Below are 70,341 nucleotides of genomic sequence, written 5' to 3'. Positions count from 1 at the left end.
AGGGGAAACGGCACAGGCGGGTGTCCCTCCTTCACACTCAGCAGGCAGGGCTGGAGTTGGCGCTGGCCCTCGCCTGGGAACAGCCTGAGGACCAGTCCTATTACCAGCTCTTCAGGCCAGCACTTTCAGACGCTCTCCCCTCAGATCCCGCTGCCCGGCCACTTTGGGGGGCTCTGAGCACCACCAGCCTGACACGTATTGTCCCAGTGCTCCCTGATCCCAGCGACTGGGGTAGCACTGGGCCCTCTGGACCCCTGCCCCAAACCACTTCCTCCCACTAAAAAAGCTAGATTTTTCTGCTATTTGTGCTGCTTTTAATCCATAGGAAGTGAATTTTCCACTCATATATTAGTTTATTTTATATTTTCAAATTGATTCGACTATACATTGATTTCCTGTTGTGGGTATTGTGTCCCGAGCGAGGATTACGCGTGTAGAAGAGGGGGCTCGGGGCTCATAAAGGTTGCTGTGCGCTGGAGAGCTCTTATCTTGAAAAGGGAGAGTCCAATTTTATTGAAACAGCTAAAATCCCACTTAATTGAATTTTTTTTCCTCTAAGATGTACAAGCTTAGAGACTTTTGCTTTCCAATTCAACTCAGACTCTGTGGTGTTTAAATTTCCAAGCCCATAAAGACCTTTATGAAAAAGACCCTGTGAATATCGTATTTCTGAGCCCGCGCCCTGCTGCGCAGCCCAGCTGGGAGCGGTGATCACAATATCAATATTCTGTAGAACAGCTTGGATTGCGAGCCTTTCATGCCTGTTTAACACAGCCCTGCGGAAAAGGCTCCTGCCAGGCTCCCCTCGCTTATGCCCTGGAGGGCCAGGACAGCCCACCACGGAGCCCCGCAGCTTGGCTAGGATTTTCCTGGCCCCAGACTGAGCTAGTGAGGGGCACCTGAGAGGCGTGTGCCCCGCGTTGTGCGCCATGTGCACCATCCTGAGCCTCACCCGAACTTCCTTGAAGCTGCCTGGCCAGCGGCTCTCACCCTTTGGGACTGGCTCTCAGCCCATCTCCCCTGCCTCCGCCACCTTCAGGGAGGAGAGAGGAAGGACAGACAGGCAGATGGCCACCCTGTACTCTGTGGCTGGCAGACTGTGCCCAGGCCTGGCTCCCGGAGCTGGTCACGCCAAGGACAGGTGTGCAGTGAGCAGTGTGTAGGTCCCAGTGCCCGAAAGGACCCTTCTGCACTTGCTGGCCTCCCATCCTGCCCAGGACCTGAGCCAGCCCTTGGCTTCCAGCCACAGGTGGGTGCTGCACACAGGAGCTGGGGCGTCTGCTGGGTGAGTCTAGGGGAACCTCTGTCTGGGGACGTCTGATGGGTGAGTCGGGGAACTTCTGTTCTGGGGGGGCCACACCCTTGTACCTGTTCTCACCCCTGGCCACCTCCTGGCCCAGTGGCCCAGGCTGGAGGCCACAGGCATGAGCTGACCTCAGTGAGCTCACATTCATGTGCTCACTCCTCTCCACACTCTGCTCAGATAGGCTCTGCCCTCCTGCCAGCTGCCTTTGTCCAGCTCAGACCACAGCTGACGCTCCTGTGTCCCCTCCTGACCCCCACTCACCTCTACCAACCTAGGGCCTGAGCACCTGGGAGCTGGGTGGGGCCAGGGAGGGGGACCCTGGGGGCCCAGAGAGGCTCCCACCTGGCCTTGGAGTTTTAGGAGCTCAGCGCAGCCCTGCCCCTCAGGGATGCCTCCATTTCTGCTTTGAGTTCCCTGTCCCCATGCTGCTAGCCATGTGCAGGCTGGGGCCCAGGCCTGTGTCACCTCTGCGGTCCTCCTCCCAGCCTCAGTGTCCCCTCCCTGCCAGCACAGGGGCCTGCCCTGCACTTCTGTGCCCACTGGATTGGTCTGCGGTCCAGCTGGGCCAGAGGGGCTCTGGGATGGCCGTCTGGGGCCAAGCGTGAACAGGCCACCCGAGGCTGGGGCGCTCAGCCTGCTTCCTGGCCCGAGTTGCCTCCTGTCATCCACAGCCTTCAGGTGGGGCCCTCAGGGCCGTCCACCCCATCCCTGCCCCCACTCCCTGGGAGCTGGCAAGGCCGGTGCCTGGCTGGCGGGCCTCTCCCGGTGTCACGACGGTGGGGCTCATGCTTTGCAGGCCTGTTATCTGCCACCTCTTCACACACAGCTGTGGCCATGACAGTTTAGTGGGGCTTGGAACCAGGTGGTACTGTATCTCCATCCCAGGAAATGACTCATGGTGAGGACAGTGAAAACAAAGCTGCCCTCGGCCCTCTCGAGGCCGTGCCCACCCTGCTCCTTAGCACACGCGGCCCTCCTGCCTGCAATTATTTCCTCAGCTCACTGGGGCTTCTGGAGTTTTCTGAGATGGTGCAGCCGCCTTGGGCTCAGGATGGTGCTGAGTGAGGATGGGGGTGGGGGGCACTGGGACCCCGCTCTGGGGGCCCAGGGACAGACTCCCCAGGTGAGCCCAGCAGGTGGGTGCAGTGAGGAGGGTTGGGGGTCAGGATGGGTGACGGTTTGCCACGGAATGCTTCAGCGCCACCAGATTGGGCACAATTGGCACACCTTGCCCTCTGGCCCTTGGGGTAGGCCCTGGGAGTGGAGATGCCCGGCTGCCCAGCAAGGACCGGGAAGTGGGCTCCTGGCGGGACCCTGGGGTGGGGGTGGGGGTCTGGACTTGCTCAGCGGTGAGTTCCTTGTCTCCTTGGTGACCTCGGGTACTCTGCCTGAGATGCCACAGGCATTGGAGGAGATGGGAAGGTCACATGGGCCATCCCCAGGGCTGGCAGAGCTCAGAACAGAGGTTGTCAGCTCTGTCACTACTGAGCAGATGGCACTGGACCTGGCCATCCTGTGAGTGGCATAGGCACTCCTTCCCGGCAAATACCCGGACTGCCTCTCATGCCCTTCTTTTCTCCCCAAAACTCCTTCCATTGGAGCTTCCTCCCCGCCCCCTGCAGCCCCCGCAGGCTCATCTCTGTCCTGGGCTGTCTGGGTCTGGCTACCGTGCTGGCTCTGGGCCTCACTGTCCAGCTCACCCACTCCCAAGGCTGGGTGCCTGCCCTGCCTGGCAGGCCTCACGTTCTGGTGGGGCCTGTCCCTGGCCTTTGCTTCCATAGGGAGGGTGCCCCCCAGCCCCATGCCCAGCACCTGGGGGTTCTTCCCACCCCTCAGGCCTGGGTGTGCCTCTCAGGCTTTCTGCAGCCATAGGCTTCACTGGTGGTCTGTCAGCTGCCTGACTGGGGTCGGGGCCGGTGGAGGGAGTCCCACCTCTGCCCCCTGCCAGTTGGTGGGGAGTCTGGTGAAGGGAAGTAGAGCACATTGGCTCCATAGGGGCCAGCCCTGGGAGATTGTGGTCCTTTCCTCCACTCCTGCTCTCAGGCTCCTGCCCACAGTCCTGAGCCCTAAGCCCAACATGGAGGTGAGGTTTGGGTACTCCCCTGAGCTGGGTGGGCAATGCTCCCCTAGGCAGCATCTGAGAGTAGGAAGGTCCTGCAGGGGCTGGCTGGAGGCCTACCTCGAAGGACCCAAAGCTGTCTCCGGGCCCCTTCTCCCCTGCATGGGGCACCAGGCAGGGAGGGGCAGGGCAGCTGCAGTGTGGGGCACAGCCAGCAGGGGCAGCGCTGGGGTGGCCATCTGAGGCCCTGCCCCACAAGGCTCTCTTTGCCGCTGGGAACAAGGGGAGTCCCCACCGGCCAGGTAGCCACAGTGCATTTTAATAGCGGAGCGTAATTCCACAGCAGTGGGAAGAGAAAGAGAGAAGCCTATGAATTATGACAAACGCACTCTGTCTCCACGGCGGCCCGGCCTGGAAAGCCTTTTCTTCTCGTGTTTAAGTTAGCGTGGAAGATGAAATAGTCACAGAGACGTACTGGCCACTCGAACCCGTTATTGCTGCTGCGAGGGCCTATAAATACTTTTCTGATTTATAACCGCTCTCTGCTTTATAAATGGAAAACCAGAGACGCCTCCCAGAGCAGCTTTTGAAGTGCGTCTCCCCATGTCCACTCCTGGACGTGAATGCTAACACTGGGAGGTGCCCTCCGCTGCTCTCCCCAGCAGTCTGTGGGTCAGTTGGAAATCTGTGCATGTTGGCCCAGGAGGATGGGGTCCCTGATGTGGGGCTCTCAGGGCTGAAAGCAGGGTGGGGAGTTTAGCCTGAGTCTCCGAGAGGTGCTATGTTTTGGGAAGAGGGCAGGTGCACAAAGGTCCATAGGAAGGTCCTAGGCCTCCATGAGCCCCGGAGCGAAGCTAATGTTCAGGCCTCCAGCCCCTGCCCCACCCCAGCTTCCCAACACCCCCGATCTCTGCGGACGGCAGGGTGGTGGTGCCCAGCAGCCCTGCCCCGGCGCTCACCTGGGCCAGGTGACGTGGAGCTTTCCCTGAAGTTGGGCAGTGACCCCACCCCAGGGCCACGTGTGGGTGAGTAAGAACACTTGGTTCACCTGTGGTGTCCCAGCCAGTGCCTGGTGCAGGGAGAGCTCAGGGAACATCAGCCACTGATGCACATATTATAGTAACCTGGTATGTTGGGGAAAATGAGTCTCACAAAGCCTAAGCCACTTGTCCCAAGTCCCGTGGGGACTGTGAGCGGGGCAGCGGGGGGCTGCCCCAGGACGCCGCATGCATGGTCTTTCTCTCTCACCAGCCATGGCAGGACCAGCAGCCCTGGTGGGGTCAGGACAGAGGTCTCCGCAGCCACCCAGCCCCTCCCCCACAGCAGTTCCTGATGCCATCGAGGACTTGCAGGAAACCATGTTTGGGGTTAAAGAAAAGGCGTTGGAAAGAAGCACTTGGTGTTGGATTTGCTCTGTGAATTTTTGAATCATCTAGAGAATATGAGCTTCTTGATGAAAGCACGATTCTGTGTTATGAACCAGAAAGACATGGGCGATGAGACCAGCGAGCTGGGCTGAGGCACCTCCATAATGTTCCCCCTGCTGACACTGCTGCTTCCGGGCAGATGACCCAGTAAACTGGTCGTTCACCCCAGGGGCCCCTGGTGCCACACTCTCAGCCCCCCATGTCTGGAAAGGAGCATGAGGGATGACAGCCCGGAAGCCGGGCATGCCTGGTCCTGGAGATAAGTTTATCCGTGTGGGATAAGCCTTGGCTGTGGAGGGCTGACCCTGCTACACGCGGTCCGCACCTTGAGGTCCCTCGGCTCCCACAGTGAATCCCCATTCCCTGCTTGTGACACACCACGCAAAACTCCCCTGGCGCAGCCAGCGCTGGAGATGTTTATTGAAAGGAGGTAAAACTGTGACCTCCCGGCCAAACAGAACACTCACCCAGGAGTGTATAGTTGGCCACGGGTAACTGTTCCGGGGTCTGAGCTCATAGTGGAAAAGCAGCTCCCACCGGAACCGAGGGTCTCACCAGCAGACCTGGGGCAGCACCTGCGGCTGTGGACAGCCTCTGGGGGGATCCACTCTGCAGGGGTGCAGGGGGGCCACACAGCCCCAGGGAAACCCACTGTAAGGCAGGGCCCCCCCCTGCACCTGCCCCTGGCCCAGGCCCTCACCATCACACCTACTTCCCATGGTCCACACAGAAACTAATCATGTCCTAAGACTGCGGGGCCCGGCCCAGAGATCTCTGTGCTCTGGAGATAATCTGTGATGGGCCACGGGGCACCTGAAGACTCCAGCTTCTGGACGGTCAGCCATCCATGTGTCCCTAAGCCCCAGGCGGCTGACTGCTCAGGCCGTCTTCGTGCCCCGTCATTTCCTGTGCAGATAAAAGGGTCGTAAAAACTGACTTCTGTTTGTTACACCCTGTTCTGCCAGTGTTGCAAACTGCCAGGGGTCATCAGCATGGTGGCAGTTGTGGCCAGGTTCCCTGCTGGCTGGTCAAGCTGGAGAAGGGCCGGGCAGAGTGAGTGGCTGTGTGTGTGACCAGCCTGGTTACTTTCTAGGGCCCTCTGCTTGTCCAGGGGTAGCACTTTCCATGAAATGTGGGGGGGTTTCTTTGACCAAAGCCCGTCTGTCCTAAGGCAGGTATAAGCCAAGGCCCCTCAGTCCAACCAGAGGCAGCAAAACACAGATGGGTTCCAGTGACGGTTCCCAACTGACTTGGGGCTGGTGCTGCCCCAGGGTGGGGGTGGGCAGCTGGAAAAGCTTACCAGGAGGGCGTGTAGGCCAGATGCTGACATGGTGGACACCCAGGTCTCCAGGGTTCCCTGAGGGGACCCCAGGGTCTCACCTGGGCTTTGGGGGGAGATGAGGGCACCAAGCCGTCTGCTGTCTGGGAACATGGGCACCAGACCACCACTGCACCCTGTACTTGAATTCTGACAGCAGCTCTGGGCCAGAGCGGGTGGCCCAGCCACCTGCTGCTAGATGCATAAAGGGTGCGGCCCATGTGTGCAGGAGACTGGCCTGCAGCCGCGAGAGGGAGCGACCCACAGCACACGGGCAGTGTGGACAGACTCGGAGCTGGCTGTCTGTGAGAAGCCAGACACAGAGGCTGCTCCCACACGGCGTCTGGAGCGGCCACCGCAGTGACAGATGCGAGGAGCTGTGGGCACGGCTGGAGCAGGCGCTGACCGCTGGCGGAGTGGGGGGTGGCACGTGCTAGAGTGAGGTGCTGGGTGATGTGACCTTGCAAAGGGGCTGAGTGCCACTGAAATGCAGTTTCAAATGGTTCATTTTAGTGAATTTCACTGGAATTAACAAATTAATCAGTAAAATAAACAACTTGGACTGGAGACAATGCGAGCAGAAGGAGGGGACAAGGAAGAAAGCGGGGTTTGCCAGCATCACTGGGAGGTCGCCGGGCCGCATGTGGGGTGCTCCAGGTTTACAGGGAGGCTGGGCTGGGGACTTGCTCTGACCTCAGGGGCCTCTCAAGGGGAAGGCCCAGGCTGAGGCCATTGGCTGGAGGCCAAGTGGGTCCGGGCTGCCCCATGGAGCCTTGTGTGTCCTCCGGGGGTCAGTAACCCTGGGGATCAGAGTTGGCCAGGGTTTAACTGTGTTTTCTGGAGGAGGGCCAGGAACTGGAAGGAGGGGGACCTCTGGGAGCAAGACGCCCAGCCCAGTTGCCTTCCCAGGCGCCACTCCCCGATGACCAGAGTCACACCCATGGGAGACACAGTCAGGGCCTCCGCGGCCCTGGACCCAGGTCTGGCAAGTGGGAGCACGGCTGCTCAGAGTCGGGGGACTGGGGCGCCCACACTGCACACCCAGAGACCCCCAGGGCCCTGACGATCACAGCCTCAGTGTTTGGGAGGGTGCAGATGGAACGCAGGGCCACTGTCTGTGAGAAACTCACAGGAAGGACCCTGGGTCAATCTGGGTGGTGGGAGCTGGGCTGTATGGCCCTCCTCCTGGCCTTGGTGGGGACATGGGGTGGCTGGGCTTTCAGGACCCGGAGGGGGGAGCCCCACAACCACTCTGAAGCCCGGGAGGAGCAGGGCAGGACTTACAGGGGCCTGGCAAAAGCATGGCCTTGCTGGCTTCATGGATTCACCCCTCAGCTCACATATGCCCTTGTCCTGGTCACTGTCATTGCAGGGACCATGTGGTCCCTTCATTCTGGGTCTCAGGGCTGAGGACAGAGGTCCCAGCCCTTGAGCCGTGAAGGGTGCCTTAAGATGTTGACGGCCAGGAGGAGGAGTGGGGGGCCTGGGACTCAGTGTCCTTGTCTGGAAGTGCAGGTTAGTGCACGGTCCCTCCTTGATGGGCTTCTGCTGGCTCCAGGAGAGGTGAGAGACCAAGCACGGATGCCAGCTGTGCAGGGGAGCAGGACCCTAGCGGCGGGTCAGACACAGGCCCGGGGGTCACGACCCAGGGGGGATGTGTCCGTGCCGCCCACTGCGCTCTGAGGGGATGCCTGTGAGGTAATGGCCTGCACTGAAGCCTTCCTGGGCACCGTGGCTGCGCGGCCCTCCCCGGGGTCCGCACCAGTGATGGAGCGCTGACGGGAGTAACCCGGGCTGAGCTAATCGAAGCTGAAAAGGCGGAATCAGCGCGCGTCGGATCCTCTTGCCGCCTTCATCAATCCAGCTAACTGGGTTTGAGCGCACGTTGGGCAAGTGTTCGGCCCGGGGAATTACTGTGTAGGACATCTGAGGCCTGGCGAGGGCGGCCAGTGGGCGCGGGGCTGGGCGGCCGGGCCGACCCCCCGGCCTGGGGAGGCCGCCGCCCCGCCCGCCCTCCCCGCCCGCAATTCAATTACCTGCTGCATATGCAGGCGGCGGGCGGGGAGACCAAGGCGCCCGCATTTACCCCATCATGAGCTTCATTTGGAGGAGGTTTGAAAACAATTCCCCGTCACATTTGTCCCTGTCAGATCACATTACTCACAAATGAACTTCACAAAGTATCAATTCAGTTTCAATGAGCCGCGTTGTGGGGCTCGGCGGGTTCGGGGCGGCCCCGCAGTGGGGGGGGCTGCGGACACCGAGGCCGGCAGAGGTAATCAGAGGCAGGCGGCCACGCTGGCGCTTTTCCATTTCACCCCTTTTGTGCACATCTGTTCCTGGATAATCCCATTTTCTACACTTCCAAATCACTGAAGACGGCTGCAGAGGGTGGGGCCGCGGGAGGGGGGCCACATCAGTCTGTCCATTGGAGCCAGACCCAGGCAGGGGTGTGGTGGGCAAGAGAACTGGCCCTGGGGCCCTGCCCTTCAGGTAGAGGCCCAGTGTTACCTTGCAGGGGCTGGCTGGGTCTGGGACCCTGCACCAGGGGTGGGGGAGTCTGCAGCCTTGGGGACGTCCTCCCTCTCCCCGCCTGGGGCCCTCCCCACAGCTCAGAGGGGCAGGACCCTGACTCCCATCAGGGAGCTTCCCCATGGCCCAGGCAGCCCAGCCCTCCATACCCCTCTCCCCACCTCAGGGCTCCCCTCCCCTCCCATGAAGGTGGGTCCCCTTCTTGGTTGGGGCTGAGGGGCTCTCTGAGACAGAGCCCAGTGGGTGGGCCTAAGGCCCTGGCCTCCAATGGCAAACATGTCATGGGCATCCCCAGCATGGACCTGCTCCAGATAGGACGCGGCGGGGACACACTTCCCTGTGTGCAGGCCTCTCCCCTCTCCCAGCCACCAGACCTGACAGCACAACACCAGGCCCATCTCCTGCCCCTTTACAGCCTCTAAGGAGGTGGGTGGCCCCTCCCACCAGCCCAAGCACGCAGGGCAGGGCAGGGCGGTAGGAGGGGCCCTGCTCATGCTGGCCTTTGCTTGGGGCAACAGCATGTCCACAGCCCCACAAGCGGAGGTTATCCACTATTCCTGTGTGTCCAACCAGCCAGCCACTCTCCATGCCTCCAGGCCTGGGGAGTGAAGTCAGCTCCTTCCTGGTCTGGGCCTCATGAAGACTGCAGACGTCACATGAGTCGGGGCGGAGAGGGGCTGTGGAAGCTGGAATCAGACACCCGGGCAGGAGGTAGGAGGAAGCCGAGAGCAGTGGGGGAGAGGGGGCTGTGGGGGTCGAGCCCCCAACCCCTGCCAGCTGCCTCTGCCTCTGGCCTGGCCTTTGGGACTGGATGTGCACTTATGGGGCTGCCCTGGGGCTGGTGGCTGGAGGCCGCACCCTCAGACCCAGAGACCCAGGGAAGGAAGGAACGGCCAGGTTCGCCCTGGTGTAGCCGTTCATGGGCTTGAGGTGTGCCGTTCTGCGGCCAGGCCCGCCCCCGCTGCTGGGGTGCATTTGTGACTGCTGGGCAGCCGTGAGCCTATCTGTGGGGCATGTATGTGGGGTGTGCACAGGAGGGTAGATAAGCCCAAGCCAGTGTGTGCGTAGGCACACACAGGTGCACCTGCCCTGGGTCTGAGGTTTTGAGCAGCTGGGGGCACGAGCACCCCGCGGGGCGAGTGCTACCACGTTTGGCTCTCTCTGCGTCTGACACTCTCTACTGGGCTAGGGCTGCCTTCCTGCTCTGGGAACCTCCGGCGCCCCACGACCCTGCCAGCACGGATGCAGTCAGGCTGCCTGTGGACGCGGGCCCATGCGGGCATGGGGATCGCCCAGGCCCCTGTCACCCCAGGATAAGGCTGGGCCTCTGAAGTAGAAGAAAATCGCCATTTCACAGCATCGGTTTGCATTTTCAAATGAATTAACTTCGTTATTTTAGAGCAGTTTGAAGGTGAGAGCACCGAGGGGGGCTCAGAGAGAGAAGTCCCATGTGCCCCCAGCCCCCCACAAGCCACGTCTGCACTGGAGTGGGACATCCCTTATGGTGGACCAGCCTCCACAGACATGCCACCCTCACCCAGAGTCCACAGATGACATCGGGGTCCCCCCGGGGGTCATGTTCTGTGGGTCTGGACGAAGGCGTCAGGATGGGCGCCCACCACTGCAGTATCACCCAGAGTTGCTTCCCGGCCCCCACATGCCCCGTGCTCCCCCTGTCTGCCCTCCTTTCCCCAGCCCTCGACAACCGCAGGTCTTGTCACTGTCCCCGTGGTTCTGCCTTTCCCGAGATGTCCCACAGCTGGAATCCTGCTGTGTCTTTCCTTAGTGACATGCATTTAAGGCTCCTCCGTGTCTTTTCACGGCTCAGACACTCGTTTCTCATGAGCATGAGTCATAGGTCTGTGTGGAGCACAGCTAATTCACCCACTCACACATGGAAGGATGTCTTGGTGGTTCTCAGGTTTTAGAGATTGTGAATGAAGCTGCTGTAAACAATGGCATGCAGGTTTTTGTGTGGACGTAAGGTTTCAGTTAATTTGGGGGAACCCCACGGAGCCGGACTGCTGGGCCACATGGTGAGAGTGGGCTTGGTTCTGTAAGAAAGAGATCCGTTTCCCAGTGTCCCTGTCCACTGATGAAACCTGGCCGTGGACACGGGAGAAAGCCAGCATCTCACAGCATATACAGCAAAGCTGGAGCTATCACTGAGCTGCTGTGCTATGAGCTCCCAGGAGAGCCTGGGACCTGAGCCCCCCACCCCTCCCTCACTGCCCCCACCACCAGCTGGCTCGCCAGAGGGGGCCTGGCCTGCCTGCCCTGAGTGGACGTGGGGGTGCTTTGTCCTGGCCAGCGTGCATCGAGCCTGGGGGCCCAGTAGTGGGCATCCCTTATCCTGAGGGTCCCATCGGGCACGGGAAGCATGAGGAAGATGGGTGCCAGGGTCAAGGTCTCCACTGGTCCTCGTGGAAATGGCCTGGGCAGGACCCCACTGCTCTCTTTGAGGCTGCAAGGGAGCAGCCTGGCTGCAGAGGCCACTAGGGCTGGCTGGCATGGGTCCCTGAGTCTGAAGACAGGCGTTGCAGGGTGACCATCAGGGCATCGGGGCCTCAGCCACAAGGGGCCTCTGTGGCCCCCAGGGCAGGTGTGACCAGGCAGGGCGTGGAAAGACCTTGGCCTGGGAGGCAGCTCCTCAGCCATCTGCATCAGACTGTAACTGGTACTCAGCTCTCTCGAGCTATTGATCCCAGGGCTGGAACATGCTGTAAAATGAGGCAATCGTGATGGATTTAAAGTTAGGACAGGTAAAGCCATAGGAGCACAGAGCGAGGGCCTGGCGGGTTCACTCACCGTCGTAAACTTGCCCGACCAGACTGCCCTCTGGCTGCCTGAGCGCCGCACTTGTCCTCTTGCCCCACAGGTAGAAGGATGGGTCTTCAAACCAGAGCAACTCACCGCAAGGCCAGCCCTGTGGGCGGCCTCCAGCTCCATGTACACACACACATAGGTACACACTTGCACACGCATGCCAAGAGTGCACACGAACATGTCACCGAGCCCATGTGAACCTGCGTGCCCCCACACGCGCACACACACTTCCTGGGACCATGCAGGTGGGGCAGTTTTCCTGTCCTTCCTCAGTGGGAACCCCATGCTCAGGCCGGTTCCCACGGGAGCACCTCATAGGCTCAGGCCTCTGTCCCTGAGGCCAGCCCAGATCCCCGTGGCCACTGCTCCCTGTGGAGGTGCTGGGAGGCCTCCGGACAGCGCAGGTCCTCAGCACCATGACAGGTGCTCACTGGCACGGACAGCAGTCTACCTTCTGTCAAATACTGTCCTCTGCACCCGGCCTCATGCCTGGCCTGGGGTCTCAGTATCCCTCTGCAGTGGGGCAGAATCCCCACCCGGGGGCAGTGATGGGACAGTTCCAAGGACATGATGTGAGAGGCCCAGCCATCAGCAGTGGGGAGGGGGGAGGCGGGGGCAGGAAGAGCTAGGAAAGCCTGGGTCTGGGGGTCTTCCTGGAGGAGGTGGTCCAGGGCTGAGTACAGCGGGGCCTGTGAAGGCCGATCCACCCGCAGGACTCTGTGCCCCCAGCTGGGCAGTTCTGAGACCTGAAACCTCCACCTCTGCAGGGAGCAGGGGCCCAGTGGCACTCCCATCCCTGCCCACCCAGTGCAGGGCACATTCTGGAGAGTCTGGAGAGTCGGCCCCTTGAGGCCTGCTCTACTGGTCCCCACGGGTCTGTTGGGGCTCGCAACTCTAGGCCAAGAAGCATCTAGAACCCAGGAACTGTCCAGGCACCAGCCAGGTGTATGGCTCTCCCAGCCCGGGCGTCAGCTGGACACCAGGACCGTGGAGATGTATCGAATTCAGCTTAGCAACCCAGGCATGAATGCCCGTCCTTTAAAGAGAAACTTATCTGTAATTAAAATCATGCACAAGTTTTAGAAAGAGTCTGTTTACAACTGGGAAGAAAGCTGATTGTAGGAATGAATAGGCCTCCATTGGGGCCGGTAGCATTTAATTCAGAAATAAATCCCCCACAGGAGGTGCCTCGCTGGGGCTCCTTCCCCGGTGCCTTGGGGGCCGGTGCCAGCGTGAGCGTGGCCGTGGTTGGTGCTGCTTATCCAGCGGCGATCGCAGGCACGAGGGCTGGGCTGCCGGCTCCCGGGTGGCTGGAGAGCTTGCCGCTCACCTCGCTCCTGCACCGTGAGCAATAAATTAGCCCAGTTAAAAATCAGTGGGACATGCGCCTTCCAAGTTTATGCTTCCTTGTGAGCAGACGGTGGCTTCAGCCTGTGCACGGCAGGGCGGCATCAATCATCAGCCTCGGAGTTGAGTGGACAGTCACACCGGTCCTGGCGGAAGAGCCGCCGCCGCACGTGGTGGCCATCAGAAGGTGATTGATGCCGGCCGGGGCGGGCCGCCGCCACTGGGGTGATTTAGGGGTATGGCGGAGGCTGCCGCTGTTAATTGGGAGAGTGGCGGATGGATAATTTGGGGCACCTGCACTCCTGCCTGGGCCACCGTGTTTGCATGACCCTCCCCGCTGTTCTTGTGCCCGTGGACAACATGGGACAGAATCGATTGTTTTGCTGGGTACTGACCGCAATTCAGAGCAGTAATATGAGCTGGAAGATGGGGGCTTCCGCTCGAGAACACTTGCTGGGTCTTGTTGGCACCTCTAGCCTTCTTCCACCTGCCCGCCCCCCACCCCAGAGGCAGAGCCCCTCCACCAAGACCCCTGGACTTGGAATGAGCCTGCCCAAACATTCCTGACCGGCCCACCAGCGGTGCCCACAGACCCCCGCCACCTGCCTGCTCTATGGCTGACTACAGGGTCACTGCCCCATGGAGTGGGGGGCCAGAACACTGCTCACTGGCTCCTACTCTAGGTCCCTGCCCCAGGGGCATGTGGGACTTTCTTGAGAACAGCTCCTTGCAGGAGAACCTGCTCGCTGCAGTCTGCAGTGGGACACATGGGCTTGTCCACATGACTGGGAGACAGTGGGTCCTCAGAGCCCATGTAGGGGCATATGGGTGGGGAAAGCCATGCAGGCACAGGGTGGGTCCCCCCGGGCAGGCAGCAGGGCCTGGCCAAGAGCTGTATCTGGGACCAAGGCAGAGCTGCGGGAGGAGTGAAGGGCAGCCGGGGAGGGCCGCACCCCCCACTGGCAGATTCTTCCTGCATTTGCTGGCAGGCTGGATCGGGACCATGGTAGGTAGAGAAGGTGATATGAGTGGAGCTGCCCCAGGGAGAGCAGGGCCTCTGTCAGTAAGTGTATACCAGGCCTAGCTTGTACCCCACTAGCTCAGGGTGGCCCCCTGGCTGCCTGGCCAGGCCTCAGACCTCGGTTCCTGCTCCTCCAGCCGCTGGCTTTCTCCTCTGACTCCTGCTAACCCCCAAAGTCCCACAGTCCCATTTCCCCACCAGGAGGGACCTCTTGCTGCTGCTGGTGTCCAGGGGCCGGTCCCCTGTTCCGTTCCAGGGAGCAGTGTGAAGTGGCAAGACCATGGGGGGAAGGGTGCAGGTGCCCCAGCTGGCCCCCGGCCCTTCTCCAACCTCTAACACTCTGGCCACATCCGAGACTCTCCCACCTTGTTCCCACCATCTGACTTGCTGGGGTTCGAGCTCCCTGAGGAGGGGCTTCCTGTGACCCAGAGCTTGGCCTGGGGAGGTGAGGTCTGGGCTACCCGCAGACACAGTGTGCAGGAGCCTGGGGCCGTGCTCTCCTCAGTCCCCGCTCTGCTAGGTAGGCCCCCAGAGGACAGTATGACATGGACCCTGACACAGAGGCAGCCTTGTGACCCCTGTGTCCACTTCTCACTTCTCCCTGGGAGACCGGACTTTGACCCTGGCCACACCCTTTGTGGGAGCAGCCTGTGCCCGCCTCCTACCCGCGGGTGGCTCTGGGCCTCCAGACTTGCTCCCGGGAGTTACCCCACAGACAGTGGCTACATCTGTTGATTTTAATGCCACAAAAATCATTTTCAATGAATAAGAAGAAAATGTGGGGGATGATCTCCGTGGCCCGGAGGGAGTAAATGATTTCTTTCATTGCTTATTTATTTATTTATTTTTTTAAGATTTATTCTTTCAGTTTTAGAGAAGCATGGAAAGAGCTTGCAAGCAGAGGGTAGGGCGGAGGGCAAGGAAGAAGCAGACTTGACACTGAGCGAGACTCGATTCCACGACCCATGAGGTCATGACCTGAGCCGAAACCAAGAGCTGGACGCTTCACCGACCAAGCCCCCTGGGGGCTCCCAATGTCCTAAGTAAGACCCCAGAAGCAGTAACCACTGAGGAGAGCACAGAGGAGCACAGCCACGGCAAGACACGAGCTCTTCATCGAGACTGTCCGGGAGAGCAGATTCCCCACTCCATGTAGACATGCGGCCCAACATAGAAAGGGCGAGGGCAGGAGCCGATGTTCCTGAGGCAGGAAAAGTATGGTCAGTGGGCAGCAACGTCCAGGTCAGGGACGTGGAGTGTCCTGGGCTTGTGGCAGTGGTGACACGGAGCACAGCCGTGGGACTCGTATGCCTGAGGACCAGAACCCTCCAAACCAGGGCTCCCTTGGAAAACAAAACAGCTCCCCCTTTCCGTGTTTCCCGTTTGTGGCTTCTCCAGCCCTTGGGCAGGGCTTAGTGTCCATGCTCTGGGGGCGGTGGTGCCTGTCCTGGGGATCGTATGCAGAACCTAGGAGCTGTCTATGTGTGTGCAAAGTCACATACTCACAAAGCATATTAGAAGGCATGGGACAAAATCTGAAGGTCTGCAGATCAGACACTGTTTTATGGGGCTGATTTCCTGACTTTGATGATTATATTGTGGTTATGTTAGAGATGGTCCTTGTCTCCAGTAAGTACCACGGAAGGGTTCAGAGGAAGAATGTGTCTGGAAGTAACTCAGACGACTCAGAGCAGCAGAAATACATACGTGCAGGAGAGAGGACACAGATTTTTCACCCCGATGAAACTAATGAAAATAAAAATACTTAAACCTAGTCATGTTTGTAATGATACTTTCCGTAGGTACTGGGAACTCGGTAAGCAGGTGTCTATATGGAAAAAGCTAAAAGTGACCCCATGGGGGCGCCTGGGGGCCTCCATCCATTGGGTGTCTGCCTTTGGCTCAGGTCCTGAGCTTGGGATCCTGGGATTGGGTTCCCACATGGGGCTCCTTGCTCAGCAGGGGGTCTGCTTCTCCCTCCCCCTCTGCCCCTCCCCACCACTTCTGCTCTCTCTCTCTCCCATTGGTCTCAAATAAATAAAATCTTTAAAAATAAATAAATAAAATTGACCTCATGCAAAAAAATCTTCATGGTCTCAGGATAAGAAAATATCTCTTAAATGGTACAACATTATGTACTAAGTGTAAACAATTCTAAGAACTTCAAAGCTTTTATTCATCAAAACATCACTCAGACGGCAGGAGAAGGTGCTCGTACACATGTTGTCATCCAACGGCTATGCGACCATAACATATAAAGAAATTCTTACAAGAAAGCGTGAACAGGCACCTCACAAAAGTGGACACTAATGTAATGGCCAATAAACACACACAAGTGCTCTGTGCATCGTTTGTGAGCGGGATGGGCCCATTAAAGTCTCGTGATGTTGTGTGACACACCCATGGGGCAGCGGCACAGAGAAAGACAGGGAACACCAGGGCAGCAAAAGATTGGAGCAGAGACCAGTGGTTAATGTCTAAGGAGACCCTCCAGAGGGGAAGGAGCCCAGTTTGGCAGTGCCGGCCAGTTTCAATGGTGTAAATAATCCCCACATGGCTGACGGCAAGGTGCCACTTCATGTCACTACTGGCAGAGCTGAGAACCATGTGTGTACAGAGCTCTTGTGAGTCCCTGTGAGCCGGCCCTGGCCACTGCTTGGGGGAGGCCAGGCCTCCCACACGTGGCTGGGGGCTGCGTGAACTGGTAGAGCGGTGCTGGAAGAGGATTTGGCAATACCTATAAAAGCTAAACATATTGCACGCCTCGAAATGCCACCACCCCCAAGCAGAGACCCACACATGTTCACCAACAGACATGCACAAGCATGTTTAGCAGTGCTACCTGGAACAGCACTGAACTAGAAATGACCCAGATGGCCGCTGACGGTAGGACGTTATATTTGCACACAAGGAAATAGTCTACAAATGAGACGAGTAGCCTACCGCCTCACACAGCTCTAGGAATGAGCTTCCTGAACACAGTGTCGATCAAGGCAGCCAGACGAAAGGTACTCACTGCATGATTCCTCTATGTGAAGTTCCAAGCAGACAGAATGAATTCGTGGAGTTAGAAATCAGGACGATGGGTCTTTCCTTCCAGTGGCAGCCATCAGCTCAAAGGTATTCAAACAGGTACATCCAGGAGCTATGGAGGAAGAAGCAGTCCAATGTAATGTGCTTTGTTCTCAAGGTGCACGCTGCCCAGCTCTCTGGGCTCCACTGGCCCCCTGCCCAACCTGACCTAATAAAGTACACAGACAAGGGTACAAGGCCAAGCAAGGTTATGTCATCTGTCAGATTCTTGTGTGTCACGGTAGCTGCAAACACCCAGCTCCTAAGGGTGTGACCTAGAGCAAGCCTGTCCATCATGGTGCTAACAGCTCAAGTTTGCCCAAAGCCTATAGTCTGTCACAGAAAAGCAAGCTGGACACCATAGTAGGGCTCTAAGACTCTTGAAATCTTACTGGATCGGCAAAGATTCCATTTACAAATGTATCCAGGTTATATTCATCAATCCATTTCATAAAGCTATCAGAAGAAATTCTGACACCCAGGAGAGCACCAGACCAGTCCACAGCATAGGGAGATGTGAGGACTGACATATGCAGGCCCTGAAAACATGGCCTTGGGAACAGTCCCAAGTTCCACCACATCACTAGTGGTTCTCACAGTATGGCATGGAGAAGATACAATACTCTCCAGCTAATGTAAGTAAGTGCTGATATAAGTAATGTTCATCAACAATTTAAGACAGTCAAAAAAAAAAAAAAAAGAAAGAAAGAAAGAAATGAGGACAGTGGTTTTCTCTGGGGAAAACAGAAGTGCTGGGAGGTGGCACCAGCTGGGCTGATGATACTCTTATTTCTTGACCTGGAGCTGGACACACGAATTTCATTTTGTGACAGGTGGTACACTCATGTTCTATACATTTTTCTGCAAGTCTGCTATGGTTAGATTTTAAAGAATGTGAAAAATCATGAAAATTTTTATACACTAAAAAAGAAGAATCCAGGATGCCTGGGTGGCTCAGTGGGTTAAAGCCTCTGCCTTCGGCTCAGGTCATGATCCCAGGGTCCTGGGATTGAGCCCCACATCCGGTTCTCTGCTCAGCAGGGACCCTGCTTCCTCCTCTCTCTTTGCCTGCCTCTCTGCCTACTTGTGATCTCTGTCTGTGAAATAAATAAATAAAATCTTAAAAAAATAAAAAATAAAAAAGAAGAATCCAGGGCACCTGGGTGGCTCAGTGGGTTAAAGCCTCTGCCTTCGGCTCAGCTCATGATCCCAGGGTCCTGGGGTCAAGTCCCGCATCAGGCTCTCTGCTCAGCAGGAGGCCTGCTTCCCTCTCTCTCTCTGCCTGCCTCTCTGCCTACTTGTGATCTCTGTCTGTCCAATAAATAAATAAAATCTTAAAAAAAAAAAGAAGAATCCAAAAAAGAAATTAAGGAAACAATCTCATATATAATAAGGCCAAAATGAATAAAATACTTAGGAATAAACTTAACCAAGGAAGTGAAAGACTTACATCGAAAATAACAAAGCGGGCGCCTGGGTGGCTCAGTGGGTTAAGCCGCTGCCTTCGGCTCAGGTCATGATCTCAGGGTCCTGGGATCGAGTCCCGCATCGGGCTCTCTGCTCAGCAGGGAGCCTGCTTCCTCCTCTCTCTCTCTGCCTGCCTCTCTGCCTACTTGTAATCTCTCTCTGTCAAATAAATAAATAAATCTTTAAAAAAAAAAAAAAAAAAAAAAAAAAAAAAGAAAATAACAAAGCACTGCAGAAAGAAATTAACAAAGACATACTAGAAAGATGTCCCATGTTCATGGACTGGAAGATGAAATATCAGTAAGATAACAATACTACCGAAAGCAATCTATAGATTAATTGCAATCTGTATCAGAATCTCAACAAGACATTTGGCAGAAATAGAACAATCCATCCTGAAATTTATGTGGAATCTCAATGGTCAAAACAATCTTGAGAATGAAGAACAAAGCAGGAGGACTCAGAGCTCCTAAATTCAAAACTGACTACAAAGTGGGTACTGACATCAAGACAGACATAGAGACAAATGGAATAGAATAGAGAGCCCTGGTGTAAACCTTTAGACATGTGGTCAAATGACTTTCAACAAGGGAAAAGGAAAGAACAGTCTTCCCACAAATGGTGCTGGGGAAATTGCACATCCCCGGGGAAAAGAATGATGTTGGAGCCCTACCTCACACCATATACAAAACTAACTCAAAATAGATCAAAAACCTAAAGTAACGGCTAAACTATAGAACCATTGGAGGTAAACATAGTGGGAAAACTTCACAGCTTTGGGTTTGGCAGTGATTTCTTTGATATGACACCAAAAGCACATGCAAGAAAAAAAATAAACTGGACTTAATAAAAATCAAAATCTTGTGTGCATCAAAGGATGCAATGTACAGGGAGGAGAGGTGGCCCACAGATCAGGAGAGAAGGTCTGCAAACCATTTATCTGGTAAGGGACTAATATCCAGAATATGTAAAGAACTCCCCAAACTCAATAACAACAACAAGAAAAATAACCAACCTGATTAAAAGTGATCAAAGGGCTTGAACAGGCACTTCTTCAAGGGTTATTTACAGATGGCCAATAAGTCGTGAAAAGATGCTCACACCTCTAAGCATTAGAGAAATGCAAATGAAACCCACAGTCAGATGCCAGCATGGGCCTCTACCAAACAAAATAAAACCCCAGAACACCACGTGTCGGTAAAGATGTGGGGAAACGGAGCCCTGTGCGCTGTTGTGGGAGCCCAAACTTGTGCAGCTGCTGTGCAAACAGTGTGAAGTTTCCTCACAAAACTAAATGCAGAATGACCACACAGCCCAGCTCTTCCACATCTGGGTATCTCCAGGGATAGAAGATGTTCACAGCTGCATTAGCCGAAACAGCTAAAATGGGGGAGCAACCCAGGTGTCCATCAGTGAATGGAAGGGAAGTGAAAGGTTGTCCAGCTGGGCAAGTGAATGTTATTTAGCCGTAAAAGGAAGGAATTCCTGCTGCCTGCCACCTGCTGCCTGCCTCCCTGTGGAGGAATCTGGAGGACACAATACTCAATGAAATGAGCCAGTTGCGAAAAGACAACTACTGAGCCTTCTTCCTCTTGCGAAGGATCCCGAATGGTCTGGATGCCAGCCTGGAACCAGCCGCCATGCTGGGAGGAGTGCAGGCCATGTATAGGCCCAGCCAGGTCCCCCCAGCATGGGCCCCTGGCACTGCGTCAAGGGGCCTGTAGCGATGGTGGCCATGGCCTTCCAGCTGCCTAGAAGCCCCAGAGGAGCAGGGAGTGGCAGCTGGCTGGACCCCACCCCCCCACAGTGCGGGCTCTGGGGTAGAGCAGACGCTATGCGGTTCTGACGCATAGGCCTTGGATGCAGCTCCCTGGCTGCTGGGGAGGCCTGCCTCCCAGAGCTGTGGGCCTCGGACAGATGGTACCGACCCTGCCCCACAAGGGCAAGTCTGACAAGACTGAGGCTCCCTGAGGTGGTGCAGGATGGGCTGCCGAGAGATCGCTCAGGCATGACAACCTGGTGATGAACCGGGTGCCTGGCTGTCATTTTTCACTGCAGACCAGGGTGGGGAGACCTGCACAGCGTCCAGCAGGGAAGGCCACTGGCCGTCCATCACTGGGCAGCCAGCCCTGCCTGGCCCCCACTGCCCTCCACTACACTTCCAGGTGACATTGTGACCAGAGCAGAGGGGCCTCCACCTGGGCCAGCCGCTGGTCTGAGTGGCAGACACTAGGGTCGGGGGCATCAGGCTGGCCTATCTGCCCCAAACCCTTGGGGTCCAGCCCTACAGCCTCCTCACACAGCCCACACCAGCTTCCTACCCAACCTCGTCCTTGTCACCCAGTCCCCCAGTCCTGAGCCCTGCCCCTATCTGTGACCTTGTCCATTGCCAAATCTCACCACCCTCCAGGTCCCCTGCTGTCACTGCCTTCTCCAGGAAGCCCTCCTGGTGGTCTCCTGTGGAAACACCCTGAGCCCCACCTTAGTTGTGGCCTCACCTTGCTCAGAGCAGAGAGGAGCTGCCTTGCCTGAGTCTGGCTGACACAGGACAGAGTTGGGGGGGCTTCCTTCCTGGGGTCTGAGCCTGCATGCCCTGGGGGGAGTGCAAAAGCCCGGCCTGGCCCAGCCGGACACCCCCTCCAGAGCCCCCGAGGGTCGCGCCGGGGGTGTGAGGAAGGACAGGGAGACCCAAGAGCTGGAGCTGGTGCGGGTGGGCGCTGGTGTGGGCGGGCGCTGACCAGGGATGGACATGGGCAGATCCTGCCCAAGAGGAGGTGCTCCTGCCTCGAGGTGCTCCTGGCTCCAACCCAGTGCAGCCCGCCTCCTCCCCAGGCGCACGTCTGGGCCCGTCAGCCTGAGTCCATCAGTCCGAGTCCGTATTCCGAGTCTATCAGTCTGGGACCCGCAGGAGCCCGGGACAGGGGCTGGGCACCGCGCTCCTGCACTGCATCCGTCCCTGCTGACCGTGGGGACTTCAGAGAGGGAGCGGGCAGGGGCGCTGCACTTGGGGTGACCCAGTGCCGAGCGGGGGTGGGGGCAAGGCTGGTGGCCTCCCCAGCCTCCCACGCATGGTCGTCCACGCGGCCTGCAAACGGAGCACAGTAGGGGCTTCAGGCGGCCAGGCGCACTTTCTGGACCTGGTGCTGCGCCCGTGTTAACTTTTAATTTAAAGTCTCTAGGCAAAGCACAATGGACTTTTGACATACAAATATTAAAAATTAAATTTCCCGAGTTCATTATCTGATAATTAGAACCAAATAACATCTTAACTGAGAGGCCAGCCCCACACAGATCAAGTCAGTTCCATTTAAGATTCCATTAGACCAGTGTCGGAGCGGTAAGTAATGGACCATAAAATTTAATTTGGAAATGATCTCCGCCGTGATGGAGCGATAGCGCTCACAAAGGAGGGCGGCTGGCCGGGCTCCCGAGCCGGGATTCAAAGAGGCCGCCGCCGCTGCCTCGGAGAACATGTGTTCGGCGCTTTCTTCTCCTTTCTAGGGCCCTGCGGTATTTAAAAGTCAGAATTGACCAGTGTAGCGCCGTGTAATTACAAAGATCCCCTTATCGGAGTCTATTTGCCGGCGCAGAAAGGGAAGGCCGACCCTGGCACCGCGCAGCTCATTTGCATGCACGATAATCCGCAGTCACTGGGATTCAGCCTGTCCAGCCGTCCTGCCCCCACGCCCCCCCGCCCCACAAGTCCCCGGCCCCCGTAAGTCCCCTGGGCCATGGGCCTGCAGCAGCCAGGAGCACATGAATAATGAATAGTCAGGAATGCTCTGGAGAGAGAGATCCCCCCAACCCCGCTGGGGCTGGTGTGTACCTCCCTCCCCTGAAGGTAGGAGAGCAAACAGGCCTCTTGAACTGAATGACATTCCAATTTCCCCAAAGTCCCACAAAACCTCAACAACCACACAAAAGGGACCCAGGCTCCTTCACAGGGGCCAGGCACGGCCCTTCCTGCACAAACCCTAGAGGCAGCGAGCAGGCTGGTTGGGCAGACCCTAGTGCCAAGCACTGGGACCCTGGGGGCTGTGACATGGAGCTTCACTCTCTCTCTGCACAGATGACATGATCACGCTCTGCTCCTGCAGCTGAAATGGGGGTGCCTTTGCACAGACCCCTCCTCAGTTTCTGGGAGCCAACAGTCCTAGGCCCGGTCCCCCCTGAGATGCCAAGGAGCCGCCCCTCCTGCTGTCCCTGTCAGCATCTGGCCTCCACTCTCTGTTCTAACACATATCAACTCTTGGCAACCCCCAGCCCAGCCCACCCCCAAAATGATCTCTGGGGCCTGCGGGTGCACAGGGCAGAGAAGAGCACTCTAGCCCTCGCTCTGAACCATCTTGTTCTTATTCTGCACACATTTCTAAACACCCTGGGGATCTGCTTTTCTGTCCATCAGAAACCAGGGCCGAAGCGGGAGAAGTCACATTCCCAGCGACCCCGGCTGTGGTGAGAAGTGGCCACTGGGGACCTGGGAGGTCTAGATGCCTAGGAGTGTGAGGCTGGCAGCTCAGGGATCAGCAGCCCACAGCTGGCAGCCAGCGCAGAGAGAGGAGACAAGGGGGCAGGAACATGTCTGTGGTGGCTTGCAGCCTTGGGGACCTACCAGCACCAGAGGCACAGAGACAGAGGCCGGGGGCCCTCCCTCCATTGCCCACCCCTCGCCCCGGAGGACGGCTTCCTGGGCAGAAGCCCCCGCCTGCCCAGCCCCAGAAAGCTTCTAAATTAATTCTTGCTCCTGAAGCAGGCGCAGGTGACCCGCGGATGTACTCAGCCTCCACGGGCTCTCTGCAAGCCGCCGGCTCTGCGTCTTATCTCTCGGGCAGCCTCATTTGTTACTTCTCGCTGAATACACCCACTCCCATTATTTCTGTAATTCTTGGCAATAACAGCGTTTCCGCTAATGAAACCTGCATTATTGGAAGGTTGCAGTCCTGACCCAGTGGAGATTAGCTGTGTACTCTGTTATTACTACATATGTAATTGTATAATTGATTTTAAAATTTACTTTTGTGTCCCCACATCATAAAGTAAGCAGCCCATTAGGGGAAGAAATATAATTAATACATCTCTAACCATTTCTACCCGGGGAGAAGGGAATCAGGGGAGGGGTCCACCAGGCTGGGGGTTGGGGTTCCCATCACTTCCATGTCCGAGAGACTTGTCCATGTCTTGGGTTCAAGGAGGTTCTGCATGGATGTCCCCTCCTCAACTTCTGGGATGGCCCTGGGCTGTCTTCCAGCCAGACTTGGACTTGAGGGCACCTTGCTGCCCAGCAGGCTCCGTTTCAGGCAGAGGGTTGGAAGGGCAAGGCTGTGGGACCACCTGCCGGCATGAAGGGCCTCCCGAGGGGGTGAGAACCACGCTGCCTTCCAGTGGGCAGCTGGTGCTCCAGTGAGGCCATGCCCCACGGCTGGAAGCCCCCCCGGGGTGGGGCAAGGGCACGGGCGGCCACCCCTAGGCTCGGGTTAGGCAGTGCTCTAGTAGGTCCGCTGGCCCACGGCCAAGCAGGGGGAGCGAATGGTGCACGCTGTAGGCTTGTGAGCAGGGAGAGTGAAGGGCACATGCTGCAGGCTCATGAGCCCTGGGGCTGGAGTTTGCAGCAGGGCCAGCCCATCCTGCCGTGGTTTGCTCAGAACCGGCTCTCTGCCTTCATGGTCCCTCACGGTTCTCTCACAGGTACACGGATAACCAGGGCTGCCGCCTTGCCACTTGCCCTATCAGCCCCACACTCCATGGAGAAGGCTGCAGCCCCCAGCCCAGGCCTGGTCCCCTCAAGGCTTCACAGTAACCCTGGGCAAAGAAGTACCCGAGGGCTGGAGCCTAGGCCCCATGCGGGGTGGGTGGCTGTGGTGGGGCCTGGCTCAGCTCCAAGCCCAGGACCCACCACACTGTAGGTCAAATGCTCCCTTGGGCCCCAAATTTCATCCTTTTCCATTTAAACAGCTTTACTGAACACCATTTCAAGAGCACAATTCAATGTGTCTTCAGCCCATGCATATGGGCTGCCCATCACCGTGGTCTGCCCTCCTGCTGGTGCCCCGGTATCCCCTCCCCAGGTGCTGACCACCACCAACCCAACATCTGCTTCCGTACACGTGCTTCTTCTGGACATACCACACAACATTTGTGGCCCTGTGTCTGCTCTTCCACTGAGCAGCATGGCCTCTGGCCTGTCCCGGCTGTGCCATACGTCCACACTCCATGCCCTCTGCCACAGCTGTTCATCCATGGACACGAGGCTGGTCTCTGCCTATGGCTACCCGGCTGGCTCCCAAGGTCTGTTGGCTTCCGGACATGCACACGCTCCTAGTGCCTGCACACGCTTGCAGCTGTGTGGGTGCATGTAGATGCGTGGGCAGGTGCGCCCACGCAAGCAGGGCTCCGAAGGATCACAGGGGGGGGGGGGCAGAGATGAGGCAGATGGGAAGCCCTGCCCCTCTCCTGAGGGCAGCAGGAGCCTAGCATCTGGTCCTGCCTGGCAGGACACAGATGAGGTGCCCGGTGCCCCAGGCCATCAGGCAGGGCTACGTGGTCAGTCGGCGGGGGGGAGCTGGGGGAGGCATGGGACGGGCCTGCTCAGTGTCCATGCTGCAGCCTCTGATGTCCATCAGTTTGGCCTTCATAAAGGTCTACATGGCCTCCTGGCTGGGGTCACCTGGGTCGACGCCCCCACCCCTGCCTTGACGCCCCCACCCCTGCCTTGACGCCCCCACCCCTGCCTTGACAGGCTGGGGCTGGCATACAGTCCACACCGAGGGACTTGGACTGATCTCAGAGCACGCACGTCCCTGTGAAGACAGGATGATTTCTGGAATCAGACCTCACAACCCGTCAGGGCTTGGGGGCTGATTTTAAGGAGTGGACTTTTTCTTGCAGGAGCGCCGCTGAGAGAGGGTGTGGGAGCTGATGGTATGGGTGGGGCAGGGAAACAGGCTTCACTACAGCCCCTGGAACTAGAGGGAAAAATCAATGACCCAATTAGAGGCTGGGGCTCTGTTGGGAGTGGCCTTGCATCCAAGGGCCCCCACTTGTCACTCCCCTGGGCCAGCAAGCTGTGAGACTGTCAGGGGGCCCCTCTGCCAGATGCCCAGGACAGCCTTCAGCATGGCCAAGGAGCCCCTGACACCTTCTGCTGGCCCTTGCTCAGGGTGGCCCCCCGATGGGTGGGGAAGGACCTGCTTCTGGCCCTGCTCCAGGGTCATCACCACCACCAGAGGCCTGCGGGGCACCAAGCCAGGCTACCCCCCCAGCACCCAGATGGGAGTCGCTGGCTGCCTCCCTCACTGAGCCATGGTCCAGATTCCCTGAGTTGAGTGGCCTGGGGCTGGGGAGAGGGGAGAAGGCCTGTATGGGCTGTTTACCCCACACACCCTGCGCCCCACCCAACCTCCCCACCTCAAAAGAAATACTGTCACCCCAGGCGGCCTACCCCAGCTAGGCCCAGCCCCCTGGCTCCCCAGCAGGGAGGAGCAGCCCAGGCAGGCCATCCCATCCTTCACCTTATCACGCAGGCAGAGCCTGTCACCAGCTCAGGGAGGGATTCATCAGATAACCCCGTAAATCACACATCAAAACAGCGTTTTTTAAGGGAGGCCCTCACAGAGATGGCGCTTTCTCAGCCTGGTTAAAACCCACATAACAAAATACATGTAAGAAAGTCGGCTACTTAATCATGGAGACGAAGAGCCGCCGTGAGAGACTGTTCTGCTTAATAAAAAATGTGGTGGCAACTTGCAAATATGTTTTTAGAAGCAATTTTATTACAAACTGTCCCATCGGGCAAGCGCCTTGGAAATTATGGGGCACCGTGTTCATTCCTCAGAGACCCGGCTGGCTGCTGCCCGAGGTTGCTAGGGGAGACTTCATCCCCCGGGTGCTGGTCCCAGGGAGGGGCCAGGGGCAGGCTGAGCTGCACCCCCAGCTCCCAGCTGCTGCCCAGGAGCAGTGTCCCCTCCCTGGAGGATGGGCTGCATGGACTATAAATGGTGTCAGGAGGCCTGGTCTAGGACGAGCACCCAGAAACTGGCCCTGAGGCCTCTGCTGCTCCCCCACCTCCAGCCAGGACACCCGACTCTGGTTTTCTGCAGAGTAAAAAGAGAAGGGGTCATTGTCCATAACTCACAGACCATTTCAAAGGACTCTGGGCTGAGCAGTAAGAGGCAAATCATAAGAACCCAGGTGCCTGGTGCAAAATGTTCCTCTTTGTAAGGAAGACACGTCCTGGAACCACAAACCTTCTCTGGTCTCACTCCCTGGTCTTCCTTCTGGTTGGAGGGCCTTAAGGCAGCAGGTACCCTCAGCTTCTTCCTAGCCCTTGCCATCACTAGGGCAGGCAGCCTCTGAGATGCCATCAGCCCCCTCCCGGGGTTCACACACTGTTAACCTCCCTGAGGGGCTGGACCGGTGACTTGTTTCCAAGTGGTGTTGCAGAAGGGGAAGGATGCCTTTTCTGAGATTAGGTTAGAAAACAATGGCCGCTTCTTTCTTGGTTGCTCATCTTCTTCCTCCCTTCTCTTCCCGCCCCATCTCTCTCTCACCATTTGCTCTGGGGGAAGCCAACTGCCTGGTTGTGCCAACAGTCAGTGAGGATCCAAGGCCTGCCAAAACCTGGGGCAATCTCGGAAACAAACCCACTGCCAATCAAGGTTTGAAATGTCTACAGTCATGGCTGACCATTTGTAGCCTCATGAGGAACCCTGAGCCAGAACCCCCCCTAAGCCCCCATCAGAGTCTTAGCTTTCAGAAACTGGGAGACACTAATGTTTGTTTTCTCATCCACCATCACCACCATCAACACCAATATCACCATTGCCATTATCACCATCACCATCACCATCAGCACCACCATCATCATCATCATCACCACCATCACCACTCACCACCATCATTACAACCATCATCACCATCACCATCATCACCTTCATCACCACCATCACCATCATCACCATCACCATAACCACCACCATCATCACCGTCACCATCAACACCATCATCACCATCACCACCGTCCGACACCATCAACACCATCATCACCATCACCACTGTCACCACCACCATCATTTCTTCCTGGTCCATTGCAGTTTTCACATCTGTTCTCTTAATCAGAACAATGCCTGAAGATAAGGACACGGGGACTCAGACAGATAGGCACCATAGCTCAGTGCTACTAGCTAGGTGACAGATGACAGAGACCAGGCTGTAGGCCACACATAACTCCAAATACATGTTGAATTCCCTCAAGCCCTAGGACAGAGCCACTCGTTCTCTTCCTGAGCAGGCTTCCAAGGGGAAGGGAACGCCACACCGGGGCCCTGCAGAGAGAGGTGGGAAAGCTGGGCTTGGTCAGGAAAAGTCTCCTCCCCAGCCTGATCTGATCCTTGAGTCCTTGAACACTGCTTCCCTGAACCTGTGCTCAGCAGCCCTATTCCTCACCACCCATGCTCTAGTCTCCCATAGAAAGGCCTGGGAGCCAGAGCCCTGAGGCAGCTGTGGGGTACACAGCTGACCATGGTCACAGCATCTGAGTTGTAAAATGATGTTCGGTGTCCAATGATGCTGAAGGTGACAGTGTACTGCAAGAGAAATGGCTGCTGGGGGTGGCATTGGGGTGCAGGGACTTGGAGGAAGTAGGACCTTCCAGGTCTTAACAAGTCAACCCAGCAGGGGTGCCATGCCCTGCTCCGTGGGAAGCCCCACCTGGCTCCCCTTAGAATCCACGCAGCGTGGGTGCCCAGGGGCCCCTCCTTCACGTCCCTGCTCCTGTGGGATGGCCCGCATGCCCTCGGTGATGAGTGGCGTGTCCTTCCCAGGGGCTGGGCTCCTGGCTGCGTGGGCAAGAAGACTTGAGGTCTGGGACTAATAGCAGACCCAGCTGCATCCCTGTGGGGAGCCCCCTGGATGGCATGAAGGGGCAGGTGACCCAGTGACGGTTTGTCAAAGAGTGCTAAGATCCCCATCATTGTCCTTGTCGCTAAGCCCAATCCTTGGTCCTAGCTTGGTAGTTTCCCTCTGCCCAGTGCACCCTGCACTGCTCTCAGATCCCTGCTTTCTCAGGGAAAGTAAGTCTGGAATCAAGGTATTTCTGGCTCCCCATCAGGCCCTGGAGGCCCGATATTGCCTGTGAAAGTGACTCCATGGTGTCCCCTTTAACCGGGACCATTAATTGATAACACTTAATTAATCTGCCCAGGAGAGAGATCAAGTGAAGATTGTGTCCCCCAGCAGCCATGAGTATTGACTTTGTTATTCCAATTAACTGCTGGCCAGAGGGGCACTCTGGTGAGGTGTGCACCCTAGATTGCCCCCAGCAGCTCTGCGCGCCCTGGCCGCCCGGGCGTCCCACTGGTCGGAGGCTGCTCAGCCCCACGAGGGTGCTCACCTGCAGGCTGACGCCATTAGAGGAGCCTCGTGCTTGCAATTAACGGCTTTATTTAGAGCCTCCTCTCCCCTTCAAAGAGCAATTAGATTTCTGCAGCCTTTGGAAAACACGAACGACCTGGAGAAAGACACCCTATAAATCAGGGCCCCAGGGTGGGCAAGTCCCTGCTCTGGCAGATGCCCGGTGTGAATGCCACCTGTGAGGGGGAGGCTATGCCCTGCAGAGAAGCCTCCCCCCCAGCCTCCTCTAGGCCTGTCCAGGCAGAAGCCATTGGTCTCTGCTCCAGGAGGAAAACTGTGCCTTGCTGTCCCGGTATGGAGCAGCATACCGGGTATGTCCCGGTGTGGAGCAGCATATGGAGCCTAAACACCCACAGCTCCCCACTTCGCCCCTCCCCTTCACCCCCTCACTCCTCCCTCCCCCTTCCCCCTTCCCCCATTTCACCTCCCCTCCCACCGCTCCCTCCCCCTGTCCCCTCAGCCATCTCTCCTCCCTCTCCTCTTCGCCCCCACCTGCTCCTCCCTCTTCCCCACTCTCTGCGCTCTTTTCCTCTTTTGGGAGCACTGCCCAGGCGGGCCCTACTGACTGCCCTACACAACTAACTTGTGAGTCTGCTGGTGCCCCGAGTTTGCGAGTTTGCTCTGGGCTCTGGGCCCAGAGCCCTGGAGGCAGGAGGTAGGAATGAGGTGGGAATGAGGCCACATTCCAGCCCCTGCCCCTGGGGCCTGGATCCCCCAAGACCACTGACACAGGAGCCCACCCAGTATGTGGCTGTTAGGACAGCAGACCCACGGAGGAGACCAGAGTGGGAGCCTGGCTGTGGGACGATTGTGACCGCCAGGGGCCAGCTTTCCTTTGGGAGATGAAAATGTCCCGGAACCAGGTAGTGCCAATAGTTGTACAACCTTGTGACAACACGAGGAAAATCACACAATTGTGTGCTTTAAAATGGTGAATTTTATGTTACATGAATTATATCTCAATTTTCAAAAACAGGGGAAAAAAGATGTCTTACAACTTCATGCTGAGAAGACAAACAACCCAATTAAAAACGAGCCAAAGATTTGAGAACCTTTTTTTTTTTAACTAAAGAAGATTCGGGGATGGCAAGCAAGCACGTTCCAGGCTTGGTCCCTCCGGAAATGCACGTTTGCGCCACCCCCTCCACAGGATGGGCTAGGACCCCAGAGCAGGACTGCCTGTGTTGGGGCGTGGGGAGCACTCCTGTGGCGGAAACTGAAAGCCACCAGGTCAGAAACAACCAGAAACAATGTGCCTATGACTAAAAAAGTTTAAGGTGTAGCAGCAGCCACCGCCATTGTGCGCCAAGACACTTGCCCCAGGAAACACTAGCGTGTGTCCTCGAAAGGCCTACACACGAGCGCCCCAGTGGCTCTCTCCAAATCAGCCCACATTGGACTGGCCCCGGGTCCCCACCACTGAGTGGATGGGCTGTGTCCCTGCACCCTGCAGAGTGCACACGCCACGGACACACCAACACCCCCATGAGTCCTGAGATGCTGCAGAGCAAAGGGAGCTGGAGGGAAAAAATGCACTTGTAGAAAATTCTAGAAAGAGAAAAATGAATCAAAGGTGACAAGGAGATCCATGGCTGCCAGGATGTGGTGAGGTCCAAGGAGGGTTGCAGGAGGAGTTTGGGGGGCGGGCATGCTGGTCGTCCAGGTCATAGGGGCATTTTCATTGGCATATGCACCTGTCAGGACCCATCTAACTATATACTTTCACTATGTGGGGTTTGTCGTATGTCAATTAGACTTAGATAAACCTGTTATAAAAAGTGACCCCTCCCCCACCCATCCTGGGGCCATCCTGCTGTCCTGGTCATATGCTTGTGTCCCCTGAGTGGGGCTGGCAGGTGCGCATCAGTCCCCAACCTTCTGGGGCCTCTGCTGAGTGCACCCCCAGCCCCTAGAAGGCCCTTCCCCCCCTTCCCCCCCTCGCATGAAAGCAGGGCCTGCCTCCAGGCCCTCAGATCTGGGGATCAAGGGCTCCCTGCCCAGCCAATTTGGGCAGTATACACCAGGGGAGGACAGGTAGGAAGCAGTGAACACCGCAGAAAGATCTTCAGACTGCCAAGTGCAGATCACAGGGCCAAGGGGAGCTGAGCAGCTCATACCCTCTCCCCGACTGCAGTCATACCCCCAGATTCCTGACACCCATGCTCTACCTGCCCATCCCTCCTCCACATGACAGGGGATCTGGTCCAGATCTGGCTGTGAGCCTCAGCTCAGCTACATGATCTGGGTGAGGCTCTCCCTCTGACGCCTCAGTTTTTCCACTTGTAAAATGGGCCCTGTGCTGCTCTTCCTTGTTCCTGACCCGTGAGGACAAGGAAGCCTGCCTATAGGGTCATGTCTGGCTGGACCCCACAGCGTTGTGGGACCCACTCCCCCCACCAGAGGGAGACCTTGGGGCCGGGCTACTGCCTGAGGAGGTGGGCTAGGTCTGGGAAGATGGGAGGGAGACAAGCCCACTTCCCTCCCCTCCTCTGCCCCTTCAGTGCTGAGCGCACCTACCCGGAAAACAGGCTAGAGGACAGGAGCTGTCCTCTCCCAGATGCTCCCCAGCCCAGGTGCCTGCTCCATCCCCTGCGCTGGCCCCAAGACCAGCCCAGCCTGGTCCCCACCTCAGGGGCCTGTCAGGGGGCCTGTCTGCATTTACAAAGCTGAGCTTCTGCAGCTGCCAACCCTCCACGGCCCAGGGAAACAGGATTGCCCCAGACAGAGAACAGGGACACCAAGTGTGAAGAATTGGGCTGACAGCACCGCGGCTGATAGCTTGTTGAATGAGTGAGCGCGACTAGGAGGGAAATTTACATTTATATAGTGCATTTCACCAGGGCCTGGCCAGGGCCAAACAGCTCCTGAGAGACTGGGGCCGCCAAGCCCCACCCCTGCTGACTGGCCACCGACATAGCTGGAAGCCTGGTAGGACCCAGGTCAGCAGGGCCAGAGCTCCAGCCTGCTGGGGGTACCGCAGAGGGACTGCTACGAGGTCCCCTAGGCTTCCGGAGGAGCCCTGTGCCCTCCCAGGCTCAGCCCTTGCCTCCTGACCCAGGGGAGTCACACTGGGAGGCCGGGGAGGGAACCAAGCCCCCGCACCCCAATCTCAGACTTCCAGCCTCAGCACCATAAGGAAATAAGTTCTGTTGTTTGAGTCGCCTGTTCTGTGGCACTTGGTCATGGTGGCAGGAGTGACTGAGACTTGCATCAGGGTTGCAAACCAGAGAAGTAACCCTTTTTTAACAGGTGATGTGGCCAAATCTGGGGAAGAATCAGCTGAAACCAGCTCCGGTGGTAACTCCCTCCAGCAAGAGGCTGGAAGCAGGGAGAAAAGCGGGAAAGCAGTCCTGTCCTGCATGGACAAGTCTCCCAAGTCCCACAGAGGGATGTAAGGACCAGATGAACAGGCTCACCCCATGACAGAAAGACTGAACACAGACAAGACAATGGCTGCTGCCAACATCTCCCCATAGAAACAGCGTATCCATGTTGGTTCCTGTGTGGTTCCCATGTGGTTCCCACGTGGTTCCCTTCATGGTTCCCTTTGTGGTTCCCTGGCAGGAGTGCCAGGCATATCCCAAGGAGGAAGGTGGCAGAAAGCACTGCCAGTGGGCACTGGTCACAGCCATGGCCACGACGGAGCCACGGACTCGACCCCCTGCACACAGGGGACCTCTCGGGTTGGGAGGTAAAAGACAGGGCAAGCTCCTGAAAGGTGGGGGGCAGCTGCTGAGTATCCGCACAGCTTCCTGGATCAAAATAAACTAGGGATGAAATCTCCCACGCTTACAACACAGTCTCGAGAGAGAAAAACTTAGAAGCTGCACAGAACACAGAAGCCACAGAACACAGAAGATGAATACATCCAACCACATAAAATCAAGAATTTCTAGACGGCAAAAACTGCCCCTTCAAAAAAAGACAAATAGGGTACAGGGTGGGGGTACTCACAGCACATCTGAGAGAGGGACGACTAACACCCTAAACAGGAAAAGCTCCTAAAGAGGAACAGGACCAGCTATGTCAGGAGACAAGCTGAGGCTGGGGAAAAAGGGAGCCGCTCTGTGCTGGCTGACCCCCCCCCCCGTGGTCCTGGCATCTGGGGCTCAGCCCCAGCCCCCCACCCTCACTGGGCCACCAGCTGCTTGCAGGCGCTGCCAGGCCCTGCCCCCAGAGAGGACTGTGCTTGGCTTCAGGCTTGGCTGCCAGCACCTCAGCATTCTCACTCTTCTTAAGTGAGTGGCCCCCAGTCCCCCAGATTCCTCGGCCCTCTGAGAACTGCTGAGTCTGTGCCCCGGGCACGGAAAGCCCTGTTTTCAGGACAAAGACAGCCTGTCATCTCCTCCGTGGAGCCCTTCTTGAACTCTGCCGGCCCCCATGGGCTCCTGGTACCCCTGCTGCCCCCAAGCCCATGGGGACACTGTTCCAGGCACGGCCAAGGCTGCCACATGTGGCCTGTGACATGGAACCCCAGCTCCATGGGGACGACTGGCCTGGCCAGGATTCCACCTGCTGCCCTCCCAGAAGCCCACTGTCACTGGGGCATTCAGCCCCCTCCTGTCCCACTCGGGACCCCCAAGCCACCCAGTCTGCTGCCATTCTGTTCTGGGGTGTGTCTCTGGGGGTACCGGGTGCAGTTGGAGCAGTCAATGTGGTACTGGCCCTTCCTCAGTCCCTGAGTCTGTCCCCAAGTCTGTCCCTGAGTCAGGCACCATGCCCTGTCCCCCTGCTCAGCTGACTCTCTTGGGGCCTCCGGAGACCATGTTCGGGGCAGCAGGGAGGGCGGCCATCCTGGCCCGGCTTCCTGGAAGGCAGGGTAGCCCGGGAACTCTGCTTCTGGAGGGAGACACCCGGCGTCTTTGGCCGGGGAGCTGTGCCATCCGCAGAAAGCTGTCCTGCCCCCGAGAGTGAGGACCTGCCCCTGTCCTGTGGGGAAGACTCCGCAGGGTTTTAAGTAAAACTCACTTGGCTTGATTGCCGGAGGGCACGGGGGCCTTGGCACTTCCAGGGGCCCAACCATCACCTCCCTGGAAGGCAAGGGGCAGGTTTATTCCACTGATCACAAGCACATCGGGTTAATGTGTTTCGCACCAGTCGGGAGAGAGGGTAGAGGGCAGCTCTTGGCCTGAGAGACCATGGTCAGGGGGATGCTGGGCTGCGTCCTATTGTGATGGCTGAACCTGGGGGAGTTGCAGTCCAACCAGCATGGTGAGCCCCACCTGGGGCCCCAGTTGGAGACAGGGAGGAATGGAGGGGTTGCCCTAAATCAGGAACTGCGAGGGCCTCTCTCCCCACCATGTCTTCCCTGGCAGCCTGGAGGCAGACCTCAGGACCCAGTAGCCCCTCTCATGCTGGCCCCCTGACTCGGTGGGACCTGATCTGACCCTCCCGCCTTCCTGCTGCCTCCAAGGGGCCCCAGGGTGCATGCACGCACCAAACAATCCCCTGGCCAGGGTCGTGTCCCACCTATGACCTGGACCCACTTCTGGAGCTGGGCCATGCTTCCAGGCTCCCCAGATGGCCCAGAGCCATTTCTCCAACCTTTTCCGACTGCCTGATCACTCTAGAGAGTGTGTAGGCAGGGTCAGGGGCAGGGCCCCCCTTCATACAGCTCTGCACCCAACTGGAGTCGGGATCCTTTGGCCACTGTGAGTGAGAGTGGATACGAGGGCTGCGGGGCTGCCAGTGGTGGGGGTGGGGGGCAGGCGGCCCAGGGCCAGAGCCACGGGCGCTGGGGCCACAGGGAGACTTTGGCCAAATGGCCCCAGGGAGAAATGCTCCTGGGACCTGGGCTCCCCAAGCAGTTTTTGGCTTCATTTTGTACGCCACCTGTGAGTTATCAGTCTTTGCTCCCTCCAAGACTGATGCCACGGCAACCTGGCCTTCCGGACCCCCTATTTATCACCATTTAATATATACTAAAGTGCTCTCCCCTTTGATTGCAAAAACAAACAAACAAAAAAGCTGCATCAATCATGGAGCAGCAACAGGCAGGATGTGTGGGTGTGTGAGGGTTGGGGGCCTGTGGGCAGCAAGCAGAGGGCTTCCCGATGGGCAGACTGGCGCCCCCCTCTCCATCCCCTGTGGTCTTCCCTGGCACAGGGAGGAAATGGGTACACAGGGGCCCGTGGCTACAGGTGTCCCACCAGGAAGGTACTCCTGCCATAGGCCACACCTCAGGCCCCTGTGTGGCCAGGCCTCGGCCCTCACAGGCCCGGCACTCCCGGCTGAGACCGTCTCAGCCAGGTGGTCGGGGTTTAAGGACCCAGACCCTTCTCAGCTCGGCCTGCCCAGGAAAGGGCCCTCCGGGCTCGGGTGGCGTGAGGCCCGTCCGTGCTGGAGCTGTGCTGGACCCCGGGACTACTGGCCGCTCTCCGGGCAGAGTTGTCCCCCAGGAGAGATAGACCCCTTCCACGGAAACACGGAAACCCAAGCACACGTTCCAGCTGGACACAGCGCAGGGAGAACACAGCTCATCCTGTCCAGCCACTGGCCACCACTAAGGTATTAATATGACTGCCCATATGGCCAACAGAGCCTCAGCTGGCACACGGCGCCCCAACAGACACGTGCCAGGCCTGGGGCCTGGGTAGCAACAGGCTCCTGGCCCTAGCGGGCACCGGGCCCCCAGCCCCCTCCGCCACCACCTCCCAGTCCCCCTATCGACTCCCCCTCCCAGCCCTTGATCAGCGAGGCCCCGGCGGGTGGAGCTCTGTGGCAGCCCCGGCAGTGGGGGCTGCTGGGACTGCAGTGGGAGGGAGGGGCACGGGCTCAGGCCACTAAATCAGTCCACGCCTGTCACCAGCTCGGGGCCGCGGGAGCCGCCCGAGCGGAAATAACAAATGGCTGTCATTGTGGAGCCAAAAACCTGTGATTATAATTATCACATCCTCGGTGACCTTGCGTAAACTTTAATCCCTCTCCAATGGAGCATTTAAATAGCCTTCAGAGCGTACCACGGAGCCCCGGTCCGCCTGCCGCGCCCCCAGCCCCAGGGCTCCCCGGGGACAGGGACGCCTCTGAAACCGAAGCGCCTGCCCCTGAGCACGTGCTCACAGGGCACTGAGCCTGCGCTGCCTGGGACTCACCCTGTGCCCTCCCCCGCCCCCACCTCGTAGAGGGAGCAAGGGCAGGGGGCAGGGGCTGACTCCCACCCCCACTGAGCCTGTGTCCTGTGGTGCCATCCAGGGGCAAGCACAGTGAGGTGGAAGTCCAAGGGCTTCCTCGGGCTCGGCCCTCCCGGGGTCCAGGTCACCAGAGAAGCCCGGGGAGGCGTCCCTGCAACCAGAGATCCATCTGAGGCTCTGCAGAGGCGGGGGGAGCTCAGTGGGGTGGGTGAGAGCCAGGCAGTAGCAGAAGGAGGAGAAAGCAAACCCATAAAGCCCTCGAGGTGGGAGGGAGAGAGTTTGGGCTCAGCCCGCCTTCATCCCAACCTTGTCTTCGTGAGCTGTGGGGATGCACGCTCACACATGTGCACACAGGAACATGGTCCGAACACACCTGTACTCATGCACACACACGTGCACACACACGAGCACACCTGCATGTTCATCCACACACAAGTGTGAGTCCAGTGCACAGACACACGTCCACACACGCCCATAGTCATGTGTGTGAACGCATGTGAACACGCACTCGTGCGCACATGTGTGTGCATGGATGGCCACGTGAGCGTGCACACGTGAGCACTCCCCTATGCTTGCCTGCAATCACGCACATTCCCCTGTGAGCACACTTGGTCGGTCACGCTGGTGTCACCGAGTCCTTAGAGGTGAGCCAGAGGCTGACAACTCTGGGTTTTGGGGTGGGCGATGGGCCTGGCCCCTGAGGCAGGGAGCACCATGGGTGTGCTGAGGGTGCCCCATGTGCAGGACTGGGGGCCGCCTGTGGGGGGAGCTCGCTGGGGTGGGGGGCTCTGGGGTAGCAGCAGAGCCTGCAGTGGGGAAGGACGCACAGGTGGAGCAGTGAAGGCAGCCATGGGCCCAGAGCTGAGCCCTGAGAAACCCCCACACAAGGACGCTGAAGAGTCCAGCCCAGGAGGCAGAGGAAGAAGGCAGAGCAGACAGAGGCCGGGGACAGTGTCCTCTAAGTGGAGAGGGCCAGGTCCAGAAGGAGCACATGGCTCCAGGGGCCAGAGGCCAAGCGATAAGGTGCCCTGGGGGGGCACACAGAGATCTTAGGGGCCTGGCCTGAGCCATGACCTCCTAGGATGGGGTGCCCTGTGGCCAGCAGGGTGGGCAGCCAGTGGGGACCAGGCGCTGATGGGCAGTCCCCATGGGAGGGTCACATCTTCCTCTGCAACCAGGGCCAACCAGGGCAGCCCCGTGACAGATATGGAAGCCCAGACTTCGGGGGTGCAATGGGAGGTGGCCTGGGAGTTCAGACGGAGGCCGTGGGCCTGCTCCAGTGTGGGAGTCCTCAGGGGCTACATGGGCTTCGAAGGGCCTTGGACCTCACGGGCCCCGAGGTCACAGCAGGCCACGCCGGCCACACCTCCCCGGGGACCTCTGTGCCTCCAGGCAGGTAAGACTCTTCCCAAGAAGGGAGCCATGCAGGGCCCTCTGCCCTCACTGGGCCTCAGTGTCCCAATCAGTCTTAGCTGGGGCAGAACTGGGGTCCCCGAGACAGGGAGGGACTCTGGAGCCCATGGCACACTGTGGGCCAGGACTGCCACCGTGGCAGGGACATGCCCGTCGTTCGGGGGCCAGGACCTCAATTACCGGCCATAGCCACGCAAATGTCAGCAGCAGCGCCCGCACCCTCGGCCACGGAGTCTGGGCCTGGAGCGGCCTGAGAGGAGGCGCCCACAGCTCACATAATTGCCGGCTGCCATGCAGTCACCCTTGACAGGCCATCTCCTCCCGCCCAGGTGACACACAGCCCCAGCCTCCACACTCCCCGCCCCACAGGGTCCTCGCTGTAGCAGGGCACTGACTCTCCCTCTCCCAGGGTGGGGCCTCTCTGTGACCCAGAGACCTGCACACACTAGGGGCTCAGTACCAGTGTGAGAGTCCTGGACTTGTGGGAACCTCACCAGAGAAACGAAGAGTAAGACAGACAGGAGGGAGACGCCCTGTGAGGGAGCTGATCCTCCATCTCTGAAGAGCCATAGTAGGAGCGTTTGTGCTCGGGGTGGGGACAGAGACCTCAGAGAATGACTGCCATGCAACATGCGTGCACAGCCAGTGCAGGGGCTCCTGGGGCTGTGTCCCCACCGTCCTGGTCTGCCCCATCCCCCAGGGCACCGCATGAACGGACACATGTAGCACGCCTTCTCCTCCCGCATATACTCAGCCTAGACTGAAGCTCGTGAAAGCCAGGGACCCACACCCTCTTTCAGGAGCCGGCCTATGCCTGGTCTGGGCTGCAAGAGGCAGGTGTGGTTAGGAGGTCAGCCTGCAGCAGGGTGGAATGGAGGAGGACCTGACCCAATTGTGAGAGCCCAAATCCCAAGCTGGGGGAGCAGGGACAACCCCAGCTGGTGCCAGACAGGGGCATCTAGACTTCCATTTACCTGCCCGCCAATTCATCGTCCTGCCTCCCTTGTCCACCAGTCATCCCTCCTCCATTCATCCATTCAAGCGCAAATTTATCTATACATTCATTCATTAGCCCCTCAACACTCTCATGCACCCATCTGTCCACCCCTCCACCCACCAGGCCCCATCCATCTCCATCTATCTGTATATCCATCCACTGGCCATTCATCAATCCGTCAACCTATTCATGCATTTGTTTCTTCTGTCAGTCAGTTGACCCATCAGTATGGAGTCTGATGCCCAGAAACTAGTGCCAACCTTCTCTAGGAACACAGGGAGGCCACCTATGTCCAGGTGGAAGTGGATACGCAGGTGTTTGTAGACATGGTGCTGGTAAGATGGGGAGCTTCTGTTTTAGATTATCCTGGTTTCCCAGTGAACGAAGTAAGAAGAGCAGCTGAGGTTGAGGAGGGAAGCATGTTGGCAATTTAAAGAGAGAAGAGAATGGGGGAAAGTGTTCCTGAAAGCAGCCTTTGTGAGTGAGAAAGAAAAATGAAGTAGGTTAGCTAGGCAGTGCCCAGTACCCCTTAAGGCTACGGTCATAGACACAGAGTGGTCAGTATGCTTGTGTGTTTGTGTGCAGCTATGTTCAGCTGCTTAAATGTATCTACACATTCATCCAGGGGCTATACATCCCCCCTCCACCCCCCCCTCCATCCATCCATCCCCCCTCCACCCATCCATCCCCCCTCCATCCATCCCTCATCTATCCCCCATCCCCCATCCATCCATCCCCCATCCATCCATCCCCCATCCATCCATTCCCCATCTATCCATCCCCATCCACCATCTTTCATCCATCCATCATCCACCCATCCCCCATCCATCTATCCATCCATCCATATATCTATCCATCCCTCATCCATCCGTCCATCCCATGCGTCCCTCATCCATCCCCTATCTCCCATCCCTCCTCCGTCCATCCATCCAGCCCTCATCCATCCATCCACCATCCCTCAACACTCATCCATCCATCCATCCATCCTCTATCCTCCATCATCCATCCCCCATCCATTAATCCACCCACAATCCCTCATCCATCATCCATCCATCCATCCATCCATCCATCCACTACCCTTCATTCATCCACAACCCCTCATCTTTTATCCATCTATCTATCATCTGCATCCATCCATTCATTCCCCATCCACCCATCCATTTCCCATCTACCCATCCACCCTTCTATCCCTCTCTCTACCTATCCATCCATCCATCCATCCCCTATCCCTCTATCTATTCATTTACTCTTCCTTCCATCCTTCCTCACTACCACCCATCCATTCTCTCTTCATCCATCATACCTGTCTCATCCTTCCTCCATTCTAGGGAATGGTATGGGGACAGGATACTCTTCCTGCCTTCAAAGACAAGTGAAGTCCAGAGTGGACTGAGGGGACAAATGAGTGAGCATGGAAGGGTAATGCCCACAGCCACTGTGTGGTGGGGAGTACTCTGTCCTTCTGTGGTTGTTTTTCAGGCCTGAGACCTTGCTCCTCACCCTTCTGCTTCTCCCTAGAATACATGTGGGCCTTCTTGGATCAAAAGTGGTGTCACAGACAAGTCATGACCTGGGGCAGTACATGGGGTCCCCTTCCTTTTTCCTACTCACTGAGCTTCTGGTGTCTTCTACCCTTTCAGGCCAGGCTTGACCCCAAAGCCCATGTGTCCTACAATCTACAAAAAAGCAAGAGAATATGAAAACTGTCCAAGTCCTTGCCATGACTGCAGGCTCTCTGTTCACTGTGGGGAACAGGCAGGAGCGGGTGGGGCTGGGGTCCACAGGCCCCTCCAGCAGTGTACGCTGACAGCAGTCCCTAGGCCTCAGCTGCCTCTGGACCCACGCAGGATGCAGCTGCCCACAGAGGAGAAAGCCTAAAACTGCTGGCAGGTCTCCCTGCAGGTCGGGCCAGGTCTTTCTGCAGTGGCTTCATCACGAGGGATGTTTGGCGGGATGGTAGGGCAGCCCAGTAAGCACACACAGTTACTCAACACAGGGCTGGTGGCTGCTCCAGTCAGCCGGCCAGGTGTGTGCGCCAATGGGGAAGGGGAGGGTGGCTGTAGGTAAGGGCACCACCACCACCACCACCACCACCACCACCCCGGCAGCTGTGGTGTGGCCCACAGAGCGGGTGTACAGGCTGGAGCTGGCAAGTTGCTGAGAATGGCCTGCGTGCCACACCTGAGCACCATCCGAACCCTGCACCTGCCCTCGGCAGAGGACCCAGGCAGGTAAACACAATGTCACTCTCAGCCCTGGGACACACACAAACAGGCCAGCTGGGGTGCTTTCTGCCCTGACCCAGCACCCACACTGAGACCCCGATGCTGCGGGACCCCGCCCAGCCTTGCTCCAAAAGCCTCTTCTTACGGTGTGACCTTGAAACACAGAAGCCCCAAGTGGGGGAAGGGAGAACATTTGTCTGTTGCCAGCCCTCCCTTAGCCAGCTCTATCAGCTCCCCACATGCACCCTTGCCCCCACCCCTGCCCACAATAACCCAAAACCTGAAAACTTCCATCTCTCCCACTCCTTCTCAGGAACACTCAGCATCTCAGTCTTCTCAAGCTTGTTACTCATGTGTCTCTTCTCCTAAGAGGTAAAACAGGACCTCAAAATCACCAGGCCGGGCCTCCAACAGCAGCAGCATGTGAAACTGGGGGAGAGGGCTCCAGAGGGAGTCCTGGGGGAAGGCAGGATCCCACGGTGCCAGGGCACGGGCCTGCAGGTCGGCCCCACACACCCCCCATCCCACCCTCCGTCCCTGGAGGGCAGGGCCCATGCCTGGGGCTCCTCCTTTGCTCGGTGGAGGTTGGACCAGCAGAGGGGGCCTTGTCTGGCTGCAGGAACAGAAAGCAAGCTAGTGCTCAGGAGGCTCAGTGGAGGCTGGCCTGTTGGCCCCTGGCCAGGAGGCTGACTGGGGAGACCCTAGAATTCCTGCCTGGTGCCCCCCTCGCAACAGTGACTTCACTTTAGCTGGGAGTGCAGGGAAGGGTCATTGGGCAAGCTGAAGGGCAAACTCCAGTCTCTTCTCCTCACCCCGCCTGCCCACAGGGCCCCTCAGGAGGACCTGGCCATGTTTTGCATCCCAACAGGGACCCTTGACCAGGCCAAGGTCAATGGGCCAGGCCCAGGCTGGGCCAGTTACATTCCTTCTCCTGCAAGTGATGGCAGGCCCTTGAACTAAGAAGCTTGTGTCCCAGGAATAGAGTGAGGGCCAGCAAGTTTCCTGTCACTCTCATGGTGCCAGTGACAGTGACCCCAACTCACAAAGCAGCAGGGAGAACTCTGCCTCCAACAGGCAAGTGGAGCAAGGAGATCTGTTTCAGGCAAGGTTTGATCCAGCTGCTCAAAAGGTCTCCCACAGGAGCAGTTTCTCTTGCCCTTCCTAGTGATTTCAGAGGCCTTTCTGTGGGAAAGACAGGGCGGTGATTGGCTCTGGGAGGGCCGAGGTGATGAAATCCAGCTCACACTCAGGCTGCTGGAGCAGAGGAGTCCAGCAGGGGAGCGGAAGGAAGTCAGTTTTGGTCCTGGTGGAGCCTGGGAGTAAATGGTGCCTGGGATGGGCACTATCGCCTGGGACAAGGGCAGGAAGGAGGCCAGGAGGCCCACGGAAGACATCTTCCCCCATGGCTGGCACACCTCGGGCCACACACCTGTCAAAGGAAGGAGAGAATGCCCCACAAGCCATCAGGGGTCATGGGAGGCCACTGCCCCGTGGCCAGACCTTGGGAAGAGGGATTTTGTGCGGCAAGTGGACAGCAGGCCACGTGCCCCATGGCCGCTCACTGCTAAGGCCGCTCACTGCTAAGGCCGCTCAGCCTCATAAGTATCAGTTTCCTGTCTGTGGTGGAGACCCTAGCTCAGGTGAATCACAGCAGCCAGCTCCCTGGGACCAGCGGGGACTCCAGACCAGCAAGGAAGCCTGGGTAATGCCGACCCGGCGCCCAGCCGTCCTGGTCAATGGGGAGGGTGTCTGCCAGGCCAGCAACAGTGACGGCTCCACTGGGAAGACTTGGGACAGATGCCACCACACCTCCCGTGAGGCTCCCAGCTGGCAGCGGTGCGCCTGGCTCTCTCTATGGGGCTGGATGGGGACTTGCCCTGGCCACAGAGGGGGGCCCAGCCTCCCTGGTGGGGGTTGTCAGGGGAGCCCCTAGCCGGATTCCCCACCGCAGCCACGGGCCCTCTGCTGGGAACCACACCGTGCAGACCCCAGCTTAGGAGCCCGCGCACAGGGAGTGAGTAAGTTCATTACCTTCTACAACATGATAAGCCCTGTTCTGATTGCTGCATTAAGGGACAGAGCTGCGAGATTATAAATTACAGGGATGTGCTCACGCGTCCGTCTCTCCAGGGCCAGGCAGGACAAGTCAATTATTTTTACAGGTCCAGGGAGGGCACGGTTGATTGGGGCGCCCTGTCCAGGGTCCGAGCCAGCAGCACGTGGGGCCCTGCCCACCCCCGTTCGGAGCACGGGTCCCTGGCCTCCCCCTGCAGTGCCCTGGGCCCTCCCCCTCCCGCGGAGGAACACGTTAATGGGCGGCGGCGGCTTCTTATTATTCCTGCCCGCGGAGAGGAGTGAGCCCGGCCGGCTCTCTGAGTGGCCGGCGGGACCATCAGTATCCCTGAACGATACTCAGCAATCTTTTTTTTTCTCCCAATTGCCCACCACAGCCTATATTACAAATACATAAATCATAATGTTTCAACAAAAGCAAAATTTAATTTTCTCCTTTCAGCCGTTATCTGGGCCGGGTGGTATATGGCAGGCTGGGCCCGGCTCATTTATTACACCCACTGAATGGATAATGGCAGGCCCGGTCGATTGTCGCCAGCTTTGTTAGGGCTCTGAATGTGCCGCGCAGCCAGTGGTGGCCCAATCTCCCGCATCTGTAATAGATACACAGGACTCTATTATTCCTTGCCAGAGCAAAATTAAATAGTTGTGTGTGTGCCGGGGAGGGGGCCGGGCTCCTGGGAGGGGGAGGGAGTACTCTGTGGGCAGGCATGTGGGCCCGCTGCGACACCCCCCCTCCACCTCTCACGGGCCAGCCCTGAGCCCAGGCAGGAGCCCCCGGCTTTGGGAGAACCTGCCACAGCCAGGCGGGGGCAGGTAGTGGGGAGGGGATGGCAGGAGCAGCCCTCTTGGACAACGGACCTGGCCCGGAGAGGCTGGGGTTCAGCCATCAAGAACCTCCATGGCCTTGTGATCTGCCCACAACCATCGTTTGTGGGATGGACCCATTTCATGGGCCCGGGAAACTGAGACCCATGAAACTGCAGCCTGCCTGGGCTAAGGCAGCCTCCAGCATTGGTCCTGTTGGCGACCCCTCCTCAGGCTCTGGGGTTCCTGGGAGAGCTGCTGTCTGGGGCTGGGTATCCGAAGCTCCACAGCCTTGGCCCTAGGAGAAGCCCTGCAGCTCCAAGGGCTGAGATCCTCAGAGCCTCAGCTTGCAGAGAGTGGGAGCTCCTGCCTCCACCATGCACGGGTGTCATGCGGAGCCCCTGTACCACACAGGCCGCAGGCACACGCCCATCTGCAGCAGGCACGGGTCCCCTTGCCCAAGTCCCTCCGCGTCACTGAGTGCTGGGAGTCAGGAATGTGCTTACTTCCCAGGTGAGCAGAGCAGGTCCGTCCCGTTCCCCGGTGAGGAGAGAGCTGGCACCTTGCTCCAGGAGCCAGTGTGGAGACCACTCCCCAGAAGAGTCCGGGGCCCCCCAGAATGCTGGTGTCCAGCCCCTTCCTGCCAGTGCCTGGGGTAGAGGCAGGGAGTGGCAACCCTCCTCATGGACCCTCAGAGAGGAAGCCCCTGGACCCTCTCTGAATGGATGGCTGTGGCCCCGGGACCCATAGCTACTGGAATGGGTGGGGGGGCTGCCCAGGAATACCCAGCGGGGCCACGGGAGGAGAGATGGGCACTAGACGGCCAGCCCCATTCTGCTCCTGGGCCTCCATCCCAGGGTGATGAGAGGCAGAAGTTCATGATGGAAGTGGGGCTGCTCGGACGCATGTGCTGAAGGTTACTTTCTGCCGTGTTTCTCCGTGCGTATCTGCAAACACGCTCTGACAAAATGGAGATGAAGTGTCAGTGGGGCCGCAGCCCATCTTTCATTTAACCTTTATAGAGCACCTTCCTCCTGTCAACAGAGGCTTTCTGAGGAGGCTGCCCAGCCCTCTGCCCACGGAGGAGCCCAGCTTGTGCCTTCAGTTCTCCACAGACACGGAAGCCCAATGATCCCAAGCTCCTGGGGCCCAGCCAACTTGACCTGGTTCTCCAGCCTCCACAGCCGAGTCCCCCGCACCGCCCAGAGGCCTGGCCTCAGCTGTCACTGTGCTGCCCTCACTGTGAGAGCCACAGATGACCACCGGCTCTGGCCAAGGCCCCACGGAGAGCAGGGGAGCCAGGGGTCCTCCCATGCCACAGGGCTACAGGGCCCACCCACCCTGGGAACCTCCTTTCCTGGGGGCTGCCCCAGGCCCTGGCCAGGCAGGAGCTGGGAGTCCACAGCAGAGTCCGAGGTGGAAAGCAGTGATGTGGGGTCCCCGTGTTTCGAGCTGCTACAGCACCGAGGCCAGCATGGCAGAGGAGAGTGTTTGTGGGGAGCGGGGGGATCATAGGGCAACTCTGCTTTTCTCCTGGTCACTTCCAAACAATGGTCTGTCCCTTAATGACTCTTGAGCAGATTTCTGGTCACATTTGGCTATTAAAAGCCTGGTTTAGAACTTTAATCACAAACCTGATTCTGGCTGGTCTCGCCCACCTTACAAGAGCAGACTTGGAAGAGGCTGAGGTTGCTCAGATCAGCGCTTGGACACTCAGCTCTGCCTCCCCTTTGTCTCCTTAGCACCCAGCGAACATTCACTGAGCACCAACTGCATGCCAGGCACAGAAGACACGGCAGGGAAGCCAAGATGAGGATCCCTGTCCTCGGGCTGGCATCCTGGAAGCAGAGCCCACAACTGATTAAGTCAGTGCTCTTGAGCTGCTATGGGAGCTAAAGTCTGGTGGAGAGCGTGGAGGTGCACTTGCTGCTTTCAACAGGGTGGTCAGCGTGAGTGATAGTGAAGGAGGAGGTGAGGGAGGGAATAGCATCCCCAGCACAGGGAAGAGCCACTGTAAAGAACTGAGGCCAAACCCACCTGACCCACTCCGACAGCAAGGAGGCTACAGTGGTAGCAGGAGTGGAAGGGGTGAGGCCAAGCATAGGGAGCAGCACACAAAGGATCTGTAGTCAGGCTTTAACTCACTGCAGGGAAAGGAAGGTATGACAAGGCTTGAGAGGGGAAAGAGAGACCACCATGTGTGGTTTTAAATTACATACCCAGCTGCGCATGGAGAAGAGACTGCAGGGTTCCAGGTGCACAGGGATGGGGTTTGGAAACCACATCAGTGACCTAGCTGAGAGATGATGGGGGCCTGGCCTGGGAGGCATAGGAAGATAAGACTTAGTAGAACTAATGGGACTTGTTAGGGGACTGTCTGGTGGGCGAGTGAAAGAAGGGAGTCAGAGTTAAGTCAAGGTTTTGACCTGAGCAGCTGCCCTCACCTGAGATGGGGGCAAAAAGGGCCTGGCATTGGACATGTCAAGGCTGATGTCTGTCCAAGCAGAGAGGTTGAGTAGTGGTCGGAGTTGTGAATGTCCAGCTGGGAGAGACTTCTGGTCTGGAAGTAGAATGTGGGTGTCACTGTGGACAGATGGGCATGTGACCCAGCCAGATGGTGTCAGAGAAGAGAGATGGTGTTCAGCCTGAGCCCTGGGCACACCATCATTAAGGTGTCAGAAGGGAGGAGAGGCAGCAGGGGGGATGGAGAAGAAATGATGGGAGAGACAGAAGGGAAGCCAGGGTGAGAGTCATCTGGAAGCCACAGGAGGAAAGTGTCCCTGGGAGGAGTGAGGACTTGGGGGCAGGGTGCATGAGGTGAAGACAAGAAGAGTCCATCTGATTTAACACGTGGAAGCCTCGGTGACCCTAATGAGAGCAAGAAGGCCCGACTGAGTAGATTTACAAAGAAAGAGGGAGCTCCATTTATGAGCAAGATGGAGTAAGACCTGTGTTTACCCTCCCACCTGAAACAACTAGAAACTTAGAAAAGATATGTGGCTTCATGCCTTTGAAGACACTGGACATCAGGCAAACACAGGCAGTGACAATGGAGACCCAGAGCACAAAGGAGCTGAGCCTGGGATCTCCCTGTGTTGTTGCCTTGGGAAGCTTCCAGGCCACGGTACAGGAGCGGGAGGTGCAGGGGAGCAGTGCAGCATTGAGCTAATATGCAGAACCAGAGTTCTCAAATGCAGAGGTGAAGACAGGAAGAATATTTCAACAATGACTGAAACTTCCAGTTTTGATGAAAACTATAAACCCACAGGTCCAAGAAGCTCACCAAACCCCAAGCACAATTCATTAAAACTGGTGATAAGAAAGTCTTCCAAGTAGCCAGAGGAAGAAGGCACATAACGTGCAAAGACACAGAGACAGGGTGACAGCAGATTTCTTACTGGAAAAAGTGTGAGCCAGGAGATGATAGAGCATCTGCGAAGGAAGAGAGATACAACTGCCAACCTAGAATTCTTCACACGATGAAAAGATCTTTCAAACACAAAGGCAGAATAAAGACTTTTTCAGGCATTAAAAAAAGCTGAAAGAATTCATCACTAGGAAAACTATACGATACAGAATGTTAAAGGACATTCTTCAAGCAGAAGGAAAATGATGCCAGATGGAAACCTGTATCTACACAAAAGAATGAAGAGCGCCAGAAAAGGTAACTGTGGTAATTGTCTGGAGCAAAAAAAATAAAACATAATGTGTTGTGACATTTATAACATGTGTAGAAGTAAAATGTATGACAACAGCAGCACAGAGACCAGGAAAGAAAACGTTAGGGGAGGGTTCTGGGTAAGGTCCACATCACCCTCCCAGTCGTGCTGCACCACAAGTGGCAGACAGAGACAAATTAAAGATGCAAGCTATAAACCAAAAAGCAGTCCTTGGAATAACAAACCAAAAAATTATAGCTCATAAGCCAACAAAAGACATAAAGTCATAAGAAATACTCAATCCAAAAGAACACAGAAAAAGAGGGAAATAGGGACAAAGGACAGATGGGACAAATGGGACAAATGACAGACAAAATGATGACAGATATATACCCCACAAATTAGTGTTACAGTCCATGCAGCTGCCCAGATATGCCATCAAAAGGCAGAAGCTGCTGGTTGGGTGAAAGCATCAAGACCGTCTTGCTAACCTGCAAGAAGCCCACTGTAAATATAAAAAGAAAATAGTTGTAAAGTGAAAGGATGGGGAAAAGATAAATTATGCTAACACACACTAGGAGAAAGCTGGAGAGTCCATACTACATCAAAGTAGATTTCAGGGCCAAAGTGTTACCAGGAATAGAGAGGACCATTTCATGATCACAGGGTTAATTCATCAAGAGGACACAACAATTTTGAAGGGCACTTGGGTGACTCAGTCAGTTAAATGTCTGACTCCTGATCTCAGCTCAGGTCTTGATCTCAGGGTTCTGAATTCAAGCCCTGTGTTGGGCTTCACATAGGGCATGGAGCCTACTTGAAAAAAAGAAAAGAGGACACAAAAATTCTAGATGTTTATGTACCTAACAACAGAACTTCAAAATAGAGGAAGAAAAAACTGAGAAATCACAAGGAAGCACACATAAATCATCCACAGTTATAATTGGAGATTTTAACACCCCTCTCTTGATGCTGCTAGGATAAGTAGAGAAGATATCAGCAAGACTGTCAAAGACCATCAACCAAGCCAATCTAACTGAGGCATAGAACTCTGCCCAGAAGAACATATTTCGTATTCTCAAGTGCACAAGGAGCACCTATTCAAAAAGTTCATATATTGGGCCAGAAAACTGGTATCAGTGAATCTGAAAGTATTTAAGTGATACAAAGTATGTTCCCTGACCACATTAAACTAGAAATCAGGGACAGAAAAGTAGCTGGAAAATCCCTAAGTATTTGGAAGCTAAAACACACCTCTAAAAAACCTGGAGGTCAAAGAAGAAATCAAAAGGGAAGTGAGAGAGTATTTTGAATGGAATGAAAATGAAAATACAACATATCAAAAAAATCCGAGATGCAGATAATGCAGAGTGGTACTGGGTGGGACACTGATAGCACTAAGCGCCTATATTGGAAAAAACAAAAAACGAAAAATGAAGATCTTAAATCAATGACCTCAACTTCCACCTCAAAAAACTAGGAAATGAGCAAATAAAACAAAGAGTAAACAAAAGAAAATTAAAAAGCATTAGAGTGACAATTGGTGAATGAGAAATTAGAAAATAGAGAAAGTCAAAGAAACCAAAGTTGGTTCTGTGAGAAGATGAATAAACCCGAGAAGCCATATCAATCAGGAAAGAAAGAGAAGGTATAAGTTACTCATTCCAACAATGGGAAAGCTGACATCACTACAGACCATATAGAAGTTGAAGGGATTATATGGGAATACTGAACACAGTTTATGCCTGTGAATTGGACAAAAGACCCAAACTATCAAACCCATTCAAGAAGAAATAGAAAACCTGCATAGTCCTATAGCTACTAAAGATTATGTTTGTAGTTAAAAACCTTCTCAAAAAGAAAACTCTAAGCCCAAATAGGTTGTAAAGAAAAAATTAGTATCAAGTCTACATAAACTCTTCCAGAAAACTGAAGAGAAGGGACACTTTCCAAATCATCCTATGAGCCAAACATTACCCTAACACCAAAACCAGGCAATGAGATTAAAGAAAAGGTAACCGCAGACCAATATCCATTCTGAAACTACATGCAAAAATTCTTCATATCTGGTGAATAGAATCCAACAATATTTTTAAAAGATTATGACCAGGGAAGCCTGGGTGGCTGAGTCATTAAGCGTTGAACTCAGGTCATGATCTCAGAATCCTAGGCTCGAGCCTCAAATCGGGTACCCTGTTCAGCAGGGAGTCTGTTTCTCTCTCTGTCTCTCTCCCCCACCCAGCTTGTGCTTTCTCTCTCACTAATTCCCTCCCTCTCTCTCAAATAAATTAATAATAATAATAAATCTTTTATTTTATTTTTTAAAAGATTTTATTTATTTATTTGACAGAGATCACAAGCAGGCAGAGAGGCAGGCAGAGAGAGTGGGGGAAGCAGGCTCCCCGCTGAGCAGGGACCACCCCCCCCACAATTTGGGGCTCGATCCCAGGACTCTGAGACCATGACCTGAGCTGAAGGCAGAGGCTTAACCCTCTGAGCCACCCAGGCACCCCAATAACAAATCTTTTTTTTTTTTTTTTAAGGAAACATCTTTTTTTTTTAAAGATTTTATTTTTATTTATTTATTTTTATTTGACAGACAGAGATCACAAGTAGGCAGAGAGGCAGGAGAAAGCAGGCTCCTCACTGAGCAGAGAGCCCCATGTGGGGCTCGATCCCAGGACCCTGAGATCATGACCTGAGCCGAAGGCAGAGGCTTTAACCCACTGAGCCACCTAGGCGCCCCAACAAATCTTTTTTAAAAAAAGATTATTACCAAGTGATTTATCTATGGAATGCAAGTTTGGCTTAACTTTAAAAATATATTAACAGACCAGGAAAGAAAAATCTTATGATTATTTTAAATAGATATAGAAAAATCATTAGACAAAATTCAACAACTGTTTCTGAAAAAAAAAATCAACAAAATAGAAAAGAACTTCTCATCCTGAGAAAGGACATTTCTGGAAAACCTGCATCTGGCCTCACAATTATGGTGGAGGACTGAGTCCTTTTCCCCTATGACTAGGAAACAGTCCCAGGTGTCCATGCCCAACCCTCGTGTTCAGTGTTGCACTGGGCATTCTAGGCAGTGCAATAAGGCAAAACTTAAAAGCACCGAGATTGGAAAGAAAGATGTAGTACTTTATTCCTAGACTGTATGAGGAAATCTTATGAAATCCATAAAAAGGCTAACAGAGCTGATTCTTCCAAGAGTTTAGCAAGGTTGCAGGATACAAGATCAGTCTGCAAAAAGTCAGTTCTATTTCTGGATATCAGCAACAAACAATTAAAAATTTAAAACAGTATTTGCAATGTCATAAATGTATAAAATACATGGGGATAAATCTGCAAAATATGTGCAAGACCCGTATACTGAAAAATACAAACAGAAATTAGAGCAGCACCTCACAGGGAGAGATACACCCTATCCATGGCAAGAAGATGAAACACTGTTACAGTGTCAGCGGGTCCCACCCCTGGGTCCATCCGGGAACAAGACCCAGAGAGTGGGGGCCCCCCGGGGAAGACACGTGTTGAGCAAATGTGACACAAATAACTCTGAAGGTGAAGAGATCGCTAACAAGGGAAAACATGGTAGTCAAAGAAAGCCTCCAACTTGTCCCAGGGTCAGAGAGGGCCCTGTCTTGGCCTCCTAGGGATGACACTAGCACTTGCTGGCCAGTTGGACCGGCTGCAGCCCCAGGTCACCTCATGGTGGGCTGTCACTATGTCTGAAGCTGGCCTAAGCTTGCAGCCCCAGGAAGACCCCCATTCAGGGCACTTCTGAGCTGCCCTCCTCCAGGAGGAGTGACCCCCCCACCCCAGTAGCTCCAGACTGGGAGCTGGCATCTCTGGAGCACAGCTCTGGGAGAGGACCGACCCCAGCTGCTGGGGCCCTGGGACTTGCCACACACAGGAGGTCCTAGCAGCTCCCTGTGAGGATGGCCGCAGTCCTTAGGGGATCTGGGAGATTTGCTGTTTGCTGTCTGTGGACTCAGCTCTGCTGTCTAGCCCATGGGACAGTGGTCACCTCTGTAGATGCTGGTGTGGAGAAGGAGGGCATGTGCCTAGCTCTGGGCTCTGAGAGAACAAGGCACACGAGCGGTCATGAGTTAGCCTCTTCCTGTCCACTTGTCCCCAGCAGGCCCAAATCCTTCAAGCAGAGGAGGGAGCGGAAGTAGGGCTGGGATCATGTGTCAGGAACCAGCACCAGGGCCTCACCTGCGGACGGGGAGGCGCAGACTGGAAGTGCAGGGCAGAGAGGCTCAGGGTGGACCCGCCAGCAGTGGGTCAACACCAGTCCCAGCACTGCCTCTAGGGTTCTCCTGTTTAGTGGTGGGCACTGCCTACCTGCATCGCCCCTTCCAGGCCTGGGGTCTGGGCTCACTGGGGGGCTTTGGGACCGGGTACAGAGCAAGGGCCCATGAGCATAGGAGATGGTATTTAGGGTGGGAGGGCATCAGAATGGGATAGAATAGAGGGACAGCACCCAGCTCAGCTGTCTTCACACCACGGGAACATGCAGTGCATGGTACCCCCTCCTCACGCCACCCCCATGTCATGTCACCCCCACAGACATTCGGCCCCCTGCCCTCCCTGCATTGAGCCTCCCTACCTGTTTCTTGAGCATGAACACGGGAAGTCCGGCTAAGCCCCACCCACCCCATGCCCACTCTCTCCTCAGAACTTGCTGGAAGTTGAGGAGAGGTGGAGCGGACCAGCTTGCCCTTGGTCACACGCCAAGCTGCCTTTGCCCTTGGTCACACGCCAAGCTGCCTGAGCGTGTCAGAGGCCTCCTTCTGTGGACTTGAAACCCTGGAAGAGCAGGGCGAATGGCGGGGGCGGGTGATGGGTGTGGACCTGCCTTCATGGTGCTCATTCAGGTTCTGACACTTGGAGAAGCACATCCTTCCCCTTGCTGCACCAGTTCCCTTCTTCCGGGAGAGCTAGGGGATGGTGTCCAGTGATCTGAATTCATACTATTGTGTAAAGGACTACCCACCGCTTCCCTGAAGAAGCAATCAGAAGAGGGGGGCAGGTGGCGGAGACCAGCGCAAAGTCCTCACACACCTTCTCGCGGCAGGGGCTGTCGCCCAGCTTGGAGGATGGGCGCTCCCTGTGGCCAAGAGACCCATAGGATGACAGTAAATGGCGCAAGGGATTTTGGAGACCACAGAGCCCAGCAACTTGAGTCCTGGTGGCTGCACTTGGCAAGGAAGGGTGGGAGGAAGTGGGGAGTGGGGTTGGAGGGGAAAGGGTGTCTAGAGGAAGGGTAGGGCTTCTATGTTTCCCAGCCAATCAGGGTGCATGGCTTTGAGGTGGGGATGTCCACTGCACTTTCCTCCCATTTATGCCCTAGTTCTGGGCCGTAGCCGTGCCCTCAACATGTATGCAGCAGCAGTGAGCTTCCTAGTGCAACGGCAGAGGGCCACATGTCCCCAGCTCAGACCTCAGGGCCAGGGCTCCCCTCGCCACTGTGTGAACTCATTCAACGGTAACCACTGTCTCGCATCCCCCGTGCCTGTTCACCGTCTGGCATTCCCCACCCTCGCCAGTGCCTGCTCAGCGTCCAGCATCCCCCATGCCTGCTCAGGCAGCCACCTTTCCAGCCCAGGGCACTTGGCCTCACACCTGTCCTAACACTTCTTCACTGGCTCCCACAGTCCTGGGACCCGGCCTGGGTGCTGCTCTGACCACTGTGTTCCCTGCCCTCTAAACTCCAGGCCAGCTTGCTCTCAGGATTTGGCCTCAGCAGTGGGGACACAAAGACATGGAAAAAGCAGGCCCAGCTGGGCTGTCAATGAAATGTACAGAGAGAGGTAGACCAGCAGCCATAGGCACCTCTGGGGGACATGGGAGGCAGGAGGATCCCTGAAGTCCACTCAGCCACGAGCAACAGGAAAAGCATCTGCGTGGAGGGAACAGCATGAACAAAAACAGTGTGCTAGGAGAGTGCTGGGAAAGCCAGGACTGGACAAGGCCAGCTTGGCTGGGAGGCTGAGAGTCGGGGGGCCCACCGAGGGGGTGGGGCAGTGGCAACCCAAACGCTGAGAATGCTGGTAAGATGAAGCTGTGACTTCATCCAAGGGGCACAACGGAGGACAGTGTCTGAGTCCAGGCTGAGATGGTGTGACAGCGGACAGGGAAGTGAAGGTGAGCTGAGATCCTTAGGAGTGAGGACCCAGGTGATGAGGCACTCAGTGTTGGGATGGCTTATCTCCAGGGTGTCTGGAGAGCCCCAGAGAGTGGGGTCTGGAGAGTGGAGAGTGGGGTCTGGGCCAGAGGGGAGGCCACCTCAGCAGGGCTGAGCTTGCCCAGGGAAGAGAGGGGGCATGGGGAGAGCAGGGGCCACCTGTGCACCTGTGGGTGGCCTTCTCCAAGCCCAGGGAGGACAGCGAGGGCATCCCTGAGTGTCCACTATTGTTCTCCTCAGGACTGTCACTGTCTCCCCATTTCTCGCAGGAGCCAGACCCTTTTGTGGCCTTGGAGCCAAGTAGGTCTCCCCGAGGTGGGTAATCTGAGAATGCACCCCCTTTCCTGCCTGGCTCCCCAGCCCAGACTGGGCCCCAGGAACCCCAATATTTTCTGGAGAAGCCCGCAGGTCCCCCCTCCCACCCCGCCTGGCCAGAAAACAAAGGCCTGGGAGCAGGAATGTCCCTAAAGCTATGAGGAAAGGCAGCAGGGAGACGCACTTTTAATTTGTGACTAATTTGTTGCACAATGAGGTTGCAATTTTCTAATTGTGATTGCCAGTTTAATTTTACTCATGGCTGTGCAAGCAACAGTGTATAGTCTAGTAATTAAAATTAATTGTACCTCCACCTGCATATTTCTATTAGGCTGTTAGATTTAGTCTGCAAGCTCAATGATTTTGCTCCCTGAAAGAGGCCGAATTCAATTCTGCCACACTTGGTGGCTGCCTCTTCTTGTGGCAGCTTTGCCCTCCGAGGGGGTGGGGGCCTGCCTTGGCCCGGGCTCCTCAGGTCTGATAGGGCTCGGAGAGAAGAGCCCCTGGGGTCCGTCAGGGAGCTTATGAGCCCATTATTTAATGAATTACTGATGAGTTATTAGGTTCCCAAATTGTATGTAGGGATTTCATGAATAATCTTGAAAAACCCAAATGGGCTTTCTCCACCAAATTAAGTCCATGAATGCCTCCCACAGTGCACGCTGGACGTGGTATTCCCAGCCTGCACACCCTGTTGGCCTGGGGCGGGGGGAGAGGGGGCCTGCCTCTGAATTCCAGGTTCTAGACCTCAGAAGAAGGCATCGAACATCAGCTCTAGAGAACCCTTGGACTGGGGTCCCTGGGAAAGCTCTTCTCCTGTGCTGGCTGAGAGTGACCCCAGGAAGCCTTGGCGGCAGGCCCTGAAACCCCTCCCAGGACCCCAAGACCACGTGTCATCTTAAAACACAGGCAACACGGGTCCCATAGGCATTGGCAGTGGAGCTGGCAGGACAGATGGGCCCTGAGGGGGGCACCAGAATCCCGGGGCCATCCAAGCCCAGCCACCGCCCTCCACTAACCTTAGCTGGAGTTGGTTTCCATGGTTTGTGACCAGGAATCCTACCAACCCGGTCACGATCTGATTCATACAGGAGCAGGCTAGGGCCTGGGGAGGGGTGGGGGGGGGCCTGGCTTGGGGTCCCTGTTCCATGGCCTCTCCACCAAGCTATGGACAGGGCAGTTGTGACAAAGTTGAAGGCTTTGAATCCAGCAGAGCCAGGAGACTCCCACCTGACTGTTACCTCGACTGGGCTCTAATGTGTCTAGAGAGGGTTCAGCTGTGATTGTCCTTCCTCTTCACTGAAGAAAACTTGGCTCCCAATTGAACAGGAAGGAAGGATGACCACTGGCACCTGCTCAGAGCTCAGGGAACCTAGGCAGCTGCCCCTCCACATACTCATCCATTCCCCCCATCCAATGTCCCATCCCTCTATCCATCATCCCCTGAGCTCCCATTTCCCCACCCATCCATCCATCATCTACCGTCTGTTCTCCATCCCCCCCATACTCCGTAATCCCTATGCATCTCCCACCATCCATCCCCCACCCCCTGATCCCCCATTCCCCCATCCATCCATCCATCCATCCATCCATCATGCCCCATCTGCCCCCCATCCATCTTCCACCCATCCATCCCCCTACCCACTTAGTAAGCTGCACCCGCTTCCTGCCATGGGTCAGCCATGGGTCAGCCACGGGCACAGACCAGGAACAGTTTGGACAAGACTGCTTGAACTCTCAGGTTTTTCACAAGCTTTGGTGTGATTAGCAGACAAGACAGATAATAAACAATAAATTTGGAAAACAGTTTTCCAAACATTCTGCTGATATGCATGAGGTGAAAACTTACAGGGTGCTGGGAATCAGAGGGAGACAGGAGGGCCCTCCAGGGAGCAGCATGTGAGCAAAGGCCAGAGGAAGCAAGGGGAGGGCTGAGGAGGTATACATCTTCTTTCAGCCAATTTCTCTAGCAGGGTCTGCCCTGGCTCTACCCTCTCCCTCTCCCCCACTCCTAAGGGATCCTAAACAACCAGCAAGACAAGTTACCCTGCCTGGCAGCCAAAGTGGCTCCTGTCACCCACAGGATCAAGGCCAGACTATCACCATGGTCTTTGGGGCCCGACAGCCTTGCCCTTGTCCCCTACATCCTGCACCCCACCACTCCATCTGGCTCTCCTTGAACCCACCTTTGTCCATCCTGTCCTTCTGTCCTTGGCCTGGATACCCTCCCAGCAGGCCTTCCCTCATGGGCCTTGACCTCCAGGAAGTCCTCCCTGAGCACTCAGGCAAGCCCCGTGTGCTCTCCCTTCTCTCCCCCTCTGGATGCAACCCCAGGGCTCTGTCAGGCTCTCCTGCCCGACCCACCTGCCCCACCCACCCACCTGGCCTGTTCCAGTGCTCAGGCCACAAGCTGGGGGTCCTCCTGGACCCCTCTGTCCTGGCCCCATTGCCACAGCCAGTGTCACAGTTCTCATGCTAAACAGCCTTTTGACCTGCTCTCCTACCCAGCCCCCAGCCTGGATCCACATCCTCCCTGGCTTCCCATCCCACAGCCTCTTTCCAGCTCCTGCCCCTCCCTCTCAGCACTGCAGCCTCCCTGAGCCTCACTGCGCTGGCATGGGTAGCACCTCTGCCATGCTGCTTCCCTGTTTAGCCTTGCACGGGGCTCCCCGGGGTGGAGGGGGCTTGGCTGCTCCCCGAGGGGCTCCCAGCAGCCAGAACTCCCAGTGTGCCAAATGAATAGACCAACGTCCATCAGTCCCCGCGGCTGCTCCCTGAAGCCCCCAGCTCTGGACCATTCCTGCCTCTAGTTTGTAAAGAAGAGGCAAAGGCAAACCATATCCCAAGCCCCGTGAGAGCCACACTGCAGTGCCAGTGGAGGTGGACAGAGGGTTTCAGCCTCTGCAGGTGAGCCCTGTGCTGTGATGATCCCATGATCTCCTGTCTATCCAGTGTGAGCGTACCGTGGGCTGCAGGGCTGGGGAAGCACGTCCAGCAGCTGGAGTTCTGGTCCTAGCAGCAGCCACTTAGAAACCAGTATCCTACCGTAGCCTGGCCCAGGAGCCCCCTGAGGGTGGGTCCAGGGCCCCCAGTGGAGTATTTGGGTCAGAGAACATCCTCCAGGACCTGAGTCTTTCACTTGCTCCCTCCCCAACCCTCCTGCTGGTCAGGGTGGCTCCTGGCCTTCTGGGGCTGCCTCAGGGACCTCTAGGCCGGTCCCTATCTCGGGGCCAGGGCTCCTGGGTGAGGGCCGGAGGCCCAGGGGCACAAGCAGAACTCCAGTGCTGACTGACGGAACACCTCTGTGTCCTGACACGGCTCTGGTAGCTAGGACCCCAACAGACAGGGCCTTCAGACTTGGGGTGGGGAATGGTGAGGAAGGCCCCCTCCACAGGCAGATCAGTAGCTGCTGGGGAGAGAGTGCTGCAGGGGAGGGCCCCATGTGTAAGCAGGTTAGCAGGGAGGCCTCCTTGCCCAGGGAGGAGAGGAAGGGCTTTGAGACCTGGCAATCACAGGAACACAAGCAAGGACAGAGCCAGGGGCCTGGGGGAGGTCATGGGGCCAGAGGCTGGGGTTGGGTGTGCCTGACTCAGGGGGAGGAGAGTGGTGCTCAGCAGGTGAGGGCGTGAGACCAGCCAGCCCTTTGGCTGCTATGCAGAGAGTAGAGTGTGGGGTCAAGTGCAAAGAGGGGGTCCTAACAGGCTATTGTCCCAAGAGCAGGGCTCTTGTGTGGAGGTGTGCAGTGGAGGGGGCCGCTCTGGAGAGATTCTGGAGGAGGGCAGGAGGGGCTGTTGCCAACTATGTGGGCAAGACGCGATTGTTGGGAGTGATGAGGGGCTGAAGCCAGGAGCTAGCTAGAGCTCAGTGGAGTAGAGACAGACCAGGGAAGTCTGCCCCAGGATTTAGGGCAGGAAAGTGTCCACCATTGGATTAAAAATCTGGAGTTCAAGGAGAGTTTCAAGAGTTCAGGAGAATTGGCCCCTTTCCTGGGCTCAGAGGTGGGTGTGAGGACCTGAGGCAAAGGAGAGTTAGGACGGGCAGTTGGAGGGTGGGGGGCTAGGGGAGGGCTCCTGCTGCCCTGCAGGGGGGAAACTCTATCCTGTGCCCTGCAGGCCCCAGGCCCCAGGCCCTGCCGCACCCCTCCCCCCAGCACGCTGCGTGCGGCGGCCCGGCGGGACATGGGGACACGGGGACACGCGCGGGCACCGCTGACACCCGTCAGGCCCGATAACGGGTGCGGCGCCGCTGACGCCGCGAGCGCATTAATCTTCCCCAAATTAAAATCTGCAGCGCGGCGTTTAAGATTGAGGCCACCACGGTTCAGCGCGGTGTGACCGCCAATTTTGATAAAAGTGTTTTAAGAGAGGGGAGACGGAGATAAATTGCCCGCGCCGCAGCGCCGCCGGGTGAGAGCGCGCGGACAGCGGTGCACCCGCCGGCCCTTCGGCGGGCGCGTGGTGACAGACGGCCCTCGCCTGGGGGGGCCCGTGTGTCCTGGCGCTTCCAGCTCGCTCCCCGGCCAGGCTACCTGGTGGCGCTCCGGTGCCGGTGCCGGAGTGCGGGGTGGAGGAGGGCGAGCCGAGGAGGGAGATGCCCCCATCCCGGGGTCTCTCCAGTGCCTGCGAGGACCCTGAGGGGATCGCTCCACCCATGCGAAGGGGGCAGCTGCAGCACAACAGTCTCGGGCCAGGCCCAGGACTACACCTGAGCAACAGTTCAGGTCCTTGGGCTGGTGGGCTGGGGGCCTGGGAGAGGGGCACAGTGGGTAGGCTTTCCCTGCCCCTGCCCCTGTCCCCACAGAGAGTGCCACTTTCCCTCCTCTCCCCCATGCTGGCTTTGCCCTCATCTCAAGGTCAGGGTCAAAGACCATCCTCATGGTATCCCTCCTCAACCCCATCACCTACTGTCTGACCTCTAGTGCAGCCCCCATCACTGTACTGCATCTGTATTGGGGGGCAGCGTCTGGCCCCCCTCCCAGGTCCCCTCTGACCTCTACCCACCCCAGCGCACAACCCTCCCAGACACCACCACACCCCCTCCAGCTTCTCCACGGCGTCAAGACCTGGCTGGTTAGAGCTGCTTCCAGTACCGGAAGTGCCTGGGGAGAGGGACCTGGGGGGCCTGAAGGGCAGTGGGACATGGGGAGACCCAGTCTCTGGAAGAAGGTAGAAGCCCTGACCTGGACAGAACCAGGCCAACCGTCTGAGAAGGAGCTCTCCCGAGGGCTTCCTGGAGGAGGGGGCTTCTTGGTCAGCCTGAGGAAGGAGCAGGAGGGACAGGCATGGACAAGGTACAGGGTCCCAAGTAGGGATTGGGGTGGGAGGGAGGGGTTGACTGCCCTGTGGTCATGGGGAGGATGGGACCACAGGACCTTGGTGCACATCTTGGAAGTACATGGGGTGGGGGGCGGGGATAGGCTGGTGTCTGCTCAGCTTCTTCTTTCTGGTACAAAGTTCAAGCCGGGAGAAACACACAGTTTATGGCGGGTATCACCTGCCTATTCTCTCCTGCCCTGAGCAGCCATGAAATTGATATTTAAAACTAATTGTATAGCGCCCTCGGGGCAGCCAGCCTAGGCCGGAGCTGGACTGCACCGTGCTCATTCCAGCTCGCCTCCGGCTCTGTCCAGGACCCCAGCCAGGGGATTAGGGGGCCGAGGATGAGGCCTTATCTCCAGCAGACAGTAGCTGCCCCACCCCCACCTGCCAGGCACAGCCCCTCCCCCACCTGCCTGGCAGCCTCGGAGCCCCCCTCCTCAGAGAGTGGCCCTCCGATCTCATAAGATCCAATTACTGCCCCGACTGCTGTCTGGGGCTCAGATCAAATCGCTCAGCTGCAGTGAGCCCCAAACAGGTCAATCTCAGCCGGTTAGACACGGTGTCCGACGCCGGGCCGCGTGCAGCCCCCCTCAGAAACCAGACACAGCAGGCAGGACCCCAGGGATCGAAGTAGCCATCGGCTCCGCGTAGAGGCTGGCTCTCACTGTGGTTCAAGGCCAGGTCAGAGTACACGGTGGGAGAGGGGGCCCTGGGCAGGTGGGCACAGGAGGGCAGTGGCTTCTAAACCATCACCAGCAAGTGACCACCAGGCTTCCTGGCACGGATGCTGTCGTCAGCAGCAGGCCTCTCTCCGAAAACCCTCTTCACTGGGACCTGAGTGTGGCTGACTTGTGTATGTAGGGTCTTTGCAAATGTAATTCATCCTCAGGAGCTCCTGCAGGAGGTGGGTGGGCCCTTAATAGGATGACAAGTGCATTTAGAAGAAAAGAAGCACACACAGGGGGAAGCTGAAGGGAGGGCCCAGGCAGAGACTGGAAGGAGCAGCTAGGATTGCCTAGGAGCTGGGCCCAGGAGCCCTTTTCCAGGGCCTCCAGAGGGGGTGCAGCCCTGACTACACCTTGGGGCACACTTTTAATCCATCCAGCTTGTGGTATTTGTGTGGCAAGAGATAAATGAATATACCCAGTACATTGGTGAAAACTGCTGGCCTCCAGGTCTCTGGCTTCTGCCTACCTCCCCTCACCTTCTCCTCACAAGGCCCCCATTCCTCCTGTAGCCTCTCACCTCCCTCACCTGCACCCTGCTGTCCTGGGGCCCCTCCTCCCCACCACCTCCCGGAGTGGCCAGGCCCAGAATGCACCCCAAACCCTTAGCAGCTGCTGTCCATCCCCAAGTCTCCAGATGGAGGCCAGCCTATTTCCTATGACCCCACCTCACCCCAGTGGCCTCCATAAAGCTCGCTCAGCACAGCCATTCACCCCCAGCACATACTCAGCATACACTCTGTTATGCCCCCTGGGGTTGGTGCCCTTGTAGGACCTCCTCCAGAATCCCAGCCCTCAGCCTGCAGTGGAAGGGGCCTCCCGTGCATGTGCCTGCTCTGTCCCTGCAGCTGGCCTCAGACTTTTGTCATTCACTGCCCTCCTGCCACAGGCTCTGATATCTACCCACAGCCTTCCAGAAATGATTGGCTCCCATCTGATAAACAGTCTCTTGGCTTGTGTGTTCCACCAAGTTGTTAAAAACCTAGTATTGTGTTCAATATAATGGCAACTGTGTGAAGTCAGCAAAGAAGGCTCATTCTTATCACCCAAAAATTCACTATATTCACTATATATATATTCACTATATTCACTAATCATCACCACCATCATCATTGCCATCACCATTGTCACCACCATCACTGTCATTGCCATCATCACTATCACCATTATCACCATTATCACCATAATCACCATCATAACATCACCACCAGCATCGTCACCACCATAGTTACCACTGTCATCACCATCACCACCATTACCATCACCACCACTTTCATCACCACCACCACCACCATAGTCACTATTACCATCACCACCATCACCACCATCATTACCACCACCACCACCATCACCATTACCATCACCACCACCACTACCATCATCACTGTCACTACCACCATCACCACCACTACCTCACCATAACAATCACCATCATCACCATCCCCAGCATCATCACCATCGCCACCACCATCATTACCACCATCACTATTACCACAATCGCCATCATCACCATCACCACCACCATTGTCAACACCTTCACTATCATCATCCAGAATCAATTTTCCGCTGTAGTCAAAGGCCAAAACATTGGACAACCTGCCCAAGGCCACTCAACCAGTTATAGAAGAGCAAGGACGCAAACATTCAAACACCTTCCATCCTAGTCCAAAGAGAAATGCTACCCAAGCAGCCGCTATGTTCACCCACCCTGTTGCCTCCTGAAGACTTTCTGATTTTCTGGCCTGTGCCACAATCAGTTCTGCTTGAGGGCCCTGTACCCTGCTCACTCCCTCAGCCATGCCCCATCTCTGTAAGGCTAGAGAATCCTTTCCCATAATACCTAATAAATAACCTGGATTTAATTGAATTAATATCGACAGCATGTAATTGCTCCTTGTTGCTCAAGCCTGCCTAGGAGGGGCGGTGAGGGGGCGGAGCAGCGAGGTTATTGCTTTAAAAAAATGCCCTCAGCCCTGAGCAGCACTGTGGCCTTATTATTATAGTCATAATGAGGGCAGCTGATTTGATCTCTCCTTCCACAATAGCACGGCCCAGCCAGCTACATAAACAGCCAAAGTCCTTTGTCCCTGTGGGCTGTTTGTGGGTAATTAAAATCAATAGGGTCTTCCTCACAGATCTCCTTAGCCTCCTCAAAGCTCAGCGCTCGGGGCTGCCGGTGTCAGACAAGCAAATGAACTCAGCCCAGCAGAGGGCCCTCCTGTGCACCACCCCTGTCCCACTCCAGGACCCTTCCACGGAGGGTGGGGGGTGGTGTTTCAGGTAGCTATTACAACCCCCAGGTGGTGGGAGGGGGTGGGGGGATTCCGGGCTTGAGCTGTGAGGTCAGGGTCTGAGGGCACAGCCCTAGAGCCAACAGAGAGGAACCCTAGTAACTTTCACTGTCAGGAGCCCCAAATTGGGGGGGGGGAGGTGCTTCTCCAGGCTTGGGGGCTATGAGGAGGAGGATCAGAAAGGACTCTCTCCATCCACTACCTACAATTTTATGGACCCATAAGCTCCCTGGCAGGTGCTGTTCTCTCCGGGGCTGGAGCTCAGGGACACATACACAGACACACGACTGTGCACACACACACCCCCACATGTTCATACCCCCACCGCCAAGACTGCACCCAGAGCCCCCATTGGCCAAGCCCAAAGGCACGAGTCTCTGGTCTGGGGCTGAAGAATATAGCCCGTCCCCAGCGGCCTCCCCCAGACGCAGCCTCCCCCAGTTCCAGCTTTTCTGCGATAAGGTCCAGTTGTGGGCTAGAGAAAGGACACTCTCCTGGGGCAGGTGTCAGGAGAGTCTCTGTGTCTCCTGAATGGTGCTCAGCTCTCTGTATGTGAGGTTAGCAAGTCAGGGAAAATCACTCCGTGGTCCAACCTAGGAACAATTAAGCCCCTTGGACGAAGCAGAAATGAGGCCTTCACCGTCTGCAGTGGCGGAACCACATGACAGCCCCCCTCAAGGCTGAGGCCACCTCATTCTGGAGGTTGGGGAGGGGAGCATGTGCTGGGAGCTCCAGCAGGCATGGACAGAGTGGCCGCTGGGCAAGGATGGACAGAGATCTCCCAGGGGCTCAGACTGCCTGGTTCAGGGAAGAGCTGGCTTCACACTGTGCACCTCACCTCCCCAGCCCTGGAAGCCTTCAGGTCAGGCTGGCTCAAGGGCACCATTCTGCCTGTGAGCTCCCTGTGGTTGGGCTCCTTGGGCCCAATTCAAAGCCTTCCGTTTGCCACACATGGCTCTTGTGGGAGGAGGGGATTGGGCATGCAGGGAGCACAGATGAAGACTGTGGGAGGAAAGTCGACCTCCATGGCAAGTATGGGAGTCCCAGTGGGCAGCGGCTGTAGGAGATACCCAGGAAGGATCCCAGCTTGGCCCCCAGAACTTCGCCTTCAGGCTAGGCTTGGGTCCCCACATCTCTCCTCAGACTCTGTCCTGCCTTCTACCTCCCTACCCGTCTGTCACTCCACGACTGGGCAGAAGAGCTGTGGGTATCTCCCAGGGCCTCCAGGGCAGGCAGTCAGCCTGGGGCTCTCCCTGTCCATGCTCTCCCTGCAGCTGTTAGGGACTGCTGGTTCCAAGTCCCTAGCTCTGCCCTCACCCATGCTGAGCTCAGCAGAGATTTACACAGGCCCCTTGGAGCCTGGCCACTGATCAGGGGACCATTTCCCCACGTGACCTAAAGGCTCACGCAGTGTTGGACACTGGCCTTTAAGGCTCGCGGACCAACTGGCTGAGGGTCGCGTAAGAGCTTAATTCTGTGCTAAAAGGGGGTGTCAGCTGGATGATCTGTGCACCATCCTTCTTCATTAAAGGTACCCTGAAGGAACCTGCCTTCAGTGAGTGTGGGGAAGGCAGCCCTGACTGGCTACAGGCCTCCCCTTCCTGCTGGGCCCGACATGTGGCCTGCATAGAGCGCTCTCCAGGGAGCGCTTCCAGCCCCAGCCCTGTACAGCCCAGCCCAGCGGTGAGTACCCAGAGGAGAGCACAAGCGTCCTTTCCCTCCAAAGCTCTGGGGCCAATTTGAGGGCATTGGCTCCACCCCAAGCCCCAGGTCATTTCTGCAGATCTCACAGGGAGTTGGCCTGCTGCCAAGACTGCTGTGGGAGAAAGGGAGGGAGGGCGGGTGCTGGCAGGGGACACCTGCGGTGGGAAGGGGCTGGGGACTCCTCCCCTGCAGGAGGCCCGGGTTTGGGGGGTGTCACACTAGCTTGAGCTATGGTCCTGCTGCCTGCAGCCCTACCTGCCTCCAGGTACGCCACCAGCAAAGACGCTGACAGCTTAGAGACACAGGGTAGTGATGCATATCCGAGACTGGCCCTCAGTGCAGGGGTTCCCTGCTGGGTGAGGGGCCTGGAGGACGACCCCGACCCTGGGGGATCATTCACATAGTGAATGCCTCCTGCGGTTCCAGAAACTTCCTCCCACAAAGCCTATCTGGATTTGAACCCAGGCCCAGACAAGGCAGGGACCCCACCCACCCTTTATCCCTTCCACAGAGTTTTCCTGAGCAGCTCCCAGGTACAGGTGTGTGCAGAAGTCTGGTGGGGAAAGAGAGGTACAAACAAGCAGGGGGGGCCCTGACAGGCAGGGCTGGTCTGTCCGCAGGCCTGGGCAGGTGGGGGGAGTGCCAAGCTGAGTCTGAGGCCGGCGTGGGGTGTCCATGCTCAGGGTTGGGGGCTGCTGCTGCCAAGGCCCTGAGGCAGAGGACCAGGGGAGGTCAGCACTTGTGACCAGGTGGGAGGAGAAAAGGCAGAAGGGGGGCTGCGCTGGGGGTGGGGGGAGGGGGAGGTGCTATGAATGCGGGGGAGAGGGTCCAATCTGGGGGAGGCTCTGCGAGGCCAAACAGCTGCCGGACCTTTCTGAGGGTAGGGGAGCAGACCACACAGGGCTGGCCTGCTGAATGGAGGGCTCCCGGGACCCCACCAGCAGTCAGGGCCCTGAGATCCAGCTTGCTCCTGGGACCCCGTGTAAGCAGCTATGGACCCCACACAAGGGCTTTTGTGATCAGAAGGGAGACCAGAGTGGAGTCCCCGCAGGTCGGCTGCAACACATACTCTTGACCACGACACGTACATTCATCAAGACCCACAGAGACACACCCACCCACACACTCACCTGCACACGACCCAAGTCAACAAAGTGCAGGTCACCAGCCACGCTCAGCCACCCCTAAGGTGCTCAAAAGCTTCCTTGTGCTTGTACACACACACGCACACTCAAACTTACATGCGTGTACACACACACACATTCACATGAGTGCACACTCATATACACATGGGCACAGCTCACACTCAGCCTGCCACCACCATGGTTTCAGTGCACAGGGCCCACACTTGGGCCCCCTGGCCACCCAGCAGATGCAGGCTTCCTCCCTGACCCTCCCGCAGCAACAGGAGCCGCAGGGCTTGGCACACACCCGAAAACTTGGTGGCTCTGAGAGCTGGGAACACAGGTGCTCAGGGAGACGCTGGGTGGCCGCTGTGAGCCATGGGAGGTCAGCTGCCTCACGGAGCCACTCTCTGGAAGCCGTCACCCACGCCGCCCTCTCCAAAGCTGAAGATGCAGGCCATGTCATGGGAAACAGTGCAGTAATTCCCATGTTCTGGCAAAGAGCAGCCGTAGCCCATCCGTGGGGGAGTCTAGGCTGGGCTGCTTCTGTCTGCAGGGGTCACTCTGGGCTCAAGGGGTGGCCCCAGGGAAGGCTGGGACCAGGGCCACTCCCAGTCTCCCCAGCACAGCGGACCCCCTGTCCCAGGGGCTGTTTGAAGGTCCCTCTGGAGCAGGATTCAGGCGCCTGCTGGGCTGGGTGGTCTCCATGCCCCCTCCCTTTCTGTGAGGAGCACCCTTCCCCCTCTCAGCCACCCAACCCTCCCCACACCCACCACAGCCCATCTAGCCACTGCTCTGTGGGGACATTTTCCCAGAACCCACTCCTCTTCTCCTCCCACCCCCTCCCAGGGCTGAAACAATGGGTCCCCTCAAGGCCCTTCCCTCCATTTAGCTCCATTTACCAGGCGCTCCAGCGCTTCCTGACCTCCTGACCCAAGTCCGATTCCTGTCTCCCCCTGAGGGAGGCTCTCCCAGGCAGGAGGGGGTCTCAGGTATCTGTGGCCCCCAGAGCCAGCTGGGGCCCAGCCCCATCCTGAGTGGGTCCCTGTGGGGTCTGAGAGCATGCCTAGGTGTGGCCTCCCTAGAGGGCAAATCTCCTTGTTGCTGAACCCACGCCCAGCGTCTCAGCCCTTCTCCACAGCTCAGGGCAGGGAGGATCAAGCCCCCAGCCTTGATCCTGGAGCCCCTCGGGCACAGAAGCAAAGCCAGCCGCCCACCCGTGCTCCCACAGAAACAGGACCCAGAGATGCCAGAGGGAAGCAGGCAGCCTCAGGTCAGGTGTGCAGCGCCAAGAGGCAGGGAGGGAAGCCGGGGAGTAGCCAAGTACCCCTTTGACAGCAGGGCCCCCACAGAGGCTCAGGAGCGCAGGGGACAGAGGCGTAGCGGCCGCCGCCTTCATGCTTTATTCTCTGACAGTATCCATCTTTCCAAATTGATTTTTGATATCCATAGTGACCTGGAAGGGAGACACGGCGATAACTCTCGGAAAGTGGAAAACAATATTATCGCCACAAATATGAATTACTGGCCGCCAGGTTAAATCTACTGTGCAATGAATTATGTGACCCTGGAGCTCCTATAATTCTCGGGAATTTTATAGAGTCAGGAGAGGCCTGTGGGCGCTGACAAGCACTTAACAGCCAGAACGGGTCCCGACAACTCTCGGGGCCGTTTGATTTAGCCGCCCGGGCACCGCGGGCCATTCCGTTCTGCCTTCGGAGCGAAAGATGATGGGCAGTCACTTCTGGAGTTACGGACTTCATTTGTCCACTCTTGTTGTCACTCCCGGGCCTGCCTCCTGCCAGGAACCAAGATCCTTGGAGCAGCCCATGAGTCTGGGGCTGTCCTCCAGGGAGTATGGGCTCCAGGGGGCTCTTGGTCCTCAGTGGGCGCCTGCCCCTGGGAAGAGGGCAGTGGAAACCCCTGCGGCATGGTGCTTACTGAGTGACTTGTCACCATCTGGGTAGAGGGCCCTGGGGCACACCTCGTCCAACCAGAGAGGGTCACACAGCTGTAGGTCTGGAGTCACAGCCAGCAGGAGCCTCCTTCTCCCAGCTCCTCCCAACCCCCCCACAGCCAGGACCCAGGGCCTCACTTGGGGTCACCTGGGCAGGATGCTAGGTGAACCCTGTGGAGAGGCAGGTATTCCTGGAGGCTAGGCTCCCCCTCTAGGCAGGCAGCATGGGGAGGGGATGCTTTAAGCCTCCTGGGCAGCTACCACCTGCAATTGAGCAGAGGATGGAAGCGGAGAAGGACTGAAGGGATGGTGGGCACTGGGTGACTGAGAGAGGGAGAGAGGAAACGGAGCCCATGCTGCCCACTGAAGCCCCATGTTAGGGCCCCCAGGAGTCCTGGGGTGCAGAAGAGGGGCAGACAGGAGGCCCCATCTGCATGCTTTCAAACCCCACTTCATCAGAAGGGGAACTTGGGGGGTGGGGAGAAGGGACGGTCAGTCTGGGCCCTGGCTTGACCTGAACTCCCTGAGGGTACCCGCATTTCTCTCTATGGGAGTGTTGGGGCTGGCTGCTGGCTGCCCTGGAGAGCAGCACAGGGATGCCTCAGGCCAAGACAGGGGTGGGGTGGGGGAACCAGTGAGGAGGGCACAGAAGGGGCAGCTGGCTGGGAGGGGTGAGTAGCTGGACCAAGAGCTGAGGGAGGTCACCCTTGGGCTTGTGCTCAGGGTCCTGTGCTTGAGGGGCTGCCCAGAGGCCAGCAGGAGGCCAGCCCAGCAGAGACAGTGATGGTGAAGCCATCTGGGGTCACTTTCTCCCAGACACCTGGCCCTGGCAGGACGCTGAACAGGGGATCCTGGCTGCAAGACAAGGGAGAAGCCCCTTGACCTGTGCAGCTCAGCTCTCGTCTGGCCAGGTCCCTGGAGACCCAGAAAAGGCCCCGAGCTCCAGGCAAAATGCCCTTGGAGCCTGGCCCCCAACATGGTGGGTGTGACTTCCAGGACTGTCAGAGAGAATGTGGCCAGGAGGGACCTCCAGGCTAGGGCTGCCAGGGTCCCTGTCCAGAGGAGGTACATCTCCAAGGTCTGGCTTGGCTAGGAGAAGGTCACTGCCACCCTGAGGGGATGTGGTGGAACATAGCCCCTTCTGGGAATGGTGCTCAAGGGGGGGGGGCTCCATCAGAGAAGGGCTTTGATGTTGGGGGGGCAGTGTTTGGGGGGATACTCTCCAGGCTCTACTGGTCCCAGGGAAACTGCAGACACTGAGAGCAGGGCGAAGGTCACCTCTGCAGACCCTGGAACGGTCCGTCCCTGCTCTCAGGATTCCTGAAGTTCTGCCTCAGCGCTGGGCTTGGGACCCTCGCTGGGAAGGTGTGGGGGGACCCTTCCCACACCAGCTGTCTCGGGCTGCCCTAGGGTGCGGGGACCCAGCCTAGGGAGGTCTTAGGTCTGGGGATCCAGCTGAGGGCTCTGCTCCCCTCCCCCTACAGTTCCCACTCAACCAGTCACTGCCAGGCTCAGGAAAGAACTTCCAACCTGGGCTCAACTATCTCCCACAGAGCTGGGACAGCAGCAACACAAATGTCATTTAATTTACATGACAAAGTGGCGCCATTATTGCAAGCTGACAGAATGCCGCTCAGGGCAATTTCCGAAAATTATTTAAACAATGTAATGAGTTAAATGTCAGAGCTGGCTAATTATGTTTATGCTAATTGTTAATTAGCCCTATAATGGAGACAGTCTTAATTAACAATAGTTATGAGTGTGGGAGGTGGGCTCCCTGTGGGTGTCACCAGCGGCTGCAGTCCTGCTCCGCAAAGCCTAGACTGTCAGCTGCCTCCAGCTGCAGCCCAGTTGTCCTTTGGGCCCAGGGCAGGGGTCCCACCAGCCACCCCTCTTCCTGCAGCTGGGCCATCTGCCCCCCTCTGTCAGGCACAGCCCGCGCCCTCCCTCGGTCTGTCCACTGCAGGGGTGTCAGGAGGGCCAGGCGACCTTCCTCCCCAACCCCCCCGCAATCCTCCTTAGCCACCACATTCAGAGCATTAACTGGTCTCCGGAGGTCACACATGGCAGCAGGGGCTGCTGCAGCCAACAGGGGTCCTGCGTGAGCCCCTCCTCTAGGAGTGAGAATGAGGTGCACCTGCACCCTTGTCCAGGCCTGGTGGGGTGGGTGGTGCCCAGCTCCATTCATTCTCTACTTCCCAAGGCCCGCGGGGCAGGGGCAGCCTTGAAAGGAAGTCCTGCCCGAGGACACCCTCCTTTTCTCCAAACCTTCTTCAGCTTGAGAAAGGGGTCCTACCACAGGGTCTGTTACTCTGGGGGGAGCCCCTCCAGAGGCAGGAACTGGGCCCTGGGGGATGGGCAGAGCTGTCCCAGGAACAGAGCCTACTGGGTTTCCACAGGCTGGCCCAGGGCGCAGGTCAGTGAAGGGGAGAGCATAGCGGGTACGCTCCTGAAAGGGCCCAGCCTGAGCCTGGACCTGAAGCAGAGAGGGTGAAGGAAATGGCGGGAGGCCTGGCCTTCAGGAGGGGCAGGATCCGCTCCGCTTGGGGCCAAGCCATCAGGCTGCCAGGCACGGGGAGGAGGGGGGCAAGGGCAAGTTTGGCGGGATGACGTGGGGAGACTCAGGGGCTGTGAGTGCTGGCGGTCAGGGGGCTGGAGAGGACAGACGGGGTGGGAGAGGGACGGGGCGGGGCGCGGTTGCGGAAGAGGGGCGACGGGGGCCGACGGATCGGGGGGAAGGGGTAGGCGTGCAGACGGGGTGGGGGCGACGAGGGCAGACCGGGTGGGGAGACCGCGGGGTGGGGGCGCGGGGCGGTGGGGGGGTGGGGGCCCCGCTGGGCGTTCGGGAAGAAGGGGAGCGGGGCGGAGCGGGGGCGGAGCGGCTCACTGGGGGCTCGGGGAGGGCGGAGCGGGTTGGAGGGTGGGAGCAGAAAGGGCTGACGGCCGGGGGCGGAGAGGGCAGAGGGGGAGACGAGGGGTGGAGCAGAAGAGGGAGGCGGGGGTGGGGGGAGAGACAGGCGAGGGGAAAAGGCGGGGGCCAGACGCGGGGACACTGAGAGCGAACCCTGGGAGCAGCCCTGGTCCCGGGAGCTGCAGGATCGGACCGCACGAAGAAGTGGGTTTCGGGCGCGTCGGCCGCAGTGGTTTCAGCTGCCCCCTGGGTTCTGGAGGTAATGTTTTTTCATCCTGCGGGAACTGCGGGCTTGAACTTCTGCACCCGCGAGCTACAAGGGCCCGCGACGCCAGAGTGGCCTGCGCAGGGGGGTCAGCCGGGCAGGTGGCCAGCCAGTGCGGCGGTTCGGAAAGGAACGGCACCTTCCGCGGACCCCTGCCCGGCGACCGGCTAGGCGCGCCCGCGGCCCCTGGTGGCCTGCGGCTCCCGAGTGTCACCAGTGCCTTTCCCACCCGAGTCTTCAATCGGCAACTCAAACGTGGTCCGGGTCGGGGTCTCGGCTCCGGTCCGCCGCGGTGGCCAGAGGGCTGGCGATCATCGCTGGGGCGTTGCCATGTCCCTCCGCAAGGTCACTTTGGACCTAGTCACCTCCCTGTGACTCTGGGTCCTTCTCGCTGCTGCTCCGGCCACAGGCTCCGCAGAAGCAAGACCCCACCTCCTGGGTGCGCAGAC

At 57.3% G+C, this 70,341-nt stretch overlaps 1 long non-coding RNA gene and 1 pseudogene across 2 annotated transcripts; one reads left to right on the top strand and one right to left on the bottom strand.

The window, feature by feature from the left end:
• The first annotated feature begins 16,918 nt into the window (after window positions 1-16,918).
• Window positions 16,919-21,112, top strand: LOC101688924 (annotated as a pseudogene).
• A 21,909-nt stretch (window positions 21,113-43,021) lies between these two features.
• On the bottom strand, window positions 43,022-46,291 carry LOC101671398. Of its 2 annotated transcripts, none has more exons than XR_200827.2 (2): window positions 43,934-46,291; window positions 43,022-43,213 (listed from the first exon to the last, which is right to left on the bottom strand). It is a non-coding gene; the product is annotated as an uncharacterized LOC101671398 (long non-coding RNA). The 2 variants fall into 2 exon arrangements; XR_001176407.2 differs by having other exon boundaries at window positions 44,213-46,291.
• Between the last annotated feature and the right edge of the window lie 24,050 nt (window positions 46,292-70,341).

This window comes from Mustela putorius, unplaced genomic scaffold (genome assembly GCF_011764305.1).
Source record: "Mustela putorius furo isolate JIRA1106 unplaced genomic scaffold, ASM1176430v1.1 tig00000083_pilon_pilon_pilon, whole genome shotgun sequence".
Taxonomy (NCBI): domain Eukaryota; kingdom Metazoa; phylum Chordata; class Mammalia; order Carnivora; family Mustelidae; genus Mustela; species Mustela putorius.
This window is presented reverse-complemented; position numbering and strand designations above follow the sequence as displayed.